Source organism: Lotus japonicus, chromosome 1 (genome assembly GCF_012489685.1).
Source record: "Lotus japonicus ecotype B-129 chromosome 1, LjGifu_v1.2".
Lineage (NCBI taxonomy): Eukaryota > Viridiplantae > Streptophyta > Magnoliopsida > Fabales > Fabaceae > Lotus > Lotus japonicus.
Genome location: NC_080041.1, coordinates 123209738 through 123275393, shown reverse-complemented (window position 1 = coordinate 123275393; position 65656 = coordinate 123209738). Strand labels below are relative to the sequence as shown.

General features: G+C 37.6%; 5 protein-coding genes across 7 annotated transcripts; 2 read left to right on the top strand and 3 right to left on the bottom strand.

Moving 5' to 3' along the window:
* Positions 1 to 26756: 26756 nt before the first annotated feature.
* LOC130723595 (protein FAR1-RELATED SEQUENCE 9-like) lies at positions 26757 to 27410 on the bottom strand. The gene has a single exon (XM_057574702.1). It carries the CDS (start codon positions 27408 to 27410, stop codon positions 26757 to 26759), a length of 654 nt encoding a protein of 217 aa, XP_057430685.1.
* A 657-nt stretch (positions 27411 to 28067) lies between these two features.
* On the bottom strand, positions 28068 to 29130 carry LOC130723584 (protein FAR1-RELATED SEQUENCE 5-like). Its single transcript, XM_057574693.1, has 2 exons — positions 29091 to 29130; positions 28068 to 28966 (listed from the first exon to the last, which is right to left on the bottom strand). The coding sequence occupies exons 1-2, from the start codon at positions 29128 to 29130 to the stop codon at positions 28068 to 28070; spliced, it is 939 nt and encodes a 312-aa protein (XP_057430676.1).
* Positions 29131 to 36161: 7031 nt separating this feature from the next.
* LOC130730132 (protein FATTY ACID EXPORT 1, chloroplastic) lies at positions 36162 to 39730 on the bottom strand. Of its 2 annotated transcripts, none has more exons than XM_057582042.1 (6): positions 39498 to 39730; positions 37731 to 37965; positions 36915 to 37082; positions 36736 to 36782; positions 36600 to 36640; positions 36162 to 36478 (listed from the first exon to the last, which is right to left on the bottom strand). In XM_057582042.1, exons 1-6 carry the CDS (start codon positions 39603 to 39605, stop codon positions 36388 to 36390), a joined length of 690 nt encoding a protein of 229 aa, XP_057438025.1. In that variant the 5' UTR covers positions 39606 to 39730; the 3' UTR covers positions 36162 to 36387. The 2 variants fall into 2 exon arrangements, with proteins under 2 accessions (XP_057438025.1, XP_057438026.1); XM_057582043.1 differs by having other exon boundaries at positions 37731 to 37983; positions 39498 to 39637.
* Positions 39731 to 41697: 1967 nt separating this feature from the next.
* Positions 41698 to 48292, top strand: LOC130730131 (DNA repair protein recA homolog 2, mitochondrial). 2 transcript variants are annotated; one of them, XM_057582041.1, is made up of 8 exons: positions 41698 to 42035; positions 43037 to 43097; positions 43351 to 43568; positions 45234 to 45321; positions 46332 to 46504; positions 46819 to 46965; positions 47078 to 47212; positions 47603 to 48292. In XM_057582041.1, exons 1-8 carry the CDS (start codon positions 41982 to 41984, stop codon positions 47879 to 47881), a joined length of 1155 nt encoding a protein of 384 aa, XP_057438024.1. In that variant the 5' UTR covers positions 41698 to 41981; the 3' UTR covers positions 47882 to 48292. The 2 variants fall into 2 exon arrangements, with proteins under 2 accessions (XP_057438024.1, XP_057438023.1); XM_057582040.1 differs by having other exon boundaries at positions 43345 to 43568.
* Positions 48293 to 57154: 8862 nt separating this feature from the next.
* Positions 57155 to 60193, top strand: LOC130730130 (uncharacterized). The gene is made up of 2 exons (XM_057582039.1): positions 57155 to 57605; positions 58982 to 60193. The coding sequence occupies exons 1-2, from the start codon at positions 57503 to 57505 to the stop codon at positions 59902 to 59904; spliced, it is 1026 nt and encodes a 341-aa protein (XP_057438022.1). The 5' UTR covers positions 57155 to 57502; the 3' UTR covers positions 59905 to 60193.
* Positions 60194 to 65656: the final 5463 nt, after the last annotated feature.

Sequence of the window (65656 nt, the reverse complement as noted above, 5' to 3'; positions counted from 1 at the left end):
AGTTGACCCAATTGTCTGAAAATAAGACCTCCTAAGTCCAACCAACTCTCTGTGATTCCCGTAAGGAAACCACACAAAAAGCTATAGGTGGGAAACTACCCTGTCCCCAAAGAAAAACAAATGATGTTCAGAGCTAAGACTCTACTCCTACACTAATCCCATCTCGAGGAGCTCACACCAGCACTAAGACCTACATGCTAGCCTGATCGTCGTCCGAATTCGAAATCCAGAACGACCTACTCTATGTACACCATCTGTAAGACCTGGATTTTTCAGAACAAGCTAATTTCCGACTCACGCGTAGAATCAGTGTAAGCGTGACAGGAGTTTGATATTTGAGAAAGATTAATGAAGAAGAAAGTTCAGGAATTGCTTGAGGAATGTGCGTAGTCATTTTAGGAATTAGAGCGAGTCGTCTGCACACCCGCCTTATGGCAAGCGTGTCCAGAATAGGCTAATTTTCGCTTTAGAGCAACGTTTTAAGTGAGATTTCGAATCCTTGGAAAATTTAAAGATTTTCTTATTTTTCCTTCGACCAGCGTTTCATTTCGGAACTCTGGACTGTACGCACGATAGGTTTCACTTTTCGGATGTCCGCCGACGCTAATTTCTTTGCTTCGAAACCCTATTTTCGAGCAATGGATGAAGACTTTTTCTATTCGGGACTTCTAACGAAGATTCCGTCCATGTTGCCAGACTTGTTTCGACGTTTCCAATCTTTCTTCAGTTGGAAGTTTTGTCGTTTGAGCATCACAGCAAAAAGTAGTTTTTCGGGGCAGATTAACCGACACCGCTTTTGAGTTTTTCGATATCGTTTTTCCAAAATCCTAGATATTTGTTTTGAGTTCTGGAATTCTGACGCCAGAATCTCTCTTAGAATTTCTCGGTGATCGTGCTGCAAAAATCGGAATCGCGAAATTTTCATTTTTCCCGCGATTTCACCCGCCTATAAATAGCGCGAAAAAAGCAAAATCCTCTCATTTTCTTTCCATTTGTGGCTGATTTCGTGGGGAGCAAGGGGGGAGGAGATTTCCGCGAAAACTTGACCAATCTTCGTGCAGTTCGTCCCTACTTCTAGGTATCGAGGTAACTATCATGAATCCTGCCTCTGATTTTCTGTTTTCTGCTGAGTTTCTGAAGTCGTTTCTGTGCTCTAAGTTTTGAGCTTTTTCTAAAATTGTCCGATTTCTCTGATTTCTCGCTTGGGTTATGTTCCTTATGTTCCCCTGAGTCTAAAACCTCTGTCAGTAAACTCTGATTGCGATTCAGTTGTCCAGGATCTGAAAAAATTGACTCAAAACTCTTTTTGTCTCACATTTCGAAACTTTATTGTCGAAAAGACTTAATCTGACTTCGTGCCTTTAGGATTTGTTGTCACGGGATATCATGAGGATCGTTGCTGTCAAATTTGTTTTCCGAAACTGATAACTTTGAAGTTTTGAGCCTTTATTTTGGACCAAAATGCCCCTGGATAGTCGTATTTCGACCCGATTGTCCGAAAATTGTTCCGACAATTTCTTTGCCTTAGTTTTACCCTAAAACTACCTTGTGAATTGATTTAGATCGAAGAAAAAGTTCGAAAACTCTATTTTCCATAGTGGCCGAAACCTAATTGCTTGGGTACCGTGTCCAAAAATAATTTTTGGGTCTCTATGACCTGAGCCTTTGCGTAGCTCTTTCAATTGTCGAAATTTTGGCGCCGGTTTCGTGTCATTCTGAGTTATGTAGCTCGAGTTATGCTCGTTTTAGCGAACGAAGTCTCCGTTGTCAATTTGTGCCTAAATAGGAACTCTGAAGCTTTAGAGGCTTTCTTTACGATTTCGATTAGTATTAGTAGATCGTGTTGCTCCTAGTGAAGCTTGTGTTGATGATTGTGTTTTCTTTGTTCTAGGTTCGCAATTTCCATGCCCAACTTCTACTCACGAAGGTAAGGGTAACTCGGTTTTAGAGCGTCTTTGAGTCTTGCATGCTTTTATCGCACTGCCTGTGTTTGAGATGAAGATGTTTATATTGATTGGCAGATGATTATGATTATTATGCTGAATTTGGAAAATGTTTTCTGAGAGGCTTCGGCCGTTTACTGGTTACTGTCGTTACTGCTTCCTAGTGGATGAAACATGTGGTTACTTTGGATTGGTCCTTGGGTGGGCTTTGTTATTGTCTGACTTGGCATATAGGGCTTGAGTCAAGTGGCGATGAGGAGGTGTGTCCTATCATTGTCCCATCTTGCGAGGTGCTAAGTGGCGATCAGGAGGTGTGTCCTATGATTGTCCCGTCTTGTGTGACGTTAAGTGGCGATTAGGAGGTGTGTCCTATGATTGTCCCGTCATGTATGACGTTATAAAGTGGCGATGAGGAGGTGTGTCCTATCATTGTCCCGTCTTGAGAGACGATATTGATCGATCCATTTTGTTAGCAGCATATAGTTGCATTATAGGGAACTAACACCTGACCCTATGTTGTTGGATTTTCGTATTGGTTTATTGATATCTGATTTGATGTTACATTGTTGAGGTTATTATTATCTGAGTCCAATTTATGTTTAAGTTGTTGATATATGAGTTGAGTTATGTTGCTAGTTATTTACCATGCCAGGTAATTAAATTCGAACAGCATGATTTTTCTCTTTTTATACATGGTAATTGCATGGAGTTAACCCTTTCTATTTGCTACTTGTTGTTTGGGCGCTTAACGCTATTAGGCGATGGAGATCCTTCCGCCGAGGCATAGCTACTCGAGTTGGAGATCGAGTTGTAAGTGGTGGAGTAGAGGTATGAGAAGCATCTTTGCTTCTCTTCTTGTGGATTATGTTGGAGTCACTTTTACTTTATGAGAACTCTGTTATTAAAGTCTTGCTTCCGTCACTGTTAAAGTGCGCATGTTTATTCCGAACCTTACTTATGGTATTGTAAACTATTATTACTGTATATCGGGAAACAAGTTATCTAAATAAAGTTATGGTATGTTTCCAACCTTTTAGCCGAAGTGTTTAGTTGTTTTACAGAAAAAAAAATTCCCTTGGTTTTTAGGGATTGCAGATTGGTCCTTAGACTTTGTTAGGTTACTAATGTGACTCCTCAGTTGAGAAATTGGGGTGTTACAATTGTGGTATCAGAGCTTTGGTCTAGAAAACCAGAGCTTTTGGGTAGAGTGTCTGCTTAAGATGTTTGAACTCTGAGACCGATTGATGGGGTGTCAATCGGAGGAAGAGTGTGCTTGATTACTGTTTATATAGATTATTTTTGAAGGTTATTCGTAAGTGAATAACCTTATGCTAGTTATTGTTAATTATACATTTGATATAAGTATATACATAGTTAGTTATTATAGAACTTTGTGTTGTTCTGGCCTGAGTATCTGTTGTGGTCTTTGACTGTTCATGAAAACAGGAACAGGAGGTTTCCACAACCGATCGAGACTCAAGGTTCAGACAGCATGAATCCGATGGAGCAAGCTATTGCTAATCTGACTGCCCTTATGGCACAACAAGTTACTAACACTGCTGCAAGGGAGGAAGCTGAAGCTCAACGTGCTGCTACTGCTGCTTTGGTGGCTGCACAAAACCAAGCTGAAGAGAATGCTCGCCGTGTTCAGCGGGAGGAACGTGAATTAGCTGCTGCTCAGACCAGGGGTCTGAATGATTTCAAGCGTCAGGATCCGCCGAAGTTCTCTGGGGGCTTCGATCCGGAAGAAGCTGACTTATGGCTCCAAGAGTTGGAGAAGATCTTTACCTTCTTGCGTACAACTGCAGAGATGAAAGTTGATTATGCAACCTACCTGCTAACGGGTGAAGCTGAGTATTGGTGGCGTGGGGCTAGGGCTATGATGGAGGCTGACCATCAAGCCATCACTTGGGAGTGTTTCCGTGGAGCTTTCTTGGACAAGTACTTTCCTAGAAGTGCTAGAGCCGCTAAGGAAGCACAATTTCTGAGACTCCGTCAAGGAGGCATGACCGTTGCTGAGTATGCTGCAAAGTTGGAGTCGTTGGCTAAACACTTCCGTTACTTTAGAGGACAGATTGATGAAGGCTACATGTGTGAGCGATTCATTGAGGGGCTGTGTTATGAGCTGCAGAGGGCGGTGCAACCGCTAGGACTGAATCGCTACCAAGTGCTGGTGGAGAAGACCAAGGGGATTGAGGCCATTGATAATGCAAGGGGCAAATTCCAAGGTCTGAACAAGCCTTACCAAGGAAGTGGAGGTCCGGCTAGGACTAACCAAGGAAGAGGTGACAAGGGTAGGCATTTCCAGAAGAAGCCGTATGTTCGTCCTCAGGGTAGGGGGACAACTTCTGGGTCCTTTTATCCTACTGGTGGAAATGCAATTGCACTAAGAACCCCATCTGGGAATCGGGAAGATGTGACTTGCTTCAGGTGCAACAAAAAGGGGCACTATGCCAACCACTGTTCTAAGAGTCTTGCGGCGTGTTGGAACTGCAACAAGCCAGGCCACACTGCTGCAGAGTGCAGGATTCCTAAAGTTGAGGCTGCTGCAAATGTTGCTGGGGCTAGGAGGCCTACTGCTGGTGGAAGGGTCTACTCGATCAGTGGAACTGAAGCTGAGGAAGACGATGGTCTGATCCGCAGTACCTGCGAGATTGCGGGTAATTCCCTTATCGCGCTATTTGATTCTGGTGCTACGCATTCATTTATAGATATAGCTTGTGCGGCAAGGTTAAAGCTAGAAGTGTCAAAGCTACCGTTTGACTTGACAGTGTCTACCCCTGCATCTAAGAGTCTAGTAACTAACACTGCATGTCTGGAATGTCCTTGGATGTACCTAGATAAGAAGTTTGTAGCAAACTTAATCTGTTTACCTCTCAAGGGATTGGATGTGATCATAGGCATGGATTGGTTGTCCCACCATCATGTTCTTCTTGATTGCGCCAATAAGGTAGTTATCTTTCCCGATGCTGGACTCGCTGAGTTCCTGAACTCGTACTTTTCAAAGCTTTCTTTGAGGAAAGGAGCTTTGAGTTCTCTCATGTCTACAACCGTGGTGGAAGCTAAGGAGAATGGAGTACACGGAATTGCTGTTGTGCAAGATTTCGAGGATGTGTTCCCCGAAGACGTACCTGGAATACCTCCGGTCAGAGATATGGAGTTCACAATTGATATAGTCCCAGGCACTGGACCTATATCAATCGCACCGTATCGTATGGCACCGGCAGAACTGACTGAGCTGAAGAGTCAACTCGAAGATTTAACCAAGAAGGGGTTTATCCGACCTAGCGTTTCTCCGTGGGGAGCGCCAGTGCTGCTTGTGAAGAAGAAAGACGGAAGATCGCGACTTTGTGTGGATTATCGACAGTTGAACAAAGTCACGATAAAGAACCGTTATCCGTTGCCAAGGATTGACGATTTGATGGATCAGTTGAAGGGTGCTGCTATTTTCTCGAAGATTGACCTGAGATCGGGATATCACCAGATTAGAGTCAAGGATGAGGATATTCAAAAGACGGCGTTTAGGACACGCTATGGGCACTATGAGTACTTGGTGATGCCGTTTGGAGTTACGAATGCACCAGCTGTATTCATGGACTACATGAATAGGATCTTTCATCCATTCTTGGATCGCTTCGTTGTGGTGTTCATCGACGACATCTTGATCTACTCGAGGAATCGTGAAGAACACGAGGAACATCTACGTCAAGTATTACAAGTTCTTCGGGATAAGGTACTGTATGCTAACGCGACAAAGTGTGAATTTTGGCTCAAAGAAGTAAAGTTTTTAGGACATGTCATCTCAAAGGAGGGTATTGCTGTGGATCCCAGTAAAGTGGAAGCGGTACTTGCATGGGAGCGTCCTAAGACTGTGACAGATATAAGGAGTTTCATCGGTTTAGCTGGATATTACCGACGATTCATCGAAGGTTTTGCTAAGATTGCAGGACCATTGACGAAACTCACCCGGAAGAACCAACCTTTTGCTTGGACAGAGGATTGTGAACAGAGTTTCCAAGATATGAAGAAGCGTTTGACGACCGCGCCAGTTCTGACATTACCACAAGAGAAGGAACCCTACGAGGTTTACTGCGATGCTTCGTACCAAGGTTTGGGTTGTGTGTTGATGCAACACCGAAAGGCTGTGGCTTATTCTTCAAGGCAATTGAAGATACATGAACGGAACTATCCTACGCACGATTTGGAGTTAGCGGTTGTGGTATTTGCGCTCAAGATTTGGAGGCACTATCTTTATGGGAGCACTTTCACTGTTTTTAGTGATCATAAGAGCTTGAAGTACCTGTTCGATCAGAAGGATCTGAATATGAGACAAAGGCGTTGGGTGGAATTCATCAAGGACTATGATTTCACTTTGTTGTACCACCCAGGAAAAGCAAATGTTGTAGCAGACGCACTGAGTCGCCAGACAATTCATGTTTCATCGTTGATGATTAAGGAATTGGAACTTATCGAGACTTTTCGCGACCTCAGTTTGGGTATGCAAGTGACACCTGGAAAATTGAGCTTTGGGATGGTGACGATCACTAGTGATTTTCTGAACGAGATCAAGGTGAAACAACTGTTAGATGAGGAGCTGATCGAGAAACGGAATTTGATCATTTTGGGAAAAGCGCCGGATTTTGAGGTAGGAACCGACAACATTCTGCGTTGCAAAGGACGTGTCTGCGTACCATTGGACATGGAGTTGAGAAGGATGATTCTTGACGAAGGTCACAAGAGCAGATTGAGTATTCATCCGGGATCGACAAAGATGTATCAAGATCTAAAGTTGAATTTTTGGTGGCCAGGAATGAAGAAGAATGTAGCAGAGTTTGTGGCGGCATGTCTGACATGTCAGAAGGCGAAGATAGAACATCAAAAGCCTGCGGGTATGTTACAGTCACTTGATGTGCCGGAGTGGAAGTGGGACAGTATCTCTATGGATTTCGTGGTAGCTTTGCCAGCTACGAGGAAGAGATTTGATTCCATTTGGGTCATTGTGGACCGTCTGACGAAGTCAGCACATTTCATACCGGTGAAGACCACGTTCAATGTGGAGGCACTTGCAAAAGTGTATGTCGCTGAGATTGTACGACTTCATGGAGTACCATCGAGTATTGTTTCTGACAGAGATCCGAAGTTTACTTCGCATTTCTGGAAGGCGTTGCACGAGGCGCTTGGGACGAAGTTGAGGTTGAGCTCTGCCTATCACCCTCAGACGGATGGACAGACAGAGAGGACAATACAGTCATTGGAAGACTTGCTGCGAGCCTGTGTTCTGGATAGTCAAGAAAGCTGGGATGAGCTGTTGCCGTTGATCGAGTTTACTTATAACAACAGTTTTCATGCTAGTATTGGAATGGCACCTTATGAGGCTTTGTATGGGAGGAGATGTAGAACTCCTTTATGTTGGTTTCAAGATGGCGAACATCTTCTCGTTGGACCTGAATTAGTACAACAAACTACTGAGAAAGTGAAGCAAATACAAGAGAAGATGAGGACGTCACAGAGTCGACAGAAGAGTTATGCTGACACACGACGGAGAGAGTTAGAGTTTGAGGCGGGAGACCATGTGTTTCTTCGCGTGACACCAACTACCGGAGTGGGAAGAGCGATAAAGTCGAGGAAGCTGACACCGAAGTTCATTGGACCGTATCAGATTATCGAGCGAGTCGGTAAAGTAGCTTATCGGATTGCGTTGCCACCTTTTCTTTCCAAGATTCATGATGTGCTACACGTATCACAATTGAGGAAGTATATTCCTGATCCCTCTCACATCATCAAGGAAGATGATATTCAGCTTAGAGACAACTTGTCTTTTGAAGTGGCACCAATGAGGATTGAGGAACGTAGGATCAAGCAGTTGAGGAACAAGCAGGTTCCTCTGGTAAAAGTGATTTGGAACCAAGTCACGGGCGATGCTACTTGGGAACTAGAAGAGAGGATGAAGGAACAGTATCCGGAACTCTTCACTGAGCCTTAAGTTTCGAGGACGAAACTTTCTTTTTGGGGGGTAGTATTGTAAGACCTGGATTTTCAGAACAAGCTAATTTCCGACTCACGCGTAGAATCAGTGTAAGCGTGACAGGAGTTTGATATTTGAGAAAGATTAATGAAGAAGAAAGTTCAGGAATTGCTTGAGGAATGTTGCGTAGTCATTTTAGGAATTAGAGCGAGTCGTCTGCACACCCGCCTTATGGCAAGCGTGTCCAGAATAGGCTAATTTCGCTTTAGAGCAACGTTTTAAGTGAGATTTCGAATCCTTGGAAAATTTAAAGATTTTCTTTATTTTTCCTTCGACCAGCGTTTCATTTCGGAACTCTGGACTGTACGCACGATAGGTTTCACTTTTCGGATGTCCGCCGACGCTAATTTCTTTGCTTCGAAACCCTATTTTCGAGCAATGGATGAAGACTTTTTCTATTCGGGACTTCTAACGAAGATTCCGTCCATGTTGCCAGACTTGTTTCGACGTTTCCAATCTTTCTTCAGTTGGAAGTTTTGTCGTTTGAGCATCACAGCAAAAAGTAGTTTTTCGGGGCAGATTAACCGACACCGCTTTTGAGTTTTTCGATATCGTTTTTCCCAAATCCTAGATATTTGTTTTGAGTTCTGGAATTCTGACGCCAGAATCTCTCTTAGAATTTCTCGGTGATCGTGCTGCAAAAATCGGAATCGCGAAATTTTCATTTTCCCGCGATTTCACCCGCCTATAAATAGCGCGAAAAAGCAAAATCCTCTCATTTTCTTTCCATTTGTGGCTGATTTCGTGGGGAGCAAGGGGGGAGGAGATTTCCGCGAAAACTTGACCAATCTTCGTGCAGTTCGTCCCTACTTCTAGGTATCGAGGTAACTATCATGAATCCTGCCTCTGATTTCTGTTTCTGCTGAGTTTCTGAAGTCGTTTCTGTGCTCTAAGTTTTGAGCTTTTTCTAAAATTGTCCGATTTCTCTGATTTCTCGCTTGGGTTATGTTCCTTATGTTCCCCTGAGTCTAAAACCTCTGTCAGTAAACTCTGATTGCGATTCAGTTGTCCAGGATCTGAAAAATTGACTCAAAACTCTTTTTGTCTCACATTTCGAAACTTTATTGTCGAAAAGACTTAATCTGACTTCGTGCCTTTAGGATTTGTTGTCACGGATATCATGAGGATCGTTGCTGTCAAATTTGTTTTCCGAACTGATAACTTTGAAGTTTTGAGCCTTTATTTTGGACCAAAATGCCCCTGGATAGTCGTATTTCGACCCGATTGTCCGAAAATTGTTCCGACAATTTCTTTGCCTTAGTTTTACCCTAAAACTACCTTGTGAATTGATTTAGATCGAAGAAAAAGTTCGAAAACTCTATTTTCCATAGTGGCCGAAACCTAATTGCTTGGGTACCGTGTCCAAAAATAATTTTTGGGTCTCTATGACCTGAGCCTTTGCGTAGCTCTTTCAATTGTCGAAATTTTGGCGCCGGTTTCGTGTCATTCTGAGTTATGTAGCTCGAGTTATGCTCGTTTTAGCGAACGAAGTCTCCGTTGTCAATTTGTGCCTAAATAGGAACTCTGAAGCTTTAGAGGCTTTCTTTACGATTTCGATTAGTATTAGTAGATCGTGTTGCTCCTAGTGAAGCTTGTGTTGATGATTGTGTTTTCTTTGTTCTAGGTTCGCAATTTCCATGCCCAACTTCTACTCACGAAGGTAAGGGTAACTCGGTTTTAGAGCGTCTTTGAGTCTTGCATGCTTTTATCGCACTGCCTGTGTTTGAGATGAAGATGTTTATATTGATTGGCAGATGATTATGATTATTATGCTGAATTTGGAAAATGTTTTCTGAGAGGCTTCGGCCGTTTACTGGTTACTGTCGTTACTGCTTCCTAGTGGATGAAACATGTGGTTACTTTGGATTGGTCCTTGGGTGGGCTTTGTTATTGTCTGACTTGGCATATAGGGCTTGAGTCAAGTGGCGATGAGGAGGTGTGTCCTATCATTGTCCCATCTTGCGAGGTGCTAAGTGGCGATCAGGAGGTGTGTCCTATGATTGTCCCGTCTTGTGTGACGTTAAGTGGCGATTAGGAGGTGTGTCCTATGATTGTCCCGTCATGTATGACGTTATAAGTGGCGATGAGGAGGTGTGTCCTATCATTGTCCCGTCTTGAGAGACGATATTGATCGATCCATTTTGTTAGCAGCATATAGTTGCATTATAGGGAACTAACACCTGACCCTATGTTGTTGGATTTTCGTATTGGTTTATTGATATCTGATTTGATGTTACATTGTTGAGGTTATTATTATCTGAGTCCAATTTATGTTTAAGTTGTTGATATATGAGTTGAGTTATGTTGCTAGTTATTTACCATGCCAGGTAATTAAATTCGAACAGCATGATTTTTCTCTTTTATACATGGTAATTGCATGGAGTTAACCCTTTCTATTTGCTACTTGTTGTTTGGGCGCTTAACGCTATTAGGCGATGGAGATCCTTCCGCCGAGGCATAGCTACTCGAGTTGGAGATCGAGTTGTAAGTGGTGGAGTAGAGGTATGAGAAGCATCTTTGCTTCTCTTCTTGTGGATTATGTTGGAGTCACTTTTACTTTATGAGAACTCTGTTATTAAAGTCTTGCTTCCGTCACTGTTAAAGTGCGCATGTTTATTCCGAACCTTACTTATGGTATTGTAAACTATTATTACTGTATATCGGGAAACAAGTTATCTAAATAAAGTTATGGTATGTTTCCAACCTTTTAGCCGAAGTGTTTAGTTGTTTTACAGAAAAAAAATTCCCTTGGTTTTTAGGGATTGCAGATTGGTCCTTAGACTTTGTTAGGTTACTAATGTGACTCCTCAGTTGAGAAATTGGGGTGTTACACCATCCGTCCTCCTCTCGCTACCGCGATGCGCTCCTGTTCCTGCATCCCAACCCTAGTCCCCCCGAAGGGTGAACCGTCGTGAACCAGTCCGCCAAAGACATCTGACAAAGGGCGTTTGTCCGCCAAAGCACACACAGAAGACGCGAGGGTCAACTCCAAAGAATTATATAAATAATACCACCAATAGATACCGATAAAAGATTAGCCACTTAGGCTTATAACTAGAAATTACATCCTAGGGTTGTATATTTCACAATGAATGTAAACAGCAATAAATCACAGTTAACATGCCTCAAGTAGAATTAACAAGTATCAAACACACTCAACAACTAAGTCAGTATGCATGTTGCATGAAATGATATGCAGGTTAACCCAGTCAACCAATATGCAATCCGGAACGGATAGACATCAAACGGATCAATCCTAGCACCAGCAACGATGGGACCATTCTGCTCGCGTGCCTCTGGGATGGACATCAACCGGATCAATCCTAGCACCAGCAACGGTGGGACCATTCTGCCCGCGTGTCTCTTACACCAAACCAAGGTAGCCAGATCAGCCGTAACCCGTAGGTTTGCCATTTCGGTCTGCTACAAGAGACGTCTACAAACGCTCTTACACGGAAATCCGGGTCTTATGACCATTTTGGAATCCGACGACATTTGGAATTCTCCGAGGTCCGGTATCACGCCGTGTATAAACCTCCTATGTATGCATGAATGCAATGTGATTAACCAAACAACGTCTCCGACCTCACTCGACACGTCGCCACGTGTTCTAGGTAAATTAATGTCTCTAAAAGCTTACCCTAAGGTAAAAGTCGATTTTGCGACAAAAGACAACACTTCACAACAACACATAACTCATGATGATCTCCAAATCATCCGACTCATCTCAAACCGATGGTCATAACTGCTCAACGAGCACAGAGTATCACACTCTCAGAAACTAACGGTTTCCCGGACTTATCCCCAGGATAGCCCAACACACATAGCTGCTCCAACAGCACAACAACCATAGCTGCTCCAACAGCACAACAACAAACGCTGCTCCAACAGCACCACAACATCTACATACTCGAAGCCTCTCAACTTTCTCAACACTGGGATCCGACGACACTTCTCGTTTTCCAAAACTAAGATTTGACTTCCACGCCTTCCTTTCGAGTTTATTATCATTAATTAAGGATTTAGAGGTTGTTTAAGGTCTTATGAGTTTTCTTTATAAAATAGATTCCATTTTGTCTTATCGCAAGTCTTATACATTTTCAGGATCTCCCAATCCCAAATCACTTCCAGAGAATGTCTCGATCCACTAAACAAAACAAGGCCCGAACCTCGTTCGTCCTATCAAACTTTCTCAAAACTCTCAAAATAAAATCGGCATGACCTGCCCGCTATTCTCACCATTCAGAATCTCAGATCTCATTGCATAAGTATAAATAACTCAGCACAACCAATCAACATGTCAGATATCAACATATTAAGCAATAACCACATAGCACTTAGCATATAAGGCATGCACCACACATCCTAAATTACCCAATTAGCACTTAGCATGTAATTCACTCATCAAAAACATTCAGTAGATGCATCATCTACATTGTCAGCCGAAGCCTCAGAAAACATTTTTCCAATCAAACACAAACAAGTGCATAAACAGTGAACAATGTCGAAAGCATCGACCCTAAGCATTAACTAGAGATTCAGTGAGTAGCCCTCACCTGTAGATTCTCCAGGACGATCTCCTAACACTTGTTCACAATCAAAGGCTTGCTCCTCTAGGAATTCCTCAAAATCACCTTTAGAGCAAAACCACAGAAATACTATCAGAATCTATCGAAAACTAAGCTATCTATACTTACTAAGGTTACTCGAAGTAATCTATACTCTAAGGTACGATAATCTAGCGCAAAAGGACAAGTTTTCGGAAAAGGAAATTTCCTCCTCCCCCCTTAATAGGTTCGGCCACTTTAGGTAATTAGGGGACTCGATTTTTCTTCGATCAAACTTGGTTCCTATGCTATCATTAGCCGTAACTAAGGGTATTCTGAACTCGGAAAAATTATCGGATCAAAAACTGTCGCAGGGGTATTTTGGTCATGATTTTTAACTTAGGATTTTCAAAACTGAAATCCCAAAAACCAAATTTGACAGGGACGTCACCAACGACGTTTATGACAACTAATCCTACTAGCACTAAGCTAAGGCGATAGTTTTTAGCCTAAAGGTTGAAGCTTTACTCCAAAAACTCCAAAAATGGGTATTTAAGGCTAAAATTGATTCCGGCGGAAATCCGGCGGCATAACGGAAAATCTAATCCGGCAGAAGTGATCTTGGGCACATAAGGAAGAGGTTTAGAATCAGAAATGAAACACTCAGGATAGTTTTGCAAAAACCCATAAACTATCAGCTCAGAAAAGTCTACAGAAAAGCTATGGAAAAAGCGATCAGAGGTAAGGATTAGCGACTATACCTTAAAACCTTGAAGCAGCAACTGATTGATCGACGATCAAGCAAGGATTGAACAAAATCTCTTCCTCCTTCTTCTTCTTCTTGGCCGCGGGTTTGGGTGGGGAAAATGGTGGAAAATTTGTGTTTTTCTTCCTTTCTTGGCTATATATAGAGGTTGGCAAAACGCGGTAAAATGAAAGTTTCGCGAATCTGATTTTTTCCGGCGTCATTCTCCATGAATTCTAAGATAGGTTTTGGCGAAAGAATTCGAAAACTAAAAAGAGGTCTCCTTGTATTTTTGGCAACTAATGCATAGTCGGTATAAAACTATTTTACCCGATAAGTTGCTTTTTGCATCGGATGTCGGAATGGAAAACTTCCTTCTGAAGAAAGATTGAAATCATCAAGAGAAATGGGTGTACGCGTGTAGAATATTCATTTGAAGCTCTGAATAGAAAAAGTCTTCATAGTCGGGTGATTCTAGGGTTTTGAAATACCAGGGATTCGGTTTCGGCAAACTTCCGATGATTGGAATCGGACGTTCGTAGATCCTAGAGTTTCGCCTCGAAACGATTGTGATATATGGAAAAAGAGAAGTTCTAACATTTCTCTGAAGATTTTTGGAATTAACTTCCGTCGTGCCTAAAAGTGAAAACTAGCTATATACTAGGGTTTCTGACCTAGGTTTAAGCGTAAAACGATCGTGCTATATCTTTTATCGATCATAATGAAATCCTTGAACTTTTCCTGAACTTTCTCCTTCATAAATATATTCCTTCCGATAAACTCTCGTTCAGGTTTTCCTTCACGATACGTCAAGCCTAATCGTAAATGGAAATCTCTTCCACTTATTCTAAGCTTAAAAACTTGGGTCTCACACCCTCCATTTTCATCCTTTCATAAACACCCAGTAACCAGCCAAGCCAAAATCAATCTCTGCCCTAACCCATAAAGCGTACCCGAACCAAGATCTATGTCGTAATCAATCCCGATCGCGGAAGTGACCTCGCCAGAGACGTCATCCACTGTGCCGGAGGCGTCGAATCCCTTCAAAGCTCTAACCGGATCTGCCATATCCGCCACTCTGCTCGCCACAACAAGTCACCCCTGCACCACCGTCCCGCGACTTCGCAACCATCGAATAACGCCTGGTTGCTGCCGCATTCTCTGTCAAGCTCCTCACCGCTGTCACCACAACAATCTCTTCATAACAAGTCCCATTTCCACGAATGTTACCTCATGTCCAGAAAATACCCAAGCCAGAACTCAGATTGGAAAGTAAGAGGATGAGGGTGGTGAAGCGTTTCACCTAATGTCCAGAAGATCCATCGATTGCACCTGGGTTTTGATTGAACGGAAAAAAGGGTGAGAAACTGGGTTCAATTGCAAGGGAAAAGGGTTTCGATTGCATGGTTCGACCCTGTGTTGTCGCGCGTGTTCCCTTCGACAAGGATCTGTTACTTCAACATCGGGGTTATGGTGATAGATTTTGTGAAGTAGAGGAAAGGGGACTACAAGAGGAGGATCAAGAACTGAATGGAGTTGCAGAGGGAGAAGAGGATCTATGATTTGGGTTCTCTCCCACTTTTTTTGCTTGTTTTTTGCTGGGTATGTTGAGGTTATTAATAATAGGTGGAAGATGAAGACTTTAGTTTTGTGGGTTTGGGTTTTCTAGTGTGGTCTTAATTTTCTGGGTTAGAGTTATGATTTTTTTGGTTTTGTTTATGCAAATGAAGATAAGCATAAGGATGAAGATGAAGATTCAATCTGTTGCCTTCCCTTTCTTTTTTCTGTTACATTTTTTGATAAAAAAATGTTTTAATTCTTTTTATCTACATGGCATCTAAGTGGTAAAATATGTCAGGCCATGTCATGAATGAGTGCCACGTGTGTAAATTCTGTTTGAAATTAGACGGCAACTAACAGAAGGATTCAATTGTCACAAATTAATCTTTGGTGGATCAAAATTGCTCCTTTCAAACAAAGGAGATTCAAATTGCACAAAGGTCAAACATCAGGGGCAAAAAATGCAACTAAGCCTTCAAACTAAATGAAGAAAGAAACAGTGGTTGAAAGTCGAGCGTGACTACAGATGTCAATTTCCACCAGAAAATGGGGATCGCGTGACAACGGCCTTGTTTCGGGTCCCAATCTTGGGGAAACTTTCCCTATGGGGATAGGGATAAAGATGAAAAATCCCTCGAGAAAAAATTTAGGACAAAGTCAAGTACAAAAATAGTATTGATCCAAGTCTCATATCAAGTAGTGTGAAAAGAAATAAGTGGGGAATGACTATAAATATGAATAATTATGTTGAGTTTTATTCAGCTCAACAACATTAATCTTTTGAGTGTGTTGGGAATGAGTAATTGTGTGTTTTTGTGAGAATTTGCAATCTTGACCATAAAACTGCACTGTGAGGATTTGCAAATCTATTTTTAAATTGCAATGCCATATTGCAATTCGGTTCTGAAAGTGCATTGATATGGTATGCAATTTTATCAGTTGAGTGATAAACTTTTTTGTTGAGATCATAAATTTCACGTGTGCTTAACCAAGTTAAATTTGTGAAATGTTCAATTATTTATCTATTACTTATTTTTCTGATTGTTATGGTGTGGAGCATTTTAATAGTGATCTACCAGTTTTATTTATTTAATAATATATTTAACGGACAAATATAACTTTTGACCGGTCTACCACTTTAAAATGGTTTATCTTATAATTTATTTTTTGGTTACAATAAATAATATAACAGAGATAAAACACCTCTAAATTATTGGACAGAGCGTGAGTAACATGTTCGGAGAAGTCAGAAGATACTCACTCATGGGTAGAAGCGTCAGGAGAGTTCCCTGAGGTCCTTGAAGGATAGCTCAAGTGGTAAGAGCTATGGACATAAGAGTTGGGTGAGATGAAGGATGAAAGGTCCAGGGTTCGAATCCTGAGAATTACTAATTTACTAACATTACTAACAACTAACTTTTGTCTACAAAAAAAAAAGGAGAGCTCCCTGAGAAGGCGTCTACCAACTGAAATTTTAGTGGATGCGGGGGAATCAAACCAAAAAGACTATTGGACAGGACGTGAGTAACATGATGGGGGAAGTCAGAAGAGGCTCACTCATGGGTAGAAGCGTTAGGATATCTCCCTAAGAAAGGCGTCTATCGATGGAAATTTTAGAACCTAAAACAAGTTATGTCAACCAACATAGTAGTGTAACTTATAATATCAATACATCTCGTGAAAAAAAAATAACAACTTAACACATCTTTCAACTCCTCCAACCATGTCTCGAAACGTGGCTTACACAAACTGTTGCTATCTAGCAGCAATTGAGAGAAAACATACTGACTTTAGAATTATGCACTCAAAAGCAATCACCCAAATGAAACCACCTATATGGGGAAAAAAATTCATATCCCATCAATGCTCAAGTGCAGTCACCACTGTGCAGCATGAAAAGACTAGTTATAAAGTGTAGAGCAGCTGAAAGCAAAAATCCCCAACCTCAAAAACTTACAACACTACATAAGTAGATGCCCACTAGGGTGGGGAAGTTTGAAAGTGGTCCATCGATGGACCACTCTTCCCAGTTGTTGATATATTATATTTTAGGTTTTGTGGTCAGGATGCGGTACCTTTAACTTTGCCAACAGGTCAAGTGGTTGTCACTACGATGAGTTTCATATTTTGCTAAGACACCCCTCGCTCTCATTTACCGTGTGCCTGTTATGTGTTTTGTCTTATGTGTAGGTCCCAGGTCCCTGGTTCCAGGTCAGAAGACAACAAAAAACATTCGCCATTTTTGAAGTGTAAGGTCTGAGTTGAGTTTTGAGCCGTCTGCCCTTGTCCATTATTCCCCGGCATTGTTTTAGTAGAGAATACGCACAACATCGATTCGGTGGTGGATGTGAGATGTGTGGAAAAATTTGTGCAACACGCAAAGATAGAAGATTGAATTGATGGAATCGCTGGTAGTGCATACTCGCGTTTAGAGATGCACTGAGGAAGGAGGAAGGAATGGTGGGGTTCGAAAGGTCGTTGAACGCAAATTAATGGATTGAATGGATTAAATGGGATTGAAGGAGGATTGAATTCAAATGAATGGATTGAATGGGATAGAATTGGGATTAGGAGGGGTATAAATCAGTTGGGGAGAGATGCATTTGACGTGTTCGACGAAATGCCCCAAAGAGTTGGTTGTGTCCATTTATGCCCCAAATGAATGATATGACCCATTTTGGTAGAAATGAACGTGAACCTTATAAAAATGCGTTGTTGGTTGATTTTTTCCCTTAGGCCAATCCCAAATACTGAGTGTCAATTTCATATAACCCATATAAACATGTCTAAGTGTGTTTTGACATAGAAATCATAGAGTAGAATAGCGGTTTAGTGCCATTTTAGTGGTAGACGGTGCTGCTGAAGATGAATGCATTACGAAGGACCCATTACGAACATGTATTTTGTAGAAGATATCTAGTATTGATTTGTCATTAGTAGAAGATCATGTCTTGCCTTGTAAAATAGCAACGTGACATATTCCTTTCTTAAAACCTGGGTTTTTAGTGTGAGTTTGTTACATATATTGAGCGGTTGAACATCGAAGAAAACGTATGCAAAGCGCGTATGAATGGTTACAATGTGGTATCCAGACACAATTTTTAAAATCAAATGATATAAACGAATAGTAGTGACTTAAACATAGCACATGGTACTGGACAAACTTAAAATTTCATAGTGACTTAAACATAGCACATAGTACTGGAAACAACATTGTTACAACCAAAATACTAGTAATAAGAGGTCTGTGTTCAGAATGAGGATGGGAGTTCATGAACAAAACAAGAAAGACTTAAACATAGAGTGACTTAAACATAAGACATAAAGACTTAAACATAGAGTGACTTAAACATAAGACATGGCAGCCATAGTCCTGTCTAGAGGTCTCTTAATTGTTGCGAACGACACGCAAGAGCAATCGAAGTTCATCTGGGACAAAAGTAAAGTGTAGGATGTTCCCCGCAGACAAGCGTAAATCCTTGCACAATTCATACCATCTTGTAATTAGATAAGCTTCATTCTTGTTTCTTTCAGCAGGACAAATCTTGCAATTTGCAACTAAATTTGTGTCCTCTACTCTCACATTTAATCTTGTCATTCCATGCAACAAGACTCTCTCTGTCACTCTTGCTGGTAAATTCTGCATCAATGTAATTGATATAGAGCATGACATGAGGTAGAAATAAGAAATGGGTATTACATTACAATAAAATGGATAAATTATAAGGTTGAGATGGACGTACCAAAGGGTTCCTTCCCCGAACTATCCTGTCAATGACAACCTTTTCCCATGTAATTACTGGTTCATTTTGCATGACCTGAACCTCATCATCAACTTCAGCTTGAGATTCATCATCAGAGTCAAGGTTGATAACCTCAGGGCCATTTCCATTGTCGGGGTAGGCAATTTCAGTTCCATCATTATCAAATATGCGGATTCTAAAAGGTAGTGGTTCATTAAAGGTAAAGTGAAACAAGGATTCTCTAGTGAGTGAGTAAAAATCAACCAATTCCTGCCATCCAGTCCTAAATGCAGGCCTTCCGTGCTTGAAGCCTACTCTCAATGGGTTGGTATTTCCTTTTGGGTCTATAGCCAAAGCATCATGTCCAGCTTCTACTAATGTGCATGAAATCCTACATTTAAATGGCAATTTTGCTGAAGTTAAAATACTCAAATCGTACATGGAAATTTTGGTGAAGTAAGAAATCTGAAATCGTACATGGCAATGGAGATTTGTACAGACTACTTTAATTGAGTTATGTAATAAACCCTGACAAGAAACTGAGTAATTACCTCATTTGGTAGCAAGTGCATTCCAAATCTCATGCGAAAATGATCTTGACCCACTGTTTTTGGAGTTCCCATGACAACCCAACTGCTGCACAGACACGACAAAAAAAAAAGATTTTGTCATTTTTCCAGTATAAGACAAAGTGCATGCAAGGAAATGGTAAATGGTGTGCGTAGCCAACCCACGTTAAAATGGAAATAAATGACATTAAGGAGTTTCCTTTCATGCAGGAGCTAACCTAGGAAGCTTGTTTTTGGCAAACTATGAAGTTATATAAATCAGGTAAAAGGGGTGTGTATCCTCACTACACTTAGAAGACAAATTGCAGACAAACACACCCCAGTTCTAGTCAAAACTAGAGGAAGTACCACCGTTGGTTTGGATAGAACCCTAATTGTGTAAATTAAGAAGAAAAATTGGGTACCTTGTCGACGATTAAGCAACCAAGCAAGAACCTTGTCCACGAATGAGCCACCCAGCAACTGGTGGAGTCGTCTTCTTCGCTGAAGATCTGGAATGTTATCCTGTTATGGCATTTAGGATTATGTGGCGTTACAAAAAGGAGCCAAAACGGGTGGGTACCCGAGTTACGTTTTGTGTGTGCATAACTGCTTGGGCCTCTGGCCCAGTGTTCCTTTTAGTAATTGCAATGGATTAAATAAATAACTGGGAAAAATGAAAAAATTAAATAAGTGACCAACTACTTCTTATTTATGTTGAATTGTGAAATGGAAAAATGGGAAAAATAAAGTAAGTGGTAATATTTAATAATAATTAAATATTCGACAATATTTGACATGTTACATTCAAATTGTTAATTATGTTAAAAGACTCATATCATTCTCATCTTTGCTCTCTCTGACCGCCGATCTCCTATTTGAACCCTTAAAGACTCGTATCATTCTCATCTTTGCTCTCTCTGACCACCGATCTCCTATTTGAACACTAAAAGACTCGTATCATTCTCATCTTTTCTATCTCTAACCGCTGATCTTCTATTTGAACACTAAAAGACTCGTATCATTCTCATCTTGCTCTCTCTGACCGCCGATCTCCTATTTGAACCCTTAAAGACTCTTATCATTCTCATATTTGCTCTCTCTGACCGGCGATCTCCTATTTGAACCCTTAAAGACTCGTATCATTCTCATCTTTGCTCTCTCTGACCACCGATCTCCTATTTGAACCCTAAAAGACTCGTATCATTCTCATATTTGCTCTCTCTGACCGCCGATCTCCTATTTGAACCCTAAAAGACTCGTATCATTCTCATCTTTGCTCTCTCTAACCGCCGATCTCCTATTTGAACCCTTAAAGACTCGTATCATTCTCATCTTTTCTATCTCTGACCGCCGATCTCCTATTTGAACCCTTAAAGACTCGTATCATTCTCATATTTGCTCTCTCTAACCACCGATCTTCTATTTGAACCCTAAAAGACTCGTATCATTCTCATCTTTGCTCTCTCTGACCGCTGATCTCCTATTTTAACCCTTAAAGACTCGTATCATTCTCATCTTTGCTTTCTCTAACCGCCGATCTCCTATTTGAACCCTTAAAGACTCGTATCATTCTCATCTTTGCTCTCTCTAACCGCCGATCTCCTATTTGAACCATATATTAATATTGACTGAAATTTTTTTACACATTAAGTTTTTGGACATTATATCACTTAGTTGTGTATTAATCTGGAATGCATTTTTTTTAATCAATTATTCCACATAAAAAAAATCAATTATTCTTAGATACACCCCACATAATCAATTTACCTCTAAAATCAATTTGGAGTTCAATTTGAAGGGGCAATCAATTTAAGGCCCCAAATTAATGGTTAAGCGGCAACGAATTTCAATTTTTCCCACCCACGCGTTCAACTGGATTCCAACGGAAGCAACCATGACTTGATAGATAGGGACTACACACTGGGCTGCTGCAAAAAGCACAATATTCCCCTGCCAAAGTAAGTACCAAGCACGTGATTGTTGACCCTTTTTTCCACCTCACATTATTGAGTTGAAAGAAAGGTGGGTGGGTCCAATTTAATTGTTATAAACACTTTGAACCAATTTGTCACCATTTCTTCATTGCACTGCTAGGTTCATACACCGATATACACTCATCCTTACCATTTGCTTCATCTACCACTAAGATCCAAAGTGCTCAACCATGTCTGCTAAGGGGCACAGATTTTACGTTTTGTATCGTGGAAGAAACCCAGGTATTTACAATTCCTGGGATGAAGCCAAAGAAGAAGTGCTTTGTTTCAAAAACAATAAGCATGAAAGTTTTCCCACTCTACGACAAGCTCAGGCAGCCTTAGATGCGTACTCTTCAAGTGCAGATTCAGGCCAGAGCTCAAACAGTAATCAGTTTGGAAAAGTCAGACCTCACATCATGTTGGTGCTCATGCCAGGTCTGGCTACGACTCCAGCAGCCCGACACCGGTCCAAACACCGTGCAAAATGAGTTACGTAGCATGATGATCCCATATTAGTTTCTAATGTATTGAGTTTTTCTATTATTTCTGACTAGCCACCATTTACTGATGTACAGATGAAGATATGAATTGTCAAGCCACGCAAAGAAAGTCAAAGGGAACACAGGGTGATGAACATGTCCTTACATTTAGCATGCAACAATGGTTAGTGGAAGCCTGCAAGGCACTGGGCATTGAAACACCTGAGTTTTATCCATATCCCCCAAAGATTTTGAACGGCACACCACACCATAGTTATATGTGTTATTTGCATTCACCAAAGATAGAGGGCACACCGGTTGAAGTTGGACCTTATGAGACTTCTCCTTACCATGCAATGGAACAAGTCTCCCTAAAGTGGCTAACAAGGTTGGAGACATCTTTTAATCTAGGTATTCTGGACTACAACCACCATAAGCTTAAGGTGAAGAATCAAAGAATTCAATGCCTTGAGGCTGAGAACTTTGACCTGGTAATGGAAAATTCAAGCCTAAGACAACAAAATTTGGACTTGAGAGGTATGTTGGAGCATCCTTGAAGTATTGAGGTTTATATGCGTTGAAGAAGTCCCAGAGTTGAAGTGAAGTCCTAGAGTTGAAGAAGGATTAACTTGCCTTGTTAATTGTGTTTAGGTTTAGATTTTTTATTTTGTAGTTAGTTACTTTTAATCATGTAAGACTTCATGAATTGGAACCTATCTAATGTGTAACAAATTATGATGCAACTGGCTGTGTAATGCATGCATTGCAGTAGTGTTATTATCAGGTCTTGACTAGTCTTACATTCTTCATAGCTTTGCTGACTGGGTGGACACCCGTGTTATTTTAAATCAGCTTCAAATAAGCTTTAAACTAATGTCTAAGTGTAAATGTAGCTTTCTAGACTGACAGGTTAGGCTTCAGAGGTGCAAGAGAAGATCCTAAAGATCTTCATTGTCATAATGGTTATCCTCATATCATTTTGCTAGGACAACCACAAAATATCCACTCACTCGCAGATTCTGGTTTTGAGAACCATCTCAGAAGCTCTTGTCCTTCCTTTTGTGCGTTGAAGATGGCAAGGTATGTTCTGATTAATAATACATTTTCGTTGCTTATTGAGATGGACATACATGATTTTGTAACAAATAAGGGGTTTTTTTGTCAGAGGTCACCAACATGGAACTAGTGGAACGAGAGAGTTTATGGATGTTGAAGCTGAAGAAGCTGCTGCAAGGAACCCAGAGGCTGAAACAGAGGAACAAATAGAAGCTGATGCTCAGGCTGAAATGCATGACCTGCGAGAGATGGTTTAGTTCTTCAAACTTGAATCCCTTGTAACAGCAACTGACATGATAAAATAATCTGTTCAACAACCTTTTTGTTCACTTCAAACTTGATTCCCTGACCTGTAACTCACACATTTTTTGGAAACTGAATAATGTTAGGAGAAAAGATTTCCTTGAGGGTTTATTCACCCTCCTGAAAGGCGTTGAATAGTCTGATTGGTTACATGAAGGTAAGAACTAATGTAGAAAACTTCTCAGAATACTAACATTTTGGTGTCTACAACTCATGTTAAGCTTGGTTTTTGCACACATGCGATGAACAGGCACGTGGGAAGGATTGATGACGAAATAGCCAACAAATCAAAGGTTCTACAATCTCTTGATGTGAAACTAAGCAGCTTGCTTAAAAACACCACAGTCGACAAAGATGGCATAAAGGCTTAACCCCACGTATTTCATGGGAGCTGTCCACAACACACAAGTGCTGGTGTGTTTGACTCTGAGACACCGACTACTGCTTTTCCTCGACCTGCATCAAAACTATTGCCCAGAGATGCAGACACTATAGGCGAGGTGAAAAAGAAGCTAGACATGTGTGTGGACCTCACATTGTCTGACGGCGATGATGCAAATGCAAAGCAAACACCTATCCAGGGTCTGAATATGAGTGCTACAAAACCTTCAAAATCTGGCAGCCAAAAAACTAAAACTTGTGTGAAGAAACCCACGCCAACAAAACCTTGTCATGTGGAAAAAGATTTGTTAAAATCACTGGAGGTTGATTTTGACGTGTCTGATTCAGATAATGAGGATTGTATAATTGTTGAATCACCCACTCAAACAAGGAAAAAGACTTCCGGTGTTAATGAAACACCCAACAAGGAAGCACCTAATGACGACAAGAAACAGGTTGTTCACTTATGTCAATACTAGGAAACTTTACTTAATATGTTTACATGTGGTACTGCTTTTAGGTGTACCGTTCCCTTTTATGATGGCATTAATGGTGTTGTCCTCACATGGCATGGCAGGACAAAGGGAAAAAAGTGGGCACCTCAAGCACCCCAACATCCAGACCAACAAAGATAGCAAGGTCATACAAACCAGCAGACATGAACAAATCTTCTAAGAAAATTGGCCTTACACTTCCAAAGGTGGCATCACAATGCTTGCAATTTCAAATGACCTTACACCATTCACATATGTCATGTATGTGTTGACTAAAATATGTACTAATCTTGAAGTTAACCTTTATTACTCACAGGGAATGGATACTAAGTTTCGAACAACCCCGGAGATGGGTTTAACGAGTACTGACCTGCGTTTATGTGCCTATGTCTTTCAGTTACATGGTGACCCAAGGTATGACTTAGTGCACACCCTTTTACAACAAGTATTTCATGCTTAGTTGAAAATATATTGACTCAAAGGTTTAACAATGCAATGTTACAATCATGACACTTGCAGTGAAGAGTTATTGAAAATAGGGTCTTCCATAGGGACAAGAGAAACCTTTCTGAGTCTTTGCCCAGACCAAGTGATTGACAAGAAGGTTGGAAATACAATTGCCCTGATTTGTTGCGTGACATTCCCCAACATTAATATGTACATATTAACAGTATTGTTCCTCAGGTTATTGAGCTCATGGCTGCAAAGCTTACTTGGAATCAGAATAATACGGAAGCTCAGCCAGCTTGGATCTTGCCACCACAATTCGCGGTAATACATCTGATTACTTACTGATATTCAAAGTCTCCCGTGTAAATTCTTATTCCCCATTAACTATCCATACCTGATTGATATTCAATACCAGGATGTTGTATTAAAGGGGAAGATGGCAGAGGATCTCCTTCCTCAGTTTGCAACCAAATGGATGGCATCATTTCCCACTCTAAAATATGTAAGTGATACTTATAATTGGGCACCCTTTGTTTGAAATCAATGTGAGAAATAAGAACTTTTCGTCATTGATTGTACAGACATATGTGCCTGTTATGGAGCCAAATGGTCACTGGTATTTAATGGTTGCATCCATGGATGAGACAGTTGTGTACTTAGTTGACTCCTGCCTCAACTCACTTCAAACACATGCTAGGAAGAAATCTATAAGGGAAATTGTATGCAATTATAGTTATGATAGCTTCGTCAACATATAGTATAGATGTCAAAGTATAATGTCCTTAACAGATTATTGTCATTAAACTTTTGTTAGGGCAAAGTCATTGGGCGCATGATATTGTAATTGATTATGTCTGTAATTCAAGAGGACCATCTTGAGCTTGGGACATGGGATATTGAAGAGGCAAGGTCTAGTGAGGACAACACTACCAGGTAATTGGTCACATATATTGTATTGTGTTTTTCTATTATTTCCACAAATAATTCCTTGTCTTACCCTTGGATTTGTAGCACTCAACACTCGGCCATATGCTCGTTGGAGTGGATGCAAATGGATGATGTGTTCATGTCAAACTTACTTCCTCGGGTAAATTTATATCATAATTTCATGTACTATTACACATGTGTTGTAAATATTCTGACTTGTTGGCCAAATTTGCATTGTAAGTGGAGGACAAACTTGTGAGAATGAAGGCTACCATGACCCTTATGAATGGGCCACATAATGAATTTCTGGAAAGGGTTACTGGACAAGCAGAAAAACACTGGGCCAATGAAGTGGGTTATGAGGAGTAGTTGGATTGGCTACTCAATTTTGGGTATCACAGATTGGTGAAGAATACACTTTGGCTATGATGGGTTGTGGCACTCAAATCATTTTTTGTGCTTATGTAATGTGAAGTATGAATTTTAGGAACAACAAGTTAGTTTACAACACATGAGATGTTGTTCAAGACTTTGGCCCTTTTGCATGTGCATTTAAGGCCTGGGATCTATGCTGCCTATGAACATGTTAGGTTCTAATTGATTATGTCTGTAATTCAAGAGGACCATCTTGATTTGTATGTTGTGTGGTTGTTATTTATACTCGTTTGAATTAGTAACATATCCTTCGCAATTTGTATGTTGTGTGGTTGTCAAGTATTGTAGTTAATAGGATTCGAAATTGTCATCCAAATGGGGTGCTCCAAATGCTATCCAAGTTCTTGGGTCACGTTAGAAGTAGTTATAGCTCCTTCACCTTTTTTATTTCTCTATTAAAACTTGGTATCATATCCTTAGTAATGGAAGATTCGAAATTCGTACCCAAATAGGGTGCTCCAAATGCTATCCAAGTTATTTGGTCACGTAAGAAGAACTAGAAGAAGTGCTTATTGATCCTTCACCATATTTATTCCTGTAGTAAGATTTGGTATCATGTCCTAAGTAATGCAGGATTGCTTTGTTTCATAATGATGAAATGCTGTCATATAGAAAACCCACAACATGTTCACATTTGAACCCAGACGAAAACCCCACACAATTCCCTTCTGCCTTTGGCTCTACAGCACTCAACTCACCCATTTTGGGATACTTTACGTCCACTAAGCATGAAAAATTTAAAAACAAATTGTCTGTTACAAATAGATAGAGACAACTACTACAGCCATGGTATTTTAAACACTACAACATAAGCAAATATGTCCTGAATATTACAAACGGAACACACCTTACATTAGTCACAAGTCTTTACAAGGTCCAGTACTGAACTAATAACCTAAAAATAATCTTAAATATTACAATGCAGTAAGGTAAGGAGACTCCATTCACTTTGCTTCAAGTACATAATAATAATTCTCCTCATGCACCATTGACAAACCTGCAATAAATCAATACAATTATACTTGATGCAATGGAAATTATGTGCTCACAGACTTGATACCTGCGTACTATAAATTTATTTACCTCACCTTCTTGCTATTGTTGACCACCTACAGCACCTCCTGATGGTTGAGTTTGTGAATCAAATGGGCCTGGCCATTGTAGATTGTTTCTGGCGTTTGTTCTGGTTGCAGGTAGTTTTGTTGTGCCCTTCCATCTTACAAACAGTGCACTTTCTTTTGGCCTTGTTTCCACTCCCACCCGGGGTTCCACCACCTCCTTTGTTCCTAATAACATTAGGATTTTTTACATTGTTAAACGCATCATTTGGGGTGTCACCGTTATCATCGCATGCTCCGTTGGCAGCAATCTTTTTTGCCTTCAGTTTCTCTACATGCTTCGCCATTACGTCCACCGTATCCAAATAGTCCTCCATAGATTCACAGCCCAAGTTAAACATTTCCCTGCTTCTCATGACCAAGGAACCCAACCTAGCCAAAACTGTTGACTCCCAGAATTTTAAGGCCGATTCACCGTTCCCTTTCATACATTCCTTTGCTGCCTTACTCCACCTTGGCAATAATAGAGAATCTGGTATGACGTCAATGTCAAGATACACCAGCAGACCAATTATGTGATCACAGGGAAGCCCAAAAGTCTCCATCCGCTGACAAGAACATCTAAACGTAGACAGTTTTTCGTCATGAGCCACATGCCACAGCTTACCCGGTTTACAATACTTATACAACGAGTATATGACACATGATGATGTCTCCTTTATCGCTGCTACCTTCATTACGCTTCCACTATGTAGCTAGGGTCGAAATTTGAGGAAAACAGTCCTAGTGTATACATTGGCAGCACATCGTTCCAACCCTCGTACGTTTGTCTGCAATGTAGCATCTCCAACCACTGACTTATAGTCTGCATCAACTTCTCTCCAACGCATGTAATCCACATAGCGCTCAAAATACTGCACAAATTCAAGTAAGCTATTCCTGGAACGCACAATGCGACCAATTTGTGAATGCATACCTTCGCAGCGTGATGTAGTTCGGAAACCAGCAAAGAACTTCTTCTCATACAATCCTTGCACCCATGCATTGTCTTGAAGATTAAGCTCGCTAACCAATTCAAACCATGTTTTTATGTGGTTAACGCTAAGGTTTCCCAACATGCATCTTTTAAAACCTTTCACAAAATTAGTATCCCCAATATTTCTTTGAGAACTTTGTAAGAGATGCCACGCACACAAACGATGATGAGCTTTAGGTAATATTCGAGTAATTGCATTTCTCATTGCAGGGGCACCATCAGTGATGACTGTAGTAGGTTCTTTACCCTTCATTGCTGCCATAAATTGCTCAAGGACCCAAACATAGCTTTCCTCCTTTTCATTTGTCAAAACTGCTGTCCCAAACACTATAGTCTGACAATGATGGTTCACTCCCACTTAAACAACAATGGGACAACCATATTTATTCTTCCGGTATGTAGCATCAAATGCAAGAACTTCCCCAAACACCTGGAAGTCCAATCGGCTAATCCCGTCAGCCCAAAACAATTGTTTTAAATTCCCCTCCTCATCAACATGGTGTGACCAATACATCCCAGGATCACCGGAAGCAAGTTCCTTCAGATACACCAAAACAGCCTTCGCATCACAATGTTCCTTCTGTTTTTGCTTTGTCATTTGATTAAACATGTCTACCTTCAAAAAATTGGTTTTATCAAAACCACCAGATTGGTCAGCAATTAGATTGTAGATGTATGTCGTGCTAATTCCAGCTTTTCGCATACTATTCATCTCCACTATATCGCCTACTTTTAACTTACGATGTGCTGGTAACATTGAATATTGATTTCCCTGTAACATTGCATGATTGTGAACATCCACAAATCTTGACACCTGCCACCGACCACTTTTAGCCAACAACCGGACCCTCATTCTTGCACTGTATCCACACCTTGTCTCTACTTTAGTTTCACGTTTACGATTTTGCCTCTTTCTGTTTTTTTCTTTACGAAAACCTTCCTTGTGACACACAAAGTCTTGCCTGATAATTACACGTTTCTTGTTTCTCAAAATCTTGCTTCTTCTTATTGAGAAACCCTTCACTCTAGCATAGAAGTTGTAAAACTCATACGCTACTTGCCGATCAATAAAATGATACTTCAAAAACTCGGTCTCGTTCAAAGAATCCCACAAAATATTTGCAGCATCATCCATACTATTCAGACCAACACCTTCACCCGCTTCATCCTGACCAAATGAGTCCGATGTGCTACGTGTCGGTGATGAAAGAATTCCACCAACACCACTGCTTTTTCCTTCATCGTTGCATGAAAACCCTAGACCATCAATCCAAGTCAGAACTCATATTGGACACTAATGTTGCAAGGAGGATGACCTCTTATTTCATTTCAGACAAAAAACCACATCATATTTATTACAGCAAAGAGCATAAAAAATTACCTTCATCTGAACACCAACTAGGAATTTGTGAGTCTTCCATCAATTCGTGCTATCCAGCAGGCAAATGTCACTGTCCATTTAAACAATTTATGAGGGAAACAAACACAGTCTTTCAACAGCAAAATACTGACCGTTTTTTAACTGGGTAAATCGTTTCAATGAAGTCAAACCCAAAGCTATAATTATAATTAGACACATGAATCCTTAAATTGTGCACACAGACATCAATGCATGAATTTTTTCAATTACCTCTAACCAAGACTACAGAAATGCTCAACCTATGCTAGTTATGATTATGCACCCAGAGTAATAAATACTTAAACCATTTAATGAACTCAAACCCTAAACTAAAAACATACTCAAACCAAAGAATGCACACTGACATAAATACTAAAATCCTTTCAAAGATCTAAACCCTAAATGCCCCTCAACCAAAACCAAATCCAGATCATCAATACGAATACGATTTCGACTAAATCTGCAATTCCAATTTCAACTAACCTGTGACTGAGATCGGAAAGGATAACACAACACAACATATCGGAATCGATGTCGTACGAAACAGAAACGTCCAGGAGAAGAGTATACGAGGGATGACTGTGGATGGAAACGTCGGAGAGCAACACCAACCGGTAATGGAAAGAAAACGTCGACGACAATACTCAGGTAAGGGTTGGAGCTAGTGTATCAATGTCGAGGGATAAGGAAATGTCGACGGAGTAGGGAAGCCTGGGGATTTAATGTTAGCTAATTTAATCCAATTCACCTAAGGGGATTTATTTGACCTAAGGGGATTTAATTGTGTTTGGGGACAACCGTTTTGGGTATTTACTAAGCCCTTATTTGCAAAATACTCAAAACTCCACCCCCAACCCACTAACCTGTAAAATCCGGTCAAATTGGGTGGTCCACCGGTGGACCAGTTTATAACTTCCCCACCCTAGTGGGCACCACATAAGTGATGTGTGTTTTAATTTTTATCGTGTTATTCACGTTAAACTCAATGTGACAATTAAAAAGTTTGCTTTTTATATATATGTTTACTAAAAAAAATGTGTTAATTGTGGTGGTTAAGTTTTGTCAATTATGTCCGTTATGACCGATGCAATCTACATAAACATCGGTTCTAACAATCGACGTAATTATTTCCGACATTTGATATAAAATGACAATTAACAGAAAACCGCCACAATCACCGACGTATTATGTAAGAAATAAAACGACGGTTTAAGTGAACCGCCGCAATTCAACCGATGTAATTTTAGAGATTCTTTATAGTGGTTGAACTAAATGTGGAAAATTCTAGCTTTTCTCCAATATTTTGAGATAAGTAAAATCACATTTGCGTGTTTGCAATAATGTCAAAACAAGCTAGAAGACTTTATGAAACATACATGACTTTTCAAAAGTTTGCAAGGGCTGGCAATAAATAATTGCTTTCATTCAAATTCAACGAGGGAACAAGCAGAAAAGGGCATTTAACCTAACTACACAAAAAGATTACATGCTAGAACATGAAAAATGGAATTCCCTTAAGATTTGTGAAGGATGAACCGCATGTTTAAACCTCCAATGAGAGAAAAAGACGCGTGTGCTCGTGCCTAAATGACCATGTGGTCCATGGACTACCGTTCACATGAAGTTACACATATTCATGATCACCAAAATTCCCAGAAGGTGATAGCTCATGCTCATTATGGAGATCCCTATCAACCACAAGTATGGGTTAGGCATAGGTAATGAACATAAATATATGGTAATGCTATGCACACAACAGATATGATACATTTGATAGTGGTGTCATCTCAAAGCATGATATGTATTTATATAAGTTATAACGCATTCTCTCACTGACAAGGGACAATATTGTTCATATATATAAACCACCATCCATGGTTGTGCTTAATTTGGTGATGAGGAGATGAAAATGTTTGCAAAATTTCATCCCATTCTTAGGAACTAGGATAACCTATAAATGGTATATATGAATTCTTTGTAGTACAAGTTTTTGTTTTCTTCTTTTGAGTTCAACTTTTTCATAATGCATTTTTACTTCAAATTTCGGCCACTTATTTTTTAATTAAAATATTTTAATTATTAATATTCACGTGTCACCCACCTAAAGCTTCATTGAATGACATGGACAATGCTATATGATCGCTCACCGATGGGAGCATCACTTCCGAGTTTAGCTTCAAGCAAAGATTAAAGTCAAAAAAATTATCTAAGAGCAAATCAGTTGTATTTGGCTTCTCTCCCCGAGAAACTTGCTCTCAATCTTGGATAAATATATCTTTTTACTTTAAAAAAATCACTATAAAATACGGGACCAAAATAGAATTTAACCATAGATATAAATAAAAAATTGATCGAGATATAATGAGTGATTTAATAAAAAAAAAGAAGATGAAAGGGATATGAATATAAATTACATTGTTTGATTGCAGTTTTAGAAAATTGATTTTAGAAATTGATTTTGAAAACTGTTTGCCAAGATAAAACTGTTTGAATTAGATGTTTTTAACATTAATAAAAAGTTGTAATTTGAATGTTAAAAATTGAAAAGTTTAAAAACTGTAATTGAGAACTATTTTTTAAAATAATTTTTAAAAACAAACAGGTTTTAAAATTTTTAGTTTTTAAAAACAGAAAATAATTTTTAAAAATTGTAATCAAACATGCAAGTTTGTGAAAATAAAATAAAAGAAAAAGTGGTGTAATAATTTCATCAAAGAGTTACCATTCATTTCTTTTTCTTTTTGAAAACAAGTAATTTTATTAATAGAAAAAAAATCATGAGGGCAACTCCCTCAAGAAGATTAATCCTACAAACATAGAAGTGAAAACCGACTAAAACAAAGATAGCCCCTAAAAAGAAAAACTCAACAACTCACTTCTCCATAAACAAACCACACCACCAAAAGTTTTTAGAGGTGAGTTCTTAAGTTAAGAACTAAGAACCAAGTTCTTAAGCATTGGAGATGAGTGACGTGAAATTCTTAGTTTTTAAAAATAAGGACTAGTTCATATATTATGAGTTCTTAGCATAAAAAAATATTTTTTCTCTCATCCAAATTGTTTTTTTTTTACATTGGAAATATAAATTACACCCGTCAGGAATCGATCTTTGGACCTCTCCCTACCCAACTTATATGTCCTCCAACTCCTACCATTTGAGCTATCATACGGGGACCCAAACTGCTTTATTACTTTATGAGTTTTAAAAATATTTTATTGCTTTATGAAAATAAATAGTATAAATAATGTGATGTGGTAGGACCAGATGAATAGTGCTAAGAACTCAAAGTTAAGAACTTGTGATTGGAGCAAAATATATATGCAAAAGTTGCTTAAGAGTTGCTTAGAGCACATATGGTTGTACGGGTCAACATGAATAGTGTTTTTTTTTGAAAACCAAATATATATATATATATATATTATATATATAATAAAGAGGAAGAGGCTAAGCTCAAATAGGATAATGAGGAAACAACAAACCAAAACCTCAAACATCCCTAGAATGCACAATCACCTAGCCACCATCTAAGGTATAAACAACAATAACCTCTCTAAACAAAAGAGAAAAGCCAAACCAAAGACCTAAAACAGAATCAAAGGCAACACCAAGAGCTGGAACAACACTCAAGGCGGTCACCACTCCTCCATGAATAGTGTTAAGAACTACAAATCGGTACTCCGTATATATTATGTTAACGTTTTGTTTACATCTTATATTTCTTATAATACATTGTTTAGGTGAAATTAGCCCTGAATTGATATTGAATATCATTACAAATATGGATATTTTTTATATTTAAATATTGGTTTATTATATTATTTTAACTCTAATAATGAAAAAAATTCTCAAAATAAGAAAACAATGGCAATCATTCTCTCCAACCTCAAGCATCTAATAAAATATTAAGTCCGATGGGAAAACAATCAGTAATGAGACGAAAATTTAACATATTAAATAAAATTAACAATAACTTATTAAAAGAGCTAATATAAAATATTTTAGAATTTACAAATTTAACATTTTAACAATTAGGAAAACAATTCTAAAGAGGGGCGACGGCCCCATTTTTCTACGATTTGAGTTCTTCACTTAGTTTAATTATGTAAAAAAAATTACAATCAAATTTAGAAAATCTTTATAATAATGTTTCACTCATTTTTTTCTTTCATTTTTTTTTCACTTATTTTTTTTTTATCTCTTTTCACATCATATTATTTATCATACCTTTTATTTTTATTTTATTTTTTCATTTCTCTCCGAAGTGAGTGGCCTGATGTGTGAAGAAAGACATATCATGCATTCAAGTTTAAAATTTTGGATTGATGTTATTGCGATTGTAAGATTATTTCAAAATGTCTTTGTGCTTGTTGAAGTTATACAATTTGACTCTTGAGATAATGCTCAAGAGCGGTCACCAGTGTCGAGCATGAAAATACTAGTTATAAAGTGTCGACCAGCTGAAAGCAAAAATCCCCAGCCTCAACTTTTATAACATTGCTTGATGAGGGACTCTTTCAAACTTGGCTTTCAAATTAAAAGAATGCAACACTAGCAAGAAATAATTTCTTTTGTTCAAATTCAACGAGGGAAAAAGACTTCAGAAGCACACCAGCAAATATATATAATTGCATTCTAATCCTCTCAATCTTTCTTATTTGTTATTTTAGTCTCTTTTTTTCAAGCTAATCAAGTTCATCAACTTTTAAAATTAAGAAAAATTGGTCTCTCTCAATTTTCATATGCATAAAATCATTAAATCTGATCATTTTCTTTTCAATAATATTAGGTTTTATGATGGATTTGATATATGATACAACTAGTATTGTGACTCGTGTATAGGGGATATTCATTTTTTTATCACATAAATAATATTTTTAAAATTCGCATTATTATTTATTAAGTTTATTTGGTGGGTTGTTGTATCTAGTTATTGGGCTTTCTGGGTTTGGTTTGATCTTTCCAACTCGCTCATTTGAGAAAGTTTTGTTCTCAAGTTCTTATCAATTAATTAAACATTGCTTTGACTCTAAAAAACATTTCTAAAAGTTAAAAGTAAGAAAAAATTGGAAACATTTTAACCAATTTATAGATTTTTTAGAATATATTATGGTTCAAGAGGTGGAAAATTGAGATTTTTAATTTTTGAATGAAATTTAATATTTTGATTAGTGAGGTTTGATGAGAATAACGTCTAGAATGAATAAATTAAATTAATTTGTGAAAACATTTTTACAAAATGAGAATTGAAGATTTTAAAGTAGAATGATAATGGTAAGAGGACTTAATTTGCAACAATTAAAAAGTTGAGAGACTAAATCTACTAAGAAAAATAGGTGGACTAAAATCACAAATAGTCCAAACTAAAGGGACCAAAATGTAATTAAAAAAGGTTTGTAACGATTTACATGTTACTTTTTGATATATTTTTTCTTTGGAAAATAATGTAAAACAAAGGGAAACTAAGGTACAGACAAAGAGTAAAACAAGTCTACAAGTCAGGCTGGTGAACACCTATGAAACGAATACGAGGAGAAGGCACACGAGCACCCAATCTAACCAGATAACCTGCAAGAGCATTGCAATCTCGTTGCACCAGCTTAAGACTAATATTCCAATTCTTCCCAAGCAGTTGATTAATGTCATTAAGCACTAGGAGAAATCTCACATTCCAGATCCTTAAGGGAGGAAATTAAATATGCGCAAGCAGTGTCACATAAAATGTTTCGATATATAGACCCGTGTCCAGATAAGGGAGAGACTGTCACGCAAAGCACACACACTTTTTTAATAAAACTTTGGTTCATGGATGAACTTTCTTTCTTTTTTAGAAAAAAGGCATGTAACCTACTGCAGCAAGATAAAAACCTAGAACATGAAAAATGGGAAGGGTGCATGAGCCACTTATTTAAACCTCCAACCAGAGAAAAAAAACGTGTATGTCTGTGCCTAAATGACCATGTGGTCCACTTCATTAGGAAAACACACATATTCACCACCCATATTCACCACTTGAAGGTCAGTTCATGCCCATTATGGAATCCCTATCACCAACTTTTCTTTACCATCCCCAAAGATTGGTTAGGCATATATAGGTGACAATGACATGCTAGCTTATGCAGACAGCAGATATATGTTTTTTACTTGTGTTAGCTCAAAACAAGACACTTATAAAGCATTCCCCAATTGATAGGGACCAGATTGTTCATATATACCACCGTCGATGGTTGTGCTTAATTTGGTAATGAGGCGATTAAAATGTATGCAAAATTTCATCCCATACTTGGAGAATTGAGGTGACCTAGATATGCAAATTTTGACTCTAATGGGCCTACCTAATGACATAATTACATGTGAAAAAGATGAACAGACAGTACACTATACCACTCCCATATTTTGTGGTGGTTTTTCATGGGCTCGATGTGCATTTATGCTGTTGGTTTGGCATATACAAGCTGGTTTCTCAACCCATTATGGTTTGCTGACAAAAAAATAAACCCATTGTAGCTTAGGATTCTGTTAGGCATATTTGCTTATAGGCTAAAAAATTAAAAATTATTACGCACACCCGTTTCATATTGAATTTTATTTTTTTAACACCCAATGAATAATTTTTTGTTGATACAAGATAGAGCTGAAAAGGAGAAAAAGATAAATAATTAACCTTATAAACAATTGAGAATTTTTTGGAGATGTAAGAATTCATGAAGCCAAGTTCTCTCTAGTGAAGCATGCTCCTCAAATACTTGTATTGGTGTGATATTTGATACATGGAAGTATTGACCTTGATGATCTTGTGAAAAATACTTAAGAGCCTCCCCTCATCATAGTTTAAACCTAAACAATCTCGGTAGCAAAATACTTACTAGTAGACAATTGGTAATTAGCATATGATTATGAAAATGTGTTCCGCATAAAAAGATAAAAAACAAAAAACTCAAATTTGGAACTATCATAGTAAATGAATGTCACAAACCATGTGTTCTTGGAACGAAATTATATCCTCAAATTTAAATACATGCGCCATGTAGTCAGCAGTATTGAAACTAGGTAGCTGTAACAAGCAAAATGAGCTTTTCCATTAAATTTCACATAGCTAGTATAAAATTCAATAAATGCCTAGGAATAATCTAATGCAAAAATCACATTGGCACCTCTTTGATGACCTACTTTCACCATAGTGGCATGGCCAAATTAACTTAAAACCTTATTTAAATTCACAGAAAAGTATAAAATTACATCTTCCATATTCTATAGGCCAACATGACCTTGATTATCTCATCATGCAACGCTGGCAGAAGGCTTCAATTTCTTAGGTGGGGGGTTTCCTCCAGAGATAAGAACATATAAATAAAAGCAGAGCATTGCAGAACTGCAAATAAAATTCAGTCAGACCAAAGTCAGGACAATCTTGCAACCAATAGGCTAAAAGAAGAATAAGATATTTCACCAACAAAAATAATTAACACGTAAGAAGCCACAGATTGAGATACCTTATAATAGCAGTGAAGCCAGTTGGAAATAATTTCTTTGCCTGCATCCAGAAAAGCATGTAAGTATAACTAATTAACTATTGCAATGAAATGGGGCACAATGTAGGGACAGTCTTCGTAAAAATAGATGTAATACCAATGAGTAGCTCTGAAAGTTTTTCCAAATAAGGATCCCAGATAATGCTGCAAATTAAGGAAACAAATTGAGAGATTAAACAACAATTATCCAAAATCCAATTAACATCATGCTGCAGCATTGTATCTTTCCTTTTAATTTGAAGACCAATATGTCTTAATTTTGATGAAATCATATACCTGCTTGTCCTAGAATAAATGGTAAACTTGATTTTCCTTGCTTCCAGACCTTCAAGCTAAACGTGCTGAGGAATAGTAAAGCACCCCCATAGAGCACACCATTGCTCAGTGTTGCAGGACTCCGTGAAAAAAGGAATCCAATAATCCCTCCAGCTAAAACAAACCCACCTACAATCAGGAGAAAAGATTACAGATCAAGTCTTTAAAGAAAGGGTAAATTTCCTAGTAGGACAAATTATCATTTTTTATACTGAAATAAAGTACCATATTTCCCTATTATTGATGTTACAATCAAAATGCCATCCACAATTTCTATATCCTGTTCAGCCTAACATTTGATATTAAAACCACGAGATAGATGTAGAAAGGTTAATAAGCCATAATCTAACACTTGCCTTCATAAAGCCTTTTTGAAGATAAATCGAATTACTGTGCTATTCAAAGATCTTTCACATAATTTACAACATCCTTTGAACAAAAAGAATAATCATTTCCTTTTCCCTTTCACTTAGATTCAATCTCACCTTACCTAGATTTAACAACATTAAGAAGTGTTTACTATTGAAGTATTTAGGTTAAAATGGTCTATCATGACTAGACATGATTTATAGTAAGACATTATAACATTGTTTGATCTATGTACCTAATCCCACCTGTGAGGAAAGGGTTTTGACTTTTGATTGTTAATGTTGACAGAGATAGAGATTAAAAATGCTATTGAACCAAACTTTAATCCACCAACCCAAAAGCGAAATGCATTATGACTTAACAGGAAAGTCACATACCATGCAAATTATCTAAACATGGAACACTTACCGAAGGGAATGCCTAAACAAAAATCATGAATTTTAGCAGTTTTTTTCTGTTGTTGAGCAACACCTTCCTCTGCAAGCCCTGCTTTTTCAGCATCATGGTTGTCCTTTTTTGAATATGGCTCCTGTTTTTCTTCTACATGCAATTTTGTCATATCAGCTGCATAACTCAGGCTATTTTTGGCGTCAGAACCAGCAGTATCTGCGCCCTGCCTCTCCAGACTCATAACAACTGATAACTATATGAGATATGCTTCCTGTTTAGTATCAATATCAAATAATTTCTCTAGAAAACTTTCACTTAACAAAAACACATTAATTATGTTGTCATGCAAGCCTGTTTATCATGTCTTGCACTATGCATTGCAATCTAAAAGTGACATATGCAAGCATATAATTTGACATGACTTTAACGGCACAGAAACATGCCAATATACTAAAATCAAACTATTTCGTGTTCATCACGTCATTAATGGCAACTTCATCATCTACACTTTCAGCGCCCTGTTCTTCATGCTCGTTATAATCAGATGCAGATACAGCATTTATTCATTACCAGTACCTGCGGAGAAAAATTCCTACCTACAAGCAGCTATACATGCCAAATTCAAAAGATAAATATGAAGTGCACCGCTGCTTAGCATCAAGCAAGTGAACAGTAGAAGAAAAGTGAGATAGCACACCAGGCACAGATTAACGATCAAAAGGGAATAAGGTAGTGTTTGGAACAGTGTTGTCAATCTCGAACAGCGGCTGACCACAAAAATGCTATTGCAGTATTGTGCATAGCAAGATGGCCGCTATGCTGAATTTTTGTATATTGTATATAATATAACTAGATACATGTAAATGATAAAAAAATACTCAAAATTCATGGCGCTCATAATTAACATTAAAAAAGTCATAGGTGTCTTAAACAAAACATACTAGTACCAACAAAAGTCAAGGTAACCAAGAAGTTTAAGTCTCTAAATCCTAAACCAAACTGCCAAAAGACATGAAAGTTTTATATCACTTCCTCCTCATCCTCCTTAAACTAGACTATTTTCAGTATGTTTCCGAAGCAAAAACCTTGAAATACCTCCCCAAAATGCCCTACATGAACTTTATGTGGGTTTATATCAGTTCCATCAAATACCGGCCAAATAGCGCCACTATGCCTGCTATTTCCTCCGCTTTAGTGGCCAAAACAGCCGCTACACTTAACCGCACCGCTACGCAGCAACTAGGAGCGGCCAAGGGCCACTATGTGCCGCTACATCACTATAACGCGCTATTGACAACCCTGAGCCTATTTGATGTTGTAAGCACTCATGCAAGTGTCAGGATAAACTTATGAAAAATAGATTATAACCTACCAATAAGCTGTTTAAATTGTCATAAGCTGCTCATAATAACTTACGAGCAAGTACACCTACCTATAAGTTATTTAATGTTGTTTCAATAAGCTGACGAATTATGGGATAAGCACTTAATCAAGGTGTTTTAATTTTCATATTAGCTTACGAATAAGCAATTATACCTACTTATAAGTCTATTTCATCTTGTTTCAAAAAGTTTATCAATCAAGCTTCTCAATAAGTGCTTATGACAAAGCGCTCAATTAAGTTGTTAACTCAAACACACCCTTAAGCTATAAATAAGTAAAATCCACATCATGTTAATGAAAAAAAGGGATTGTATGAACAGGCATTTTGATTTGAGTTCATGTAGAAGTAAAAGCAACAAATTCAGAAAGCACTAGTTGAGGCAATTAGGGGAAAATTGAGACCTTGGAGCGAAGGGGAGTGTAGGTGAGGGAGCGACTCCGGAGGTAGGGGCTGCGATGAAGGCAGCAGAGGTGAGGGTGAGAGATCGCCGCCGCCATGCCTGATCTCATCGGATCGGAGATTCAACAGTCGTTCGATTTGGCGCACCGTAAAGTTGAATTTGAGAGATGTGAAAGATCGTTGCGGGAATGACCCGTCGTCGTCGGCTCCTCCACTCACCAACTCCTCTTGACCACTTGTGTTGTCTAAAATATTAATATTACTTTATTCAAAAAATATTAATATTAAATTGGACAATTTATCTTTTTTTATTTTTTCATAAAATTGATATGTACTTACTAGTCAGGCAAATTTCTTTTTTGGTACATCGGAAAGATAAATTGCACTCGTTAGGGATCGATCTCTTGACTTTCTCTCTCCAACCCATATGTCCCCTAGCTCTTCAGGCAAATTTCTTTTTTTTTTTTTGGTTACAAGGCGGGCTTTAGCCCAAAACCAGCCAATAAAGCCTCTAGGGAAAGAAGTCCCGCAAACATCATAGAAGAGGTGGCTAGAACACTCAGCTGGCGGTTGCCCTAGGAGAATAAGTTCCTGGGGTTCCACGTGACCTAAATTGGCCAGGCAGTTAGTGAGTCTGTTGCCCTCGCGCCAAATATGGGTTACTTTGACTTGTCAATCTCTGCTCAGTTGCTCTTGGATCAAAGTGATGATGGCAGCACAAGAATGCTGAGGGGGCTCTAAAAGCAAATAATATCCAGCTGGTTTATAATTTAATTATTTTGTACAATTTATTTGCTTGTTGAATAAATTCAGGCGGATTAGTACAATTGATTATGAGTTTCAAGTTAACTAGCACGTCCTCACAGGTTGAGGGCCTCATGTGTCCTGTCTTGCGCTCATATCTAAGAATGCTCTTTATCTATTGTGGGAAGTTTATAGATTCCTCTCATAAGATTGAGGGTTTGGGAAATTTTGAAAAAATGCTAGACGACTATTAACAAAAAGAGTTTGATAGCAACTAAGAAAGTCCAAACTCCAAAGACCGGTCAGAAGGATAATTTCCATGTCCACATGTCCATATTTTATCCAAATCAAGCAACAAGATAAGACCATTGCTTCAATGCATAAAATATAAAGGGAAGCTTGAATGGTTAAAGGAATTCTAGAGAGCATTTGAAGATATCTAACAATATTTGGTCATTCTACCTATCCTTGAGTGTCTCGAACTAGGGTAAAACTTGTTGTTGTACACATTGATCAGTAATGCAATAATAAGCTCAACTCTAGTCCTAGAAGAAATATTTCATAACCAATTTATCTTGTGAGCTTCACTCTCAAAGGACTATAATTGAGATACCAATAGATTCAGAAAATAGCCATAACCCTAGTTATAGAAGTGAGACAAACATACCTTTAGTTTCAGATTCAAAACACAATTGTGAAAATTGACCAAATTATTAGGGAGATTCTGAAATGGTTAGAGTTGGCAAGAAAAATGATTAATTGTGCAGTCGTATTATAAGAATCTGACATACCATACGATATACGAAGACCACTAAACCACATGTATTGGTTGACTTTGTACACCAAGAGGATCTCTAGCCAATCTGATAAGTGGACATTGTACATGGACGGTGCCTCCAACCTAAAAGGTAACAAAGCGAGCATAACCCTAGATGGACCAGTGATTTCCTCATTGGGCAATCTCACAAGTTTGAGTTCAGATAAAGCAACAATTAGACCAAGTACAAACCTCTTATCGCTTGACTGAACTTGTCAAAAGAGATGAGGTGAAAATAGATGAAGTATTTAGTAACTCATAACTAATTACTAGTTCGATTCACAATGAGCATCAAACCAAAGAACAACAACAATCAAAGTATTTGACCAAAACAAGAAGTATAGTGAAGACATTTAAAAGCTTTCTCATTCAACATTATCGCCAACAATGACAAACAATTTGATTAATTGAACTTTCTTAAGTTTAGATTTTAATAACGAATGCGAAATCAAACACTACGTATCATTTGTCGTAGAACATCTACAGATGAGTGGATCACACAAGAAGTAGCAATTAAAGTTATCATATTAGGTCTAGAGAAGATATAACAATCTCCAAAGGGGACAAAAATTCTCTTTTTTACATAAATTAAAAATAAATATTTTAAAAATCTAAAATAGGGTCTTAAATTTCTTCCACTTCTCAAACTCTTTCCCCCATTTTCATCTCCATAGCGAACAAAGCCTAACTCAGTTCACCCGTGTAAGCAGCCTGTTCCCCTGTTGGCCGAGGTTGCTGTCGCTACTCGCTACCTCACTTCACTTCAACTTCTGAGGCCAAAGCCAAAGCCAAAAACCACTTCCATTGTTGTCTTCGATGCTTCTCTTTTCTACTTCAGTTTTGGGTTCTCTCAAATCATGCACATGACTGTGAAGTGAAGTGGGTGTGTGCCAAAGAACAAGGAAAGACTACCCCTTCTATCAAAATGCGATTTTTAAGGCCTTTTCTCTCATCCTCTCTTCTCTGCCACTCGCATCAGGTCTCTCTCTCTACTCTTTTCATTGTTCTTATTTGAAGTTTTATTTTTTTACTTTAACATGTGTGTATAAAATTAGAAGATTAAGTTGAACTGTAATTATGCACCCCACAGAGCAAATTTGTGGGTTTAATTTGATAGTTGAATGGAAATGAGATGAGATCCTCTAATGTTTGTTAATTGTAGCTTGTAAGCAAGGCATTGTTTTTCATTCAAGTGTGATGTGAATTTTTGATTTGGGTTTAGGTGTCCTTTCAAAAAGTTAGTAATGGGTTTCTTTAATGAAGCAAGACTTACTGTTATTGAGCAAGTATGCATGAAGGTCCACATTGTGATTAGTTGACTATAGCATGATGGTCAATGTGTATTCTGTTTCTGTAGCACTACCACCATGAGTAAGATGTTTTGGTATTTGCTCAGTTTTATTGATCCCATGGAGCAAAGTTCTCTAATTTGTTTGTGTATCTGATAAGGTAACCAAGCATCTTAGAAAAGATCAGGTGTTTACATCAAATAGAAGCCAATTACCTAATCTTATCTCAATTCACCTGTTGAGCCTATGAAACTCCTGACAAATATGAGTGCTAGAATCCAACCGAATGCACTAAGTAGTAGCATAGATTGTACATTGCCATAAAAGTTTGGCTCTCTATCAAAAGCAAGGTCCAAGGCCCTAGGGCAAACCTAGTCTTCACCAAAAGAACCAGGCTATGTATTCGAGAAAGTGGAAGTGGCTGAACAATTTAACAGCAAAGAGGATGAATTTTAATCAACCACTACCCTCAACACACATTGGGGGAATTGTTATTACGATGGCACCTAAATTTTGCAGTTTTGTATAGATATGCATTTGGTTTCTGTTCCACAAACAACATATATGAGCAAGTCTTTTTATTTTCATTTCTGTCTCTTTGTACCATCTTACGTTTCCATTTGCTCCTAAATGAGTATTTTATAAATAATTTTCATCTCCGTGTATTATAAATTGTGTTTTTGTTTACCAGAACAGAATTGGAGAAATTGTGACCAGGATTCGTCTGAACGCCCGCTTGCTTTCTTCTGCAGGTATTAGTTGCCTTGTCTGCTAAAGTACATGTGTATGTGTGTCTATTTGGCCTGAACGCTTACTTTCTTTCTTCTGTTGGCACCATTCTCTTTCTTTTTTCTATATGCATCTGTGTAGGTGACTAGGTGTACATGATGCCTATATGAATGTATCTGTCTTTCTTCCTTGATGTTTGAAAACATTATGTGCTTATATTTTCAAAATAATCATAAGCGATATTTTATTAACATTAGAATCATTTTCTAGTTTCAGCTGAAGCTTCAGATTTAGAATGTGATGAGCTCTATGATGATGTCAAAGCTGCAGAGAGAAAGAAAACACTTTGCTTGGCTGTCTCACAGCTAGCTAGTGAGTTTAGCAGGGAGTCAATGTTATCTCCGCAGAAGTTTTTTGGTGTACGCCAGGCTCGTGTGGTATCTACAGGCTCATTGAAGCTTGACCTAGCTCTTGGAATTGGAGGATTACCAAAGGTGACAATAGGACTAGTGCATCTAACCCTTATATGGTTGTTTGGTGTAAGAAACTGTGTTGCACAAAGATTTAGGATATGTATCTTTGTGCTCACAGTGTGCTGGTTGATGACCTCAGTAAAATTGTGTAGCGCATTTATTTGCTTTTTTTCTGATGGTTATGGCCTCTAATGCTCTAGATTTACTAGTTTATGTTGATATGACAGTGAAGCCTTAAAATAATTCTTAGCAAAAGCATTACAGAGAAAGTTGGGTGGCTCTTATTGTGGAAAAGAGGGTAGAGTCTTGCCTTAGGTGGTTTGGGATGTGCGGAGAAGACTCATAGAGGCAGTGAGGCACTAGTGAGGAGAGTGGATTACGTGAAGGATAGTTTAGTATTCAATGGTAGTGGGAGACCACAGAAAACCATATCCCAAAATTGTATTTAAATAGTCTGTCATTAAGCATGATTTATGAGAGCAAGTTATGGTGGCGTTTGATCTATTTAGCCAACCCCACCTAGTAGAGAAATGCTTTACATATTGTTGTAGGGCCTTAACAGGAAAACAATTCAGGTTAAGTTCAGATACCAATAGGCATGAATATATAAAACCATTTATGTGTCTTCACCCAATAGCATAAGCTTTTGGGATAGTCGGTTCATTCCATAGTATCAAAGCCTATCCTGGATTGGTTTATTGGGCCACCCATAAACGAGCCACCGCAGATGTCCAGTCCTGCAAACTTCAGGCTTAAGATGTCCAGCTCTGGGCGTGAGGGAGGTATGTTGAGAAGTCTCACATTGACCGGAGATATGGCCAATTAAGTCCTGATAAAGGGTAGAGAAACCCTCACCCTTAAGATAGCTTTTGGGGTGAAGTTAGACCTAGCCCGAGTTCTAAGAATTTCAAACAAGGGCTATAGCAATCCCAAATGTTGACAGAACTAGCCTTCCTTGCGGTCCTTTTCTTCATCCTGTTTCCCTTTGCAGATTAATGTCATCACACTGTTAATCTGAAAAGATTAAAGCTCACAATGTCTTCTCTTTGCATTGTTAGTTATGAAGTTATGGTAAACTTATCATCCTTTATATTGTATCCTGGATGGAGGTATTTTCTACTTGAATAGAATGAACATGATTGTAAGCCCTTTGATGCTCTTCATATTTAGGACAGTTGTACAAGTGGGGTTCCTTTTAGTTTTTTCTTCCCCAGCTCTTGTAAGGTTCCCTTCCCCCCCCCCCCCCCCCTCCCCTTCTTTCCTCTTTCCTTTGCATTCTTCTCTTGAAATGCTTTAAGATTCAGAATTTGAATCTTTTGCAGCCAAAAGGAATTTATCCAGTATTTGAACTAATCAGTTTCTTAACCCAGCAGCAAACCACATGAACTTGACAGTGGTCTCCAGCGATAGCTAAGGTTTTCTAACAGCTTCCGTTCTCTTCCTTTTTGATATACTCTTCGGCTCTCTTCCCCACAGATCATAACCACTAGATAATGCTCATAAAAATGAAAAATAACCATTGGGTAATATATGTGATTTAAATGCTTTGCCAACTATCAGTAATCTGGTTTTTGGTTAGTCAACTATTTCCAGATGGGTACTTGAAATGATAATTCTTCGTAGCTTAGAATTTTTATATCATATTCACGAATTTCCTTAATATGGTATTACATTTAAACTTGTTAGGGCAGGATTATAGAAATTTATGGACGAGAAGCAGCTGGTAAGACAACACTTGCACTTCAGATTATTAAGGAAGCTCAAAAGCTTGGAGGTACATATCAGACTTCTGGTATTTAAGTTTTCAAAATGCACTTCGTGCAGATAAAGAATTTCTGAATTTGTACTTCAATAATATAAAAGTAATTAACTCTATTAATGAAATTTCTGAAACCTGAATGTTTTCAAGTTTCTTATGAGTTGAGTACTGATGTTATTATGGGATTGTAACTAAATCTTAGCCAAGCAAAAATAATGAACTGCCGGAGCTAGCTATGGGGAAATATGATTTTACTTACACTGTATAGATGCTTAAGAAAGGCACATATCAAAACATATATACGGAGCTACTTTCACCCTGGTTTATCCTGAGTTTCAATATATTCCATAGCCATTGTTCTGTTCATTACACACACACTCAAAGCAACTTATTAAATGCTTGGTTGAACATTTGATTCCTCAAGCATGTAATAAGAATTTCTTTTGCATGGGTATGTTTCCTTTAAATGGTAAATGTACATGTTAAGGGCTCAAATTGCAGAGAAACTCCTCCTGAGCTCTCTTATTGTTTTGTAAACCACTATATTAGTTTCTTCATAATATTATTCCATGGTTTCTAACAAGTGAAAAGGAACTAGGACAAAAATAATTTGTTTGAATTTTAAACTAATAAAGTAATCTGGAGGTAGGATCTCCAAGAAAGATTTGTTCAAATATGTAAAACAAATTGGACGCAGTTTAAAATATCTCCTTCACTAGGAAGTAGATTGGTTTCTTGGTGATGATGGTTGCTTGTATAATTTGTTGAATTTGTTCTTCATAACAATACCAGTTTGTGAACATGCCTGGAATGCATTAAGCTGTTTGTGTCTAACGTGTAAAAGTGATTTCTTTTGACTTAGTTTTGTCAGAAAAAAAAAAGAATGAAATTTGTGAATCTACTCGTCAGTTTACACATGCAAGATGCTTAGTACTATTGACCTTTTGCCCTGTTTCTGTTGGACAATATGTTGTTTTTCGCATTGTCTCCTGTCAATTAATAACTTCTGTTTATTCTGTTGGCAGGATATTGTGCATATCTTGATGTAGAAAATGCACTGGACCTTTCACTTGTGGAATCAATTGGTGTAAATACCGAAAACCTTCTTGTCCCACATCCTGATTGTGCTGAAAATTTGTTGAGCATGGTCGATACGTTAACAAAAAGTGGAGCTGTAGATGTGATTGTGGTTGATAGTGTAAGTTACTTTGTTTAGTTACAATTAACAAATGATCTGAAATGGATATTGAGTTGATGTGATCATGTGATACAATATACAAAGCACTGACCTCTACTTATATTAATATTAGATTCTAAAAGTCCTATTTAAATGAGGAAAAAAAATAATGAAATATGATGCAACATGGAAAACACACTCAACTTATCATTTGAGATGCTCTAAAATATTGTTAGATACAATGATGATGTTATGAGGCATTTCCAAAGGTACTTTAACACATTTCTCTTTAGTTTTACTCTCACATGTAATATAAAATGATTTTGTCATTGCAGGTCGCTGCCCTTGTCCCCAAATGCGAACTTGATCAATTAGGAGTTAGTACAAGAAAAGATTTACATTCGCAAATGATGACTCAAGCCCTACGGAAAATTCATTATTCATTATCCCACTCGCAAACTATTCTCATTTTTGTTAATCAGGTCAAAGCCATATTACTTGCAGAACTGTCCATCATATCTTTTGAATCTCAATTTGTAATATATACCAAAAGAACCATGAGATTTACCATTCAATACTGACTTTCGTATACAGATTAGATTTAGTTCAAAAGCATTTAGCGGACGTGGATCTATGGAAGAGGTCACCTGTGGTGGAAACGCTTTGAGATTCTATGCAGCTGTTCGTTTGAGACTTTCAAGATTGGGATTGATCAAAACTGAGGATAAGGTGAGGTCTTACGTATTTCTCAAGAATTGCTAGGCCTATGGCTATGCCTAGCCGGTTAACTAATTTATTCTCTTGTTCTTGAGGAAGGCCTCTCAATCGGCCCTGCCACCTTTATTGTGTTACTTTTCAATGCTATTGCTGATCAGTAACGTGCAAACAGGGACGGAACCAGAAAATTTTAGTAAGAGGGCGAAAATTTAATACATCAAAACATTTGAATGCTCTTCTATTAAGAAATGTTTTTCTCTTGGCGGATCGATTCCCCCATTTTCTAACACCTAGTTCTGTCCCTGCGTGCAAAGTTGCCCGATTTCTTCCTCCCTTTCTGAGCACAGCACCAATTATTTTCTTCTTGTTTTAATTATTTTCTCTTGACATCTGGAGCTTCAGGTAGAGGGTACTCAGATCTGTGTGCAAGTGGTAAAGAATAAACTAGCACCGGCGACAATGAAAAAGGCTGAGCTGGGTATCAAGTTTGGAAGAGGCTTTTGCCATGAATCTGAGGTCTTTGATTTGGCTTGTGACCATGGAATCATTATAAAAGATGAGGGGAGCTACTTGATTGAAGGGGAAACTTTTAGTAGTAGAGAGGCTGCTGAACTATTTTTGGCTAAAAATGAAGGGGTTTGTGATAAGTTAATTATGGACATTAGAAGATTTTATTTTTGAAAACGAGAAGACTTTCAAATATCTTTACAAAAACTTGCCTTTTGTGCTATTGGTAGGCCAAGTCTCTTTAGTAGGCTTTATGTAATTGAGCTTTACAAAAATATTCTGAAGGCATCAGGATTGCCTTCAATGAGCATCAACCTCTGTAGATGAGCAAGGGGATTTAAGTTGAGGGAATTGTCAACTGCAATAATGTGAGCCCCTTATTTTTAAGATATGGAGTTCTGGAAAATCACTCTGCCAAAAAAGAAATTGATTGTTCATGCAAACCATTTGAAACCTTGTTGTCTATTGGAAATGGTTGTTGTATTCACGTGTCAAAGAAATGTGCTATGGAACTATAATGTAAATTATGAACTGCTTCCATTTCTCATCACCCTTCCCAGATTAAATTGTCAGGGTTTCTGGGTCTATTGGATGAATATCTTTTTCTGCATTGTTGGGCATGTGAATTGTTTTTAGACGACATAAAACTATCAATTTTCTTTTTTTTTTTTGGTCAAAGATGTTTTGAATAAAAGCCCAAGGATTACCAAACGGCACTTACAACATGTGAGAGTAAATCTCAAAGAGCGATACACAATACACACGCATATACAAATTAAGAACAAGTATGCACACTCAAATAGAGCTGAAACAACCAGCTGAAACCATGATGTAAAACCCTAAAACCCGTACAAAAGCCTCTAAACCCCCAAATCAACAGATACTAATTGTCTTCAGAGTGTAAAAACTTGTAATCTCAACTTTAAGCAGCACTCCCCTTAGAACAACTCATCGACTCTGTCGGAGTTGCTAGCTGTGCGACATTCAGGAAGTCCAACTCTTGACTTTAGAAGCACCAACGAGGGACAAACCAGTAGCTCTGAGAAAGGAAAAGAAGACTTTTGTAGATTCAAAACATGCAGCAGCATAAAGCTAAGGGGGGAAAGGGGAAGCAGACACAGTGCAGATGCAACAGGGCTAACGATGAGTGCGGAGACCCTGAGCTAAGGCAAGATGATAGGCAGCTTTGGGGAATCAACACAGATAGAACCACAGTCAACTTAACCCCCCACTGCCTTTCCAAGTCAGAGCAACCAAAGATATCACCTTTAGAGACCAGAGCACTGCAGAGATGGAAAGCTACCCTTTAGAAACCAGAGCACTACAGAGATGGACGCTGGGTTTTGAAAGCTTCAGATCTGGAAATAGGTGAAGACCCATGAAACGGTGATGCTAACAGCGAGGAGATGGCTGCGACATCACACCACTGGATCTGCTTCAAGGTTCCCGGTGGCAGATGAAGGAGGCGGAGGCGGCCATGGTGGGTGAGGCGGCGGTGGTACAAGTGGCCAAAGGAAGGGAAAAAGGCCTGAACAAAATCAGGAAAAAGGCCTGAACAAAATCAGGAAAATAACCCACTTATTTGGGTAAGAGATCCACCTATTGTGGAGAAGAACTCACCTATTATGAAAGAAAAGCCAATCAAACAAGCAAGGAAGCCTCCCTAGAGGAGGAGGAGCCCCCCAAAGGGGGAGGAGCCCCCAAGGGGGGAAACGGTTTTCAAGCACAAAATGGACTTGTTGAAGACACTTAGGCTAAACAAAATTCTCTCTTTGAGCCCAATCACGTCCTCCAACTATCAATTTTCTTTGGAATAGACTCGAGTCAATCCAAGTTTAGGCAAAATATAAAACTTCAGGGCCCATTTAGTGGTCTTATAAGAACTGTGTGATATAATAAGAACTATGAGCACTTGTTGCCCTCTATCATCGTCATTGTCGCTACCGTGCGTGACACCGACAACCGCCACTACGTCGAGCACTACTCACTATCATAGTTACCAGACGCTCTCCACCACTATCACCAATGTCGAGCATATTTCACCATTATCAGACACCTTTGACAAAATCTAAAATTGTTGAGCATTCTTCTCCACTATCATCACTTGACACCATTCACCATAATATGCCGCCACCCAACACTCTCCACCGCCATCAGCACCACCAGTCCACCACTATTGTTTATGGACACCTCCTATTATTGTCGACATCAAACACCCTTCTCTATCATCATTGCTCATGTGCACCCTTCGTCACTACCACCATTGTCAAACACCCACTATCATCTGAACCATACACTGCCATCGTCACCACACGATTCTCTCCACCTTGACCATTGTCGTTAGGCACCCTTCGCCATCACCTCTCAGGCTCTCAGTGTGTCATGACACTTGAGAACCTCTACCTCCACCACAATAGGACATTCTTCACCACTACCGCCATCACTCAATACCCATCACTATCGATGTTAATGTTTTCTTCTACCTCCTCCATCGTCGAGTTCCCTCCAACATTGCTACTACCACAGACACCTTCCATCACCATTTTTGACAACTTCTGCTATCACTATCAAGCATCCTCTATTGCTTGGCGCCTCCACATTGCCCGAACCACTATTGTTGAACACTCTCCATTGTCGCCGCCATCACCACCTGTCACCCTTTACCATAATTGTTAGTTAAACACTAGCCTTTGATATATGGGTAATTTTGTTATATCATATAATTTACATCATAGCATGTCAATATCTTTGGTGTGCCTCAAATAGTGTATAAGATAAGAGCTTATCATGTTAATACCATATTCTACTTTTATCCAACTCTTTTAGCTCATACGTTCTTATCATATCTTTTCCACTAAACAACCCTTAAAGTCATGTATAACAATATCCAAAAGAAAATTTTGGCTAGCTATATATTTTCTAATAAAAAATGTCTAAAAGATTTCAGATAATATAATAGATAATGCTTTAAAAAATTAAAATGCTGAATCAAGAAAAGATGTTTGGCTCAACTAGCATTCACATAAGAGTTACTATATTTAAAATGCGGGAGACAATCGGGGGCTCAAACCTGCAAGCTGCAACTTGTCACATGCGAGACCATGTCATGCTCCACTCAACTAATCGTTGGTTCTTAGTGTGCTTGTTTTCTTAAAAAAGAGATATGTTAATTCACACAATATTTCCAACACTCAATACTTCACACCTACATCAAGTAAAAAGCACTACCATACATAAAAAGCAATACTGCAAAATGCTAGAAGATGGTCATATAATCTTACAGAATTGATGTTAGAGATGTCGTGCTCCCGCCTCAAGCAGGTGGCATCCCTAATATAATGTATAGTTGGAGGGGAGGGGAATAGTTTTTTTTATATTTATCTTATTTAGTTCGAATATTAGGAAGAGAAGGGAGGACAAAATTCGTAATAATTTAATTTTATCTCACCTCAAAAAATAAGAGGATTTGATGGGAAATTTTGTCTTTAGACAAAAATATCTTTTCTCGCATATATGTTCTCAAAAGAAATACGTATACTAGTATGGATGGCTTAAAAATTCTAGTGATATCTAGATTTTGAGAAAAAAGAAGTATGAACCATAGATGTCATTTCTCCCTTTTCCTCCTTTTGTGCGATTAACCAAACATGTGATAATATTTAAATTTTCTCTTCTCTCCCCTCTATTGAAATCTTTCCCCTAATTTCCACTCCCAGCTCTCCTCCCTTAAACCAAACACACCATAACTATCTGTTGGGATGTCAAGTGTGAGTAAAGAAGTCTCACATTGGATGGTTAGAGGAAAGATTAACACTTTATAAGTGAGAGGACCCATACACCCATTGCCTTAAGGTTTTGGGTGAAAGATGTGGTGTCCAATCCACTTTGGTGTGCTCATGTAAGCCCAATGTGATGATCCCCAGGTTTATCCTCTTGCGGCCCAACAGTGGTATCAGAGCTGAGGGTTAGGCGATCATGGTGACGACTCCTTGTGTCGAAAGTCTTCCTAGCAATGGTAGCTAGGCGGCGTGTCCCGTTGACAGAGATCCAACGACGGTGCAAGTAATTGGAGGTTTGCGCTTGAGATGAACTCACACTTGAGGGGGAAATTGTTGGGATGTTAAGTGTGAGTAAAGAAGTCCCACATTGGATGGTTAGAGGAGAGATGAACACTTTATAAGTGAGAAGACCCATACACCCATTGCCTTAAGGTTTTGGGTGAAAGATGTGGTGTCCAATCCACTTTGATGTGCTCATATAAGCCCAATGTGATGATCCCCAGATTTATCCTCTTCTGGCCCAACACTGTCCTCAAGTGTTCAAGTGTTACCTATTTTGAAAGGGTTTTTAATTGTTAATTACATTTTACTCAATTTAGATGATTTACCACACTGCACCTTTCCGTACAGAGAGATACTTGATTTTCCGTAATCATTTTCCCATGAAAAAGGAGAGTACGTGTACGTGTACGTGTACACTTTCATGTAATTGCTGTGTACTTCAGCTGTAACGTTCCTTGCTTTGGAAAGTCCATAACTACTATATATATATATAGTGGTTGTAAGAAACATCTTTGCATGCAAATTAACTACTAATTAAGAAATTGCCGTTCTGGTAGCTTGGACAGCCGTAGTGGCGGAACTTGAAAGGATTTTTTGAGGGAGCCATGTTAAATTTAATAATATATTATATATTTAAAATTTAAAACACATTGTTACCAAAAGCTAAAAAGCAACAATGAAATAATATTCTGATGCAATATGGGGTATTTTTCTTTTTATCTATTAACCTTCCCTCAATTTTACTTATTCGAGAAAAAGTATTGTTACTGTGGGAGTGAGAGTGTGAGACCCTTAAAATCAAATGAAGCTTTCATTCTTCTTCAATCTAAGCGGTGGAAGACATATCTTGATTTCTCTTAGTTCCTTAATCCTTCTATTCCTTTTCCATCTTAGCAAACATAGCAATCAAGCTGGACACCATGCTTCTCATCAACAACTGTTTATGTTGTATTCTTTTCTCTTTTTTATATCCACCTCTTGCAGTAAATCATGGCTTCCATTCATTTATTTCTTTTAATTCTTCACAGATTTGAGATTCCAGAACCTTCCATGTATATATCCAGATTTTTTTTTTCAGAGAGTTTGGGGGAGCTGTAGCTCCTCCCTGTTACAATGAAGGTCCGCCAGCTATATTAGTGATACGTACTTATTCTTCACAAAATACTATATATCCACTTATTAATTAGCCCGAAATTATATTATGCTCCCACACTTGAACTTCCTCTTCAATTTCATGGAGGCCAAATGGCCAATATCATAACCATGTTTTTAAATCAATGCTCGCATTCAGGGACGGACCCACGTTGCTAGCATATGGGGCAAATGACTCCACGTCTTTTTTACTGGTACTTCATACTATATCATAAAATAGGAATAAAACATTACAATGCCCCCACATATTTAATGAATGCCCCCATACTTTGTCAATTTTACCTCTAGTGCCATTGAAAGATCAACTTTTGTTGTGTTGATCCACTACATCCACTACATTTTACTTGTCCACTATATAGAAGAGGCTAGGATTGCCAATTAATAATGTGAATAAACCGTGACAATGATCAATGGGTCCTGAGTATTTTTGTTTGGTTACACTTTAAAAATGGGTACTGGTTTCTAGTTTGTTTTTTTATTGTCTTTTTGTGATTTTCTTAGGTGCTATAGTGTTTTATAAATTGATAATATCAATAGGTGGTTAGTTAAAGTGATACGTGCTTAAAAATTACCTCATGCGAAGAATGTTTGTAAACATATAACAAGATAAATTAATAATATTCACATATTTATATTTATAATATTCTGAAACTAATTGAATAGTGAATATTTAAAATTTTATTGGGGTGTTTATCTTTTATTCTATCAAACTTTTTAACAGTTTTTTTTTGACAACCTTCAAACTTTTTAATAGTTTTATGTTATATTTTTACTGTTTGAAATTTTTATGCGCATATTGCCCCCACGACATAAAATTTCTAAATCCGTCACTGCTCGCATTCACATCACTGTTTTGGAGGTTTTTACAACAGTTCACGCCTCTATCGTATTTATTAATAATTTTTTAAAATATCTAGAATAACTGCATGGTTGTCATAAGGACAATTTAAAACTTTGAATAAAGTTTACTTATACACGTCTATGCGTGCAATGTAACTAACTAACAAGCTTATGCACACGCGCTTATGCGTGTGTATGTAATGGTAGGCCCTATAGGCATACGCATGAATATGATTATTATAGTTGTGGAAAATGATATTCGCTCACATTAAAGCTGCAGAACTGAAATTTGCTCTGCTCACACCTTTGATCCTGGGATACACTTTCTCCAAGCTTCCCCTCCAAGATGTAACCTTCTTTTTGGAGATCGATTGGGAGTTTCCTTCCCTAGGATGGTCATAGTTAAGTTTCAGGGCTTGCCCCACATTGTCGCAGAGAAAAAAAAGAATATGATTACTGTAGTTAGTGTTGAATTCAATGTCAATGTAAAAAATAGCAAAGAAATCAATGTCAAACAAAACAAGGTGCATAAACCAGATAAAAAGCAGGGGGAGAAAAACCAAGAGTTGGAACAACATAAAAGGTGGGATAATAATAGAGCAAATTAAAGGGAATGGGTGCATAGTTCAGTTAAGAACACGTTCTCTTTGAAGTAAACTGTTTGCATGGTTTCATTCATGATTTTGCTTTTGCTTGTTTTCTAATTCCATCTAGCTAGTGAATAAATTCATTAGGATTAATTCAAAGTGGGCTTTTATATATATATATATATATTGTGGAGGTTTATAAGAAAGAGGTTGTCTAAATGACCCGTGAGAAAGTTTGAGTTAAATAATTCATTATCCAATCATATTGGAAATAAGTGAGTTGGAAATAAATTAATAAATAAAATATAAAAATTTCAACTCATTTATCAGTTATGTGTCAGATTTTGGAGCAGGCTGCTTACATTCAGATTTCATCAGATCCAAACGACATTCAGGTTGGATTGGGCGGGTTGGTCATATCACAATTAAAATAATACTAAATCTGGTATATTTTAAAAATTCAAAATTTATTAAAAATATGTAAAAAAATCACCAAAAAATTTGTTAAATATATTATAGTACCAAATAGTAACACACAATGCATCGAATTGAAAATAACCAATCAAATGACATAAAAAATCTAAGATAATCAGTATCAAATTACCATTAAGTATGTTTAGTGTCTTTAAAAAAAGTATGTTTAGTGATTCAATGAATTATGTTTAGTATTTTTTTTCGAACATTTAGTATTAGTGATTGAGTTTAATGGGATGCACCGACAATGTAAACCATGTTTACACATACGTTTGGCACTTTTATTTACAAACATTTAGTAGTATATAGTGGTGGAAAAAAGTATTAAAATATTATTATTTCATATCCAAGTATTATTTGGGTAGCAGAATTTATTCTTGAACATGATATCCGAACCGAATATAGTCTAATTGAAGGAAATCTATCCGATTGGACTTGTTTGCCCGATTCAACCCATACTTTTGCTAATAGATCCATTTGGGTTAGACGGATTTATCAGATCGACTCGACCCTAAATAGCACCAACAATTTTTCTCATCCTTTTAGATTCTAACTTTTATTATTTAATTTCAGAACTTCAAATTAAAATTAAGATAAAAATATTTTCTTTATCAAAATCTTATCTTATATTTGAATCGTGTCAACTTTTCATTTATTTCAAATTTGGAAATGAATTTCTAAAAATCAATAACGATAGGGGACATGTAGGTTGGGTGAGGGAGATCCAGAGATCAATTTCCGTCAGGGTGCAATTTATCTTTTCGATGTACCAAAAAATATAAGAATGATAAGATTTAATGAAAGCTACCAGCTAGTCATGTCTTATATTTGAATCGCGTCAACTTTTCATTTATTTCAAACTTGGAAATAAATTTATGAAAATTGATAAGAAAGATAATATTTAATGATAACTACCAGCTAGTCATGTCTTAAATTTGAATCGCATCAACTTTTCATTTATTTCAAATTTGAAAATGAATTTCAGAAAATTGATAATGATAAAATTTAATGAGAGCTACCAGCTAGTCAAGTATATTTGAATCGCGTCAACTTTTCATTTATTTCAATTTGAAAATGAATTTCTGAAAACTGATAATAATGATAAGATTTAATTAGCGCTACCAGCTAGTCAAGTATATTTGAATCGCATCAACTTTCCATTTATTTCAAATTTGAAAATAAATTTCTGAAAATCGATAACGATGATAAGATTTAATGAGAGTTACCAACTAGTCATGTATATTTGAATCGCGTCAACTTTTCATTTATTTTAAATTTGAAAATGAATTTCTGAAAACTGATAATAATGATAGGATTTAATTAGCCCTACCAGCTAGTGATGTCTATCCCAAAATCTCATATATATTCAAATAAATATCGGAGTTAATTTAAAAAATGTATATGATTTTAATAGCTTTACACAGTCAATGTAAATAAAGTTTACATATATAATCATCTAATTAAAATTCCAAAAATTTGGCATTTGACCCTCCTTTTAATAATACAAATTCAATATATTATCATATTATAATTAATTAAAAATAAATCAAAGAAATAAATATAGGAATTTTTTTAAACTAATAAATATAGGAATTTAATAGCTATACATGGTCAATGTAAATAACTTTTACATATATAGTCATCTAATTAAAATTCAAAAAGTTGGCATTATTTGACCCTCCTTAATCAGTAAAAAATTCAAAACCTTATCACATTATAATTATTTAAAAAATAAAAAGATAATAAAGAGGGAAATGACTAAAGTATAAATATAAAAACTTTTCCTCTAGTCAAATATATTATTTTCTTTTTGAAAAAATAAATCTGCTATTTTCAAATTAAAAATTTATTCCGAGCCAGATTAGTCACGTGAGGTCCCTTCCCCGTAGAGACCGGTGGCCAAAGAACAAAAAAAATTAAAAATTTATAATCTGTCATAAAAATAAAAATCTATAAAATAAATAAATATGACAACCAACTTACCTTACTTATCTCTTAACTTGAAATCTTTAATTAATAACATTCCTTCCTTTCATTAATCCATCCCATTAGACATATCTTGGCCTAATAATTAACTAATCCAAAATCAATTCTCATGTTTGAAATTCATTAATCCTAAACAAGGAACAAAATCAAGTTTGAGATATTTTGAGGATTTGATATATTCTTAATAGAAGAAACATAATAATAAAAATATTAAAATAGAGAGGAAAAAACATGGTCAAGAAATATAATAATAGAGACATCCTGACACACTGATATGGATATGCTTTTATACTTGGTACAGTATTAAAAGTACACTCAAAGAAAGAAAAATGTGAATGTGAAACAAACCAAAAAGCAAAAGAGAAAAAAAAAAAAAAAAACCATGTGCTATAAATACTGATGATGCGAATGCGATTGGGTGTCTCTCTCAGAACAAAACCGTACAAGTAACCTCGGAAAATCATGCACCTTGTTCATGTTCTTGTTCTTGTTCTTCAATCTTCTTAATTTGTCCAAACACAACAACACCTTTCTCTCTCTACACCAACCCCACTTTCTCTCTCTATATCTACTGAGAGAATTCTGAAAAATTCAGTGACCCTTTTGTGAAAGATCGGTTGTTTTGTGTCTCTGCTCTGTTTTCCAGTGAAATCTTCCAATTTCCTCATCTGGGTCGGTCTGTTTTTGTTCTGGGCATGGCTAATTTCAGACAACAAGGTCATAGTCGTAATCAAGTGGGTGGTTATCATCACTGGCGATCATCATCATCTTATAGCAGAAAGCCACCTCTGCCTCAGAGTTAGTACTTTTTTTGTTTCTTTGTGTTTGTTTGGTTTTTTTTATTGGGAGTTGTTGTTGTTCTGTGAAACTGTTTTGAATTTGTTTAATACAGAATAGAAAAAAGTAGGTGAGTGGTAGATTTCATGAAAGTATCATCAGGATCAACCCTGCTTTTGAAGTGTTCAATTGGGGTTTTGGTTTTGAAAATTGGGGCTTTCCTCTTTTTGCTTATTCATTTTATTCAATGGAGGGTTTTGACTGAGTAGTTTTGGGGTTTGATGCTTTTCTGTACCATGTGATGAATTGCTAATTTTATGCTGGTCATAGGTTTCTGTGAACATGCTTTAGTTGGATATGTATTGATTTTTTTGTTTTTGTTTTATCTGTCTGAATAGTTTTGGTTTTGATGGTGTCTTTATGAAATCTCTGCCTCTTTGGTGAGAAGAAGCTCAGAGCTTGATTGTTCAAGGCTTCAAGGTACTTACTTGGTTGGGTTGACTCTAGGGTAGTAGGGTAGGGTTATGAACAATGATGGATGGCTTAGGCTATGTTTGGATACACAACCTTGCAAATTGACTTTAGTACTTACCGAATTAAAAATGAACTCCTTTCACATTGCACTCAACTCAACTTATCCAAGCACACACTTAGGTTCCACTTCCTTGTCAACAAAAGCAAATAACAGCTTCAATTATCGGAGGGAGGGCCTCTGAGATTGTGATTTGTGGAGTGCTGTCATGTCTTTGGTTGGTTGGTAGTTAGGTTGTAGTTTCTTGTTATTGATGATTTGCATGTTAATCAGTTTAATTGGTCCCTACGTCATTCAATTATTGAAATAGGCAGGGTTAGAGATAACTATATTTCCTCTTGTAGTGGATCTTCTGTAAATCCTGCCCTGTAATAAATTTTATGTGTTGTGCTTTGAATTCACCCTATCTAGGGTTGTGCTTTGAATTCACACTATCTAGGGTTGTGCCATTTCGAAGTCGATATCTAGAAATTTAATTTTTTGGTGACACATTATTAAGAAAACTCTACCTCATTAAATTGGTGAAGCTTATAGGAAACTGAATTTCCTTATGAAGTTCTTTACCTGTATCAGTTTTGATTTCTGTCGAATTTTGTGCCAAAACTGTATTGATAATGGCAATTTATAAGTAGGTATCTATTGAACAGGTCATCCATTGAGATGTGACATCATTGGATTGAAATTGATATAAGCATATTTTTCTGAGGCCTTTTCCTTTCTTCCAATTTTCCATCTTGTTTCTTGGCTTTCCTTTTATGCAGATATTCTTTTGAAGTTGTTTATACTAGGAGTTGTGTACTCCTGAAATGATGGTAGGCTCTTACTTTAATAATCAGCTGATTGTCTTGGTCTTTTGGGTTCACAGGTAATTTGCACTCAACAGTACCTTCATGGGAAAAGAAGTTTTGTTATTCAGCTGGTATTCCCTGGCGAAAACTGATAGAATGCAAGAAGTATATGGATTTACATTCAAATGTGTTACACTGGGATGACTCTGCTGGTAAAGAGGCATTCGACAATGCCAAAAAGAGGTTTTGGGCCAAGATCAACGGCTTACCCTGCGGAATATCCTTACCTGATCCCGACATTTACATTGACGATGTAGATTGGAATTCAAGTGTTGACCCTGAACTTATTTTGGACTTGGAAAGAGAAAGGATTTTCTCCGATGATGAAAAAAGAGGTGGTGCCGAGGTTGTGATTATTGGTGGTAATCTCCTCTATAATAATCAGGTACTTACCCCTACTGGTTGGGGGGATGATGACGCAGAAGCACCAAAGCCTGTGATTCTTGGTGGTTCTCTCCTCTTGAATAACCAGACACTTACCCCTACTGGATGGGGGGATGATGAAGCAGAAGCACCAAAGCCTTCTGATCCAAATTCTTTTGCTCAAGGTTGGGACTCCAATCTACATGTAAATGGAGTGAACTCCTGGGAACAGGGCTATGCGCAAAATAGTCAGAATGATTCTCAGGGATGGAATCAGAGGGAGCAGCACTATGGTGGCGAATTGCAGAACAAGGCCAAAGGAAGAACTGCTGGGAATGGGAACTGGAATGGGAATTGGGGAACAACATGGGATGGTGGGTATAACAGGAAGAGAGAAAACATGTCATGGTCTCATAGTAATACCTCTGCTGCTTATCATTATGGTAATGAGTATCAGAATCAGATGAATAGAGGAAGAAGGAACTACAGAGGAGGAGGAGAAGGAGGAGGAAGGAGGGGACATTATGGTTATGACCGTCCTTATGTAGAAAAAGTACCAACTTCTAAGGCATGGTGAATCAAGGTAAGGATCAAAGACTCCAATGGAACTGCTAAGGGGTCAAATTTTGTGGTGGCGGCTGAAGATATAAGTTTTGTTGTCTAGGTATCATGTATAATACCATAGTTACTATAATTTTGTAAGAAGATGGAACAGCATTTTCCAACTTTAATACATTTCTAAGAAAGCTTATGGTCTTTTTTTAGTTGTAGTTAATAAAGAGTTGATGAATTGTCTCTACCTTATGAGAGGTTTATGAGAATGGATAATTATATTTTTAAACATAGCTAAATTGTTCATTTTTATCTCCTTGATGATCTATGATTCATTTTTATCACGGGTTGCATTCCACACCAACACATCATCTTCACCCACATTAAACACTGGTATATGAAGAATTTGCTCTGCTTCAAAGGGCAAAAAAATATTGGGGAACAAAGTGAATTTGCCAAGACATCAAGCCTAGGTCCCTATCAATAAGATCAAGACAAAAGTAGCATCACACTGCCAGGGCTTTGGGGACCACAACCGAAAACCATTCTCATTGAGTAATAATAAGCTATCCTCCCAAATGTGAATATTACAACCATTACCAACCCTCCAATAACTCTCCTTCTTCACCACTCAACTAGTTTGTTGAATACTCATGAAGTATAGCTTGATACATGACCCATAAAAGCATGAAGGAAGTGAGACGGTGAGAAATATTGAGCCTTCACGACTTGAGCCATAAGAGACTCTATACAAGTAGCAATTCTTCACCCTTGTTTATTCGATGGTGTTTGTCTTGGGCGATACAGCATTGCGGCAGTTTCTGATTGTGGTTATAGGGAAAGTTGGGGTTCAGGTCCCTCCAATGGTAAGGGGTTTGGAGGAGATGATTCAGTGAAGGGAGGTTGGCTGATCAGGTTGGGGTTTGGTGAGGTTGCTTTGGGTTGCTATGGATTTGAGGGTGGAAAATGGTGGGGGTTTGGGTTGTGTCTGTTGAAAGTTCTGAGCTTGTGTCTGTGGTGGTTTCTGGACAAGAGTCTGTAAATGTTTCTGTGAAAAACTCTGAATCAAAGTCTGTGTTCAAGCTTTTTCCACATTGTTCCCTCAAGTATTTGAGCATTTTGCATGAAAATCATTTTGTTCACACCACATTTTTAAGAATATGTAGCAAATAGACAGTTAATGACTCAAATAAACAAAGAAAGGGTACCAGTTGAAGAACACTGATTTTATATACTTGAAGTCACTGGTTCCTTTCTTCTTCTCTTGCTGCTTGCCTTTGTTCAGGTTGAAGAGGCACTTGAGCTCTCTTTCTTTATGTTTTCCAATGCTTGCTCTTTTCTATTTGTTCTAGCTGAAGCAAGGCTCTTCTCTTTTCTTCTATCTTTGGGTGTGTATTTGCTTTGATCATCCCTTTGTGTGCTGCTTCTGGTTATGTTGTTGTATGTGTGCCTCTAGTTCACCTCCTTTCAGCAACTATTGGAGGTGTGTGCTCCTCTCAATATGGGTGAGGAGTATGGTGTTCATGGAAGCTTAGTGAAAAGCCTTTGGCTTCATGGAAGTTGTGGTGTGATGGTTGAAAGAGTAACAAGTTTGTGTTTTGGTGAACCAAAACCCAAAACCCCTCTGCAGGTTATGGCTCCTAGACTTTCCCCTTTCTTCATATTTGTCCTTGTCCTTATTTGTGTTTCTCTCTTTCTGCACCACTGTAACTTGCCAATGAATTCATGAAATGAGCTTTTCTTGCTTGACAATTAGATGCAGAGATTCGAGGAATCACTATTTTTGGCTTGTCTCTCAACACCTTTACCTTGGTACTTATTGCACTCATTGCCTAATTCAGCTTAATTTTGTTTCATTCACATTAATTCTTTTGTTTTGTTTTGTTTTTTTGAAAAACAACTATTATAATAATAATGATAATAATATTAATGGGGATAAAAATGGGTGTTCAGCGATGGAATTGGGTAATAACTATCGATCCCAACACAAATTTGGCCCTACTATTGTGAAAATAATTCTAACATATTACAGATATTATTTTGTTCATCACATGATGCAACACTTTCATATTTTTTTATACATATGAATAATTCTTTAATTTAAAACTTCAAAATTCATTTCTAAAGAGCAGATCAGCAGAGGCAGATTGTGCATTTGTGCTGCTTGTTTCACTTGATCCTTGTTGTTTGTAGCTACTCCCCCGGATTCAGTTTCTCTATTAGGATCTTCCATGACTCTGCATGTAATCTAATACTTTAACAGCAAATGCAAAGCAAGTCATTGATACATCTATCATAAATCTGCATTGATAAATCTCTTAAGTCTTAAGCAAAATAAGTCACAAATAAAATCAACAGTGCCTATACTAAGGAGATAGTGGGCCGACGACAGCAACGGAAGTGGGGCAGTAGAGGGAATGCAGTGCAGCGACGCGACAGTGGAGACGCGGCCTCGAAGTGAAATTAAATTTTAGTTTGCTTCATAAATTTAATTTGTTTTCGATCAATTAGAATCTAAAAAAAAATGAGTAACATACATTCACCACTTAAAATTTGTCATAATATATAATACTCAGCTTAATTCTTATCTAAACTCAACACTCTACCTCAATCATGATTTCGGAATAAAACTCCTATCCATTATTCTCTAAAATCTACAGCACTCCATCTTACCCTCTTTAATTAATATCATGCAAGCGACTCTAATATTATAGAATCTTCCTATTACTCAGTTCATGATTTTTCTTATGTACTCTTAAAAGATGCACTCTTAAATCATCTTAAGTCGTATTCACAAATCAAACTCATGATGAACAATTCGTAGTAACGTAAGTAATAGACAAATAATTGCAAGTTAGCTAGCAAAGGGTTTGGAAGCTAATAAGAAAACAAGACTTGAATGAGTATAGAGTATTGATTTATTCCCACTTCACATTTATTTTATCTCATTTTTATTCATCTTCTTTTTGTGTCTCTCTCTTATATTCTTATCATTTTATCTATTATATCTCTCATTTCTTAATTTCTTATCTCATCAAGTGGAGGTGTATGTATGAACAAAACATCATTCTTAATTAAAATGCTTCAATACATCCCCTAGGTAGTAACTAGTGGACAAGGCATGAATAACAATAACTGTTAATTAAAAAAGCCATGAATGACTATTAATTAGTGGACAAGGCAGGCATGCATGACTTTAAATGCCCTGCATGAGTATTTTTTAATTAATATATAAAATGTCTTAATTAGCAACAATGAAAAAATGTAACGGGTTAAATTTTCAAAATACTTTGCCAAAAATAAGTTTTACTTTTAGTTATAAATTTGCATCCGACCCCATCTCCCATTTAGTGGAAAGTGTCCATGTATTGGCATTGATTTTTATTTAATCATTTTCCTCCTCTTTTGAAGCACTACCTGGAGGAGAACAAGTCCTTAGTTCTGAAGATTGTTGAAAGTCGGAATTCTGGCAAGCTGAGCAAGTGTGCCGGGTAAGAACTTATCTAAATTGCAATATATCAGATCATTTAAAAATTATTTCTCGTCTCATATATATTAACAAGCATTTCTAGTTTTCTACATATATATGGTGTCTGCTTGAAAACCGATATATGCTAGTTTCACACCATATAGCAGTTAACATGATGCAACACCAAATATTAATTGATGCCTTTGATTTCCTAAAACATAATAAGGGCCCATATGAGCCGGGTCAACCCAATAAATCCATCCAACCCAATCCGATCCAATGGTAAAAATGTGGGTTGGATTGGGCAAACGGGTCAATCAGATGGATTTTACTACGATCCAATCATCTTTGGATCGGATATCGGATTTCGTAATAATCCATCCAACCCAACCCGAAATCCAATCATGTAATAATAATATATTATTTAATATATATTTTTAATATTTTTATTTTTTACCTAACTTACTAGTAGGGTATGTAATTTATGGAGACTTAGAGTCATACTATTTAAGTGATTTTTGGGAGACTTTGAGACTAATTTGTTTGTAATTACTTGTCATATTTAAAAACTTGAAGTACTTGTTTAGTTATGTGTTGTTGTATAGATGTGTGTACATAGTAGTTATGAACTTATGATGTAATCGCATGTTAGAGACTTGAAGTACTTGATTTTTAATATTTTTCAATATTTTAGATTTATTTTTATTTTAATATAACGATCCAATCAATCCATCCAAACCAACCCGAAGATTGTCGGATTGAGTTGGTTCGGATTCGTAGGTGAAAATTCACAAAATCCAAACCAACTCAACCCAACCAGTTTTGATCGGTTCGGGTCTTGATTAGGCTGAAAATCCATTCAACCCAACCCATGTGCAGCCCTAAAACATATAACTCATTGTTTACGTGGATTAGCTCATGAAGTGTGACGTCTTTTTTTTATTTATTTATTTGGTGGCTTATTAGTTATAACTGTGTGTTGAGGTTAAGAGTCCAGATCAAAATATAGCGACTGACTCAAAATAAGTTAGAAAAACTATAGAGCTATTCGATGATAACTCACAAGTTCAAGCTCCACTGAACCTGAAACTCTAGTTTCCAACAACGTGTTCTGACTCAAAAGACTCACAACTTCCAAATTATCCGGTGATGACTTGGAGAATCAAGGTTCCGGTGACCCTAGACTCTTTGTAAAGGTTTCTAGTAAATAAAAGCCAAGTTACTTAGTGATAACTTCGTTGGTCGAGGTTTCGGTAAACCAGGACTCAGGTTTCAAAATAGAGTTTTGAGAACAAAATAAAAAATGAAAAAGTAAAGAACTTGAAATAAAAGTGCATCAAAAGTAAAGGAAAGTGGTAAAACGAAACGTAATAAATGAAAAAATAAAGCATAAAAGCAAATAAACAAAAGGGAAATTTGATTAAATAACTGAAAGAAAAGAAAAATGGTGAATGTAACTCATATTCATTAACTCGGTGTAGTCGCTTGTCTGTGTGATCGACGTGTAAGTGTTTACTAGTTTAGCATCTAGTGTCCAACCCCTTCTATAAGATGCATTAGTCTATTTATAATCCTAGGAGGCGTTTGTTTCAAGATTTGGAAAGAGATTCCCGGGAATATGAAGGTTGGGAATGAACATTCCTGTGTTTGTTACAAGATTGGAAACTATGATTCCTGTGTATCAATCATTCCCGGGAATAAAATAACATCCACAATTCCCATGATTTCCTTCATATTGATTCCCATGAAAAAGATTGGGAATCTTACATTCCCATGGGAAAGATGAATGTAACTTCTCACTTCTCCCACAATTTATCATTATTACCTCTATTTTTTTTAATTTTTAAATTAAAAATTTTTTAAAATGTTCCCAAGAATACAAAATACTTACCAAACACATTTATAAAATTTACCCAAAAATAACATACCCAGTAATCATATTCCTCCCGGGAATGTGATCTCAAACCTTGAAACAAACCCTCCCTAGGATTCAAACTAACAAGCTAATAACAAGATTAAACTAGAAGAAAACTGCCTAATTTGAGTTGTTTCCTCGGCGTGACTTGTCTTTTCTCAAGCTCCTATCTCGAACTCGGTTCCCTTCTCAACTTGATCTATCTTCTCCCACGTTATGGTAACCACCTCCATCGTGGGTGTATGGTATTTAGTGCGTAAAGCTTCCAAATCCAAGAGATCGTGGGTTCTAGACGCAAAAGATTCTAGTTGTGGCCATGGGCTTTGAGTTCCTTCTCGCGTCTCGATCAGTCTTGCTCACCTTGACCTACACAAAAACTCACCTTAATGCTAG

Excerpts from the sequence above, each read along its gene's own strand:
- LOC130723584 (XM_057574693.1), bottom strand. The coding sequence starts at position 29,130 with ATGGAAGACTCACAAATTCCTAGTTGGTGTTCAGATGAAG. Across the intron at positions 28,967-29,090 it reads TAGTTGGTGTTCAGATGAAG|GGTTTTCATGCAACGATGAA; the intron begins GTAATTTTTTAT and ends TTGATGGTCTAG.
- LOC130730132 (XM_057582042.1), bottom strand. The coding sequence starts at position 39,605 with ATGAGATCAGGCATGGCGGCGGCGATCTCTCACCCTCACCTCTGCTGC. Across the intron at positions 37,966-39,497 it reads ACACTCCCCTTCGCTCCAAG|TTATCAGTTGTTATGAGTCT; the intron begins GTCTCAATTTTC and ends TATCTCATATAG. Across the intron at positions 37,083-37,730 it reads TTGTTTAGGCATTCCCTTCG|GTGGGTTTGTTTTAGCTGGA; the intron begins GTAAGTGTTCCA and ends TCCTGATTGTAG.
- LOC130723595 (XM_057574702.1), bottom strand. The coding sequence starts at position 27,410 with ATGAAGGTAGCAGCGATAAAGGAGACATCATCATGTGTCATATACTCG.
- LOC130730131 (XM_057582040.1), top strand. The coding sequence starts at position 41,982 with ATGCGATTTTTAAGGCCTTTTCTCTCATCCTCTCTTCTCTGCCACTCG. Across the intron at positions 43,098-43,344 it reads CCGCTTGCTTTCTTCTGCAG|TTTCAGCTGAAGCTTCAGAT; the intron begins GTATTAGTTGCC and ends ATCATTTTCTAG. Across the intron at positions 46,966-47,077 it reads TTCTCATTTTTGTTAATCAG|ATTAGATTTAGTTCAAAAGC; the intron begins GTCAAAGCCATA and ends TTTCGTATACAG.
- LOC130730130 (XM_057582039.1), top strand. The coding sequence starts at position 57,503 with ATGGCTAATTTCAGACAACAAGGTCATAGTCGTAATCAAGTGGGTGGT. Across the intron at positions 57,606-58,981 it reads AAAGCCACCTCTGCCTCAGA|GTAATTTGCACTCAACAGTA; the intron begins GTTAGTACTTTT and ends TTGGGTTCACAG.